The sequence below is a fragment of the Rosa chinensis genome, chromosome 4, assembly GCF_002994745.2.
Source record: "Rosa chinensis cultivar Old Blush chromosome 4, RchiOBHm-V2, whole genome shotgun sequence".
In the NCBI taxonomy this organism is placed as follows: Eukaryota; Viridiplantae; Streptophyta; class Magnoliopsida; order Rosales; family Rosaceae; genus Rosa; species Rosa chinensis.
The window spans coordinates 52,930,508-52,999,570 of record NC_037091.1 but is presented as its reverse complement, the minus strand read 5'-3'; the positions used below and the strand labels follow the sequence as shown (position 1 = coordinate 52,999,570).

At 38.2% G+C, this 69,063-nt stretch overlaps 7 protein-coding genes and 2 long non-coding RNA genes across 19 annotated transcripts in view; 4 read left to right on the top strand and 5 right to left on the bottom strand.

The window, feature by feature from the left end:
- LOC112198419 (ABC transporter B family member 21) overlaps nucleotides 1–107 on the bottom strand; it is a 5,363-nt gene extending 5,256 nt beyond the window's left edge. Inside the window, exon 1 of the mRNA XM_024339544.2 lies at nucleotides 1–107. This exon is cut by the window's left edge and continues 55 nt beyond it. Coding sequence (XP_024195312.2) covers nucleotides 1–92 — 92 coding nt within the window. The 5' untranslated portion in view covers nucleotides 93–107.
- A 1,259-nt stretch (nucleotides 108–1,366) lies between these two features.
- Nucleotides 1,367–7,893, bottom strand: LOC112198420 (ABC transporter B family member 11). 3 transcript variants are annotated; one of them, XM_040518841.1, is made up of 14 exons: nucleotides 7,781–7,893; nucleotides 7,385–7,479; nucleotides 6,573–6,935; nucleotides 6,295–6,349; nucleotides 6,041–6,216; nucleotides 5,726–5,947; nucleotides 5,412–5,650; nucleotides 4,745–5,270; nucleotides 4,172–4,445; nucleotides 3,201–4,021; nucleotides 2,813–3,079; nucleotides 2,414–2,677; nucleotides 2,033–2,326; nucleotides 1,367–1,924 (listed from the first exon to the last, which is right to left on the bottom strand). In XM_040518841.1, the coding sequence occupies exons 3-14, from the start codon at nucleotides 6,891–6,893 to the stop codon at nucleotides 1,571–1,573; spliced, it is 3,813 nt and encodes a 1,270-aa protein (XP_040374775.1). In that variant the 5' UTR covers nucleotides 6,894–6,935; nucleotides 7,385–7,479; nucleotides 7,781–7,893; the 3' UTR covers nucleotides 1,367–1,570. The 3 variants fall into 3 exon arrangements, with proteins under 3 accessions (XP_040374775.1, XP_040374774.1, XP_040374776.1); XM_040518840.1 differs by having other exon boundaries at nucleotides 6,041–6,349; XM_040518842.1 differs by lacking the exons at nucleotides 7,385–7,479; nucleotides 7,781–7,893 and having other exon boundaries at nucleotides 6,041–6,214; nucleotides 6,573–6,708.
- Nucleotides 7,894–11,547: 3,654 nt separating this feature from the next.
- LOC112198225 lies at nucleotides 11,548–14,984 on the top strand. Of its 3 annotated transcripts, none has more exons than XM_024339309.2 (4): nucleotides 11,548–11,683; nucleotides 12,550–12,929; nucleotides 13,444–13,479; nucleotides 14,753–14,984. In XM_024339309.2, the coding sequence occupies exons 2-4, from the start codon at nucleotides 12,557–12,559 to the stop codon at nucleotides 14,800–14,802; spliced, it is 459 nt and encodes a 152-aa protein (XP_024195077.1). In that variant the 5' UTR covers nucleotides 11,548–11,683; nucleotides 12,550–12,556; the 3' UTR covers nucleotides 14,803–14,984. The 3 variants fall into 3 exon arrangements, with proteins under 3 accessions (XP_024195077.1, XP_024195078.1, XP_040373617.1); XM_024339310.2 differs by lacking the exon at nucleotides 11,548–11,683 and adding an exon at nucleotides 12,140–12,272; XM_040517683.1 differs by lacking the exon at nucleotides 11,548–11,683 and adding an exon at nucleotides 12,311–12,454.
- A 654-nt stretch (nucleotides 14,985–15,638) lies between these two features.
- LOC112199537 (histone-lysine N-methyltransferase ASHR2) lies at nucleotides 15,639–16,220 on the top strand. Its single transcript, XM_024340541.1, has one exon. The coding sequence runs from the start codon at nucleotides 15,639–15,641 to the stop codon at nucleotides 16,218–16,220; it is 582 nt and encodes a 193-aa protein (XP_024196309.1).
- Nucleotides 16,221–21,154: 4,934 nt separating this feature from the next.
- On the top strand, nucleotides 21,155–23,531 carry LOC121052915. 4 transcript variants are annotated; one of them, XR_005810243.1, is made up of 5 exons: nucleotides 21,155–21,630; nucleotides 22,185–22,265; nucleotides 22,364–22,564; nucleotides 22,795–22,895; nucleotides 23,292–23,531. It is a non-coding gene; the product is annotated as an uncharacterized LOC121052915 (long non-coding RNA). The 4 variants fall into 4 exon arrangements; XR_005810240.1 differs by lacking the exon at nucleotides 23,292–23,531 and having other exon boundaries at nucleotides 22,795–23,263; XR_005810241.1 differs by lacking the exon at nucleotides 23,292–23,531 and having other exon boundaries at nucleotides 22,379–22,564; nucleotides 22,795–23,262.
- Nucleotides 23,532–24,427: 896 nt separating this feature from the next.
- On the top strand, nucleotides 24,428–25,585 carry LOC112198545. 3 transcript variants are annotated; one of them, XR_005810053.1, is made up of 3 exons: nucleotides 24,428–24,593; nucleotides 24,705–24,829; nucleotides 25,230–25,380. It is a non-coding gene; the product is annotated as an uncharacterized LOC112198545 (long non-coding RNA). The 3 variants fall into 3 exon arrangements; XR_005810052.1 differs by lacking the exon at nucleotides 25,230–25,380 and adding an exon at nucleotides 25,387–25,585 and having other exon boundaries at nucleotides 24,429–24,593; XR_005810051.1 differs by lacking the exon at nucleotides 25,230–25,380 and adding an exon at nucleotides 25,394–25,585 and having other exon boundaries at nucleotides 24,430–24,593.
- Nucleotides 25,586–45,518: 19,933 nt separating this feature from the next.
- Nucleotides 45,519–51,306, bottom strand: LOC112198152 (ABC transporter B family member 11). The gene is made up of 13 exons (XM_024339216.2): nucleotides 51,205–51,306; nucleotides 50,703–51,063; nucleotides 50,378–50,432; nucleotides 50,097–50,272; nucleotides 49,791–50,012; nucleotides 49,457–49,695; nucleotides 48,783–49,308; nucleotides 48,292–48,565; nucleotides 47,308–48,170; nucleotides 46,836–47,102; nucleotides 46,459–46,722; nucleotides 46,074–46,367; nucleotides 45,519–45,949 (listed from the first exon to the last, which is right to left on the bottom strand). Exons 2-13 carry the CDS (start codon nucleotides 51,021–51,023, stop codon nucleotides 45,596–45,598), a joined length of 3,855 nt encoding a protein of 1,284 aa, XP_024194984.1. The 5' UTR covers nucleotides 51,024–51,063; nucleotides 51,205–51,306; the 3' UTR covers nucleotides 45,519–45,595.
- An 8,302-nt stretch (nucleotides 51,307–59,608) lies between these two features.
- Nucleotides 59,609–61,846, bottom strand: LOC112199536 (ABC transporter B family member 11). 2 transcript variants are annotated; one of them, XM_040517803.1, is made up of 6 exons: nucleotides 61,797–61,846; nucleotides 61,381–61,700; nucleotides 60,950–61,216; nucleotides 60,574–60,837; nucleotides 60,198–60,491; nucleotides 59,609–60,073 (listed from the first exon to the last, which is right to left on the bottom strand). In XM_040517803.1, the coding sequence occupies exons 2-6, from the start codon at nucleotides 61,669–61,671 to the stop codon at nucleotides 59,714–59,716; spliced, it is 1,476 nt and encodes a 491-aa protein (XP_040373737.1). In that variant the 5' UTR covers nucleotides 61,672–61,700; nucleotides 61,797–61,846; the 3' UTR covers nucleotides 59,609–59,713. The 2 variants fall into 2 exon arrangements, with proteins under 2 accessions (XP_040373737.1, XP_024196308.1); XM_024340540.2 differs by having other exon boundaries at nucleotides 61,381–61,840.
- Nucleotides 61,847–61,932: 86 nt separating this feature from the next.
- LOC112199535 (ABC transporter B family member 4) lies at nucleotides 61,933–63,309 on the bottom strand. The gene is made up of 4 exons (XM_024340539.2): nucleotides 63,097–63,309; nucleotides 62,846–63,016; nucleotides 62,351–62,624; nucleotides 61,933–62,196 (listed from the first exon to the last, which is right to left on the bottom strand). The coding sequence occupies exons 1-4, from the start codon at nucleotides 63,307–63,309 to the stop codon at nucleotides 61,943–61,945; spliced, it is 912 nt and encodes a 303-aa protein (XP_024196307.1). The 3' UTR covers nucleotides 61,933–61,942.
- Between the last annotated feature and the right edge of the window lie 5,754 nt (nucleotides 63,310–69,063).

Genomic DNA, 69,063 nt, shown 5'->3' with positions numbered 1-69,063 from the left:
AGTAGATCTCCAAAGACTATGGCCATTAGAGGCATACAGAGTCCATTACCAATAGCGCTGATTGTACCAACAGACATTAACAGGTAATCCATGGAATCAGCAAAAGAGAAAAGTTTGTAGAGTGGAACTGTTTTAGTTCCATCCTCCTTGCTCTTGCTTGTATCTAGTCTGTTTTCGTTGGAACCCACCATCACTGTTGGATGGCTATTTGTTGGAGTTTCTTGCTCTGTTATTGCATCTCCATCTGAAGGATTCTCCTCAGCCATGTTTCACAAAACCTCAGAAAACTTGGGTGATGAGATCACAGCTGCAAGAAAAAAAAAAAATCTGGTCTGGATTAAAAGAAAGAAATTAATATGAAAACAAAGATTCAATAATGCACGCTATAACAAGAGGCACAATGAAAGACAGAGAATGAAACCAAGTTTCTTGTTCAGTTTCTCTTGCCTTGATTCCGTCGAATGTGGTTAACTTGGTAATATCATTTCCTTTCCTCTATTCTGCTCTGCTTGTAAATTACAATGCAGCCGCCCTCAGATCCTGGAACGGAATAATATGCATGGCTCTAGATGCCAGCGGTCTATTGTACTAAATCCATCATCTACGTCATATATATATAGTAACCAGAAAGAGATCATCTTTGTCGCATAGTAACATATGACGTTTCATTATATATAAAGTTATAAACTATATATAACAGTCTCTTATGATCTTATTATCTGCGCTTGCATGCATATGTCTACAATAATCATTGATTGAAACTCTTTTGAGTAAGAAGCTGGATGTGTCATGCATGATTCATGCATTGATTCTCGATCACTTATATTATAAGCATAATAGGAGTGACATCCCAGAATAAAATGCCAAGTCTATGAAAACAACATATTGTTGCTAGTACAAAGATTAGCCAACTGAATATAAAGCTACTTACCTGCCAAACCCCATTTGTGTCTTCTTCTTCTTTTCATTTCTGAAAGCCAATAGACAACCCAGACCAGAAACCAGTAATCATCTATTGGTGAAACCACAAGCCTCCGGTTCTTTGCCGGAAGCTGTGATTTCAGCATGCATATATATATATATATATATATATATATATATATATATATATATATATATATATATATATATATATATATATATATGAATTCTGGGCGGGAGTGCAGAGGAAGGACGTGACGACGCGACTGCCCTAAACAATTTATTTTACTCCAAGCTTTAATCGACATAAGGCCTCATGGATGAGGTGGCCCAATTACTTTCAGTATGTGTTTTTATTTTATTTTGTTTTGGACCAAAATGACTCTATGTATACTCATCAGGCAAGCCAATCACTATACGGAATTGAATTTATTACTCATAATTGTACTGAAGCCACTTATAAGATAAAACTCCAAATATTGTTTCGTCAAATGTGATTTAGAGGAGAGAATATCAGCATTATGCGATAACAGTCATACCACTAAGAATTATGTGAATTTCACGGTACAATATCGTGTTGTATTCAAGAAAGAAAGAACGTACTTCATCTATGTATATACATCTTGCTTAATAATGGAGAGCTCGATCTCTAAGATGAGGCACTTGCATGCAATGCTACCAAAGAAGCATAAATGCCATTGCTGATTCTGATCAAACTTTCATGCTTCCCTTTCTCTGCAATGACTCCATTTTTTACCACAGCAATGACATCAGCACCTTTTATTGTGGAAAACCGATGGGCAACAACCACTGTGGTTGGATCCACCATAACTCGGTCCAGTGCATCTTGAACCACTCGTTCGGATTCAGCATCAAGAGCACTAGTGGCTTCATCAAGTAGTAATATCTTTGGTGCCTTCAAAATAGCTCGTGCAATAGCAACTCTTTGCTTCTGTCCACCGGACAATTGGACCCCTCGCTCTCCTACTATTGTATCATAACCCTGCAATGTTTTTAAATGTAAAAACCAGTCTTCAAGATTTATGCACCACCATGGTAAAAGATAATAATAGTGCATGATTGTAGCCGAAGAGAAATTGCTAATACTCACATGTTGTAAACTACTAATGAACTCTTGTGCATTTGCCAGTTCTGCTGCAGCTATAACTTCAGCCTCGGTTGCCTCTCCTCCCTTTCCATATGCAATGTTGGCTCGGATGGTGTCATTAAACAGCGGAGGCTCCTGGCTCACCAGCCCCATTTGCTTTCTTAACCACCTCAACTGTAGTTTCTGGATTTCGATTCCATCCAATGTAATGTGACCAGCATTGGGGTCGTAAAATCTCTGGATCAAAGAGATCACTGTCGATTTTCCACTCCCACTTTCACCAACCAGAGCAATTGTCTGAATAATATAATTTAAGCATAAGTTCCACAATCTTTTGTATTGCTGGAAAATAGATTACAAAAATATAACTTGACATTAAGTTACCTTGCCACAACTAATGGTCAAGCAAAGATCGTTGAAAATTGGCACTTTAGGTCTACTAGGATACTTGAAATTGACATGCTGAAATTCAATTTCTCCCATCACATTCTCTATTGTCATGCCCGAGTTATCACTAGAGTCTATTTTTGATTTCCGGTCAAGAATTGCAAATATGGAAGCAGCAGAGCTCTTTCCTTTACTAACATCAGGTGCTAGGGAGCTCGACTGCGCAAGTCCGAGAGAAGCAATAGTGAGAGCAAAGAAAGCCTGCAGAACCAGAGAGAAAGATGTTAACTACGGACTGGTAAAGATTCGAGAACAAATAACAAATGAATATTTATTTAACAAACTGCTAATATAGAAACTAAAGGTTTGTAGCACAAGGCCGAAGAGAATAGATACCTGGAAAACAGCAAAGAATGTTGTCTTGCCTGCTGCAACAAGTAGACCTCCAGTATAAAAAATCAAGGCAAACACTGAAAACTGTAAAAAGAGTGATACCCCGAAACCTATCCCAGTAACTATCCCTTGTCTTATCCCTGTCTTAATAGGGCCGTCACATTTTTTCTTGTACAACTCAATCACCTTCTCTTCAGCACAAAAGGAAGCAATTGTCCGAATACTCCCCACAGCATCACTAGCTACTTGGCTTGCATCCTCGTACATTTTCTGCAACCATTAGAATTTCAGTATTTGATAAAAAGCATGAACTTTTTACATGGAACAATTATGTCAGTTATGGAATTGAGACTGCATCAGCTTCTCCATGTTTTGGATTTCAGAGAAATACCTTTGCATTTGCACTGAATCCTTTCATGTACTGCACTTGAAAATATCCATTTACTCCTAATAAGGGTAACAGAACAAGGATTACAAGAGAAAGTTGCCAATTTGCACTAAAAGCAATAATCATCCCTGTAATTGCTGTTGCTGTATTCTGAATCAACAAACCAAGAGCATCTCCAACAAGCCCTCTCAAAGACGCTGCATCTGTAGAAAGCCTTGCTCCAATGGCACCACTTGAGTGCTCAGCTTCATCGAACCAACTTACTTCCATGTAAACCACCTTCTCAAAGCACATTGCTCGGACTCTTCTTATTAACCTGCAACCCGCCACGGCAAAGAGGTACGCTCTTGATGATTGTGCTAAGAAAGATACCACTCCAAGAACAACAAAGATTGTTGCCCAAAACTTGGAATGCTTACGGAGTTCATGAGGTGGCTCAAAGAAGGTCTTGATTACACTTGACAACAAACTACCATAAACAGGGAAGATTACCCCATTGACTGCTGCAACTATAGTACCTAGAAGTAGCACTGGTATCTCTGGCTTGTTCAGGTAAGCAAGGCGGCGAAGAGAGACTCCTGGAGGCCCTTCTGATGGTACTGAAGCAGGAACATCAGGTTCTACAGTTGTTGTTTCAAGGATACCGCTTGCAGTAGGATTACCATTTGAGATTGAGAATGAGTGACGACTACCACTTCTTGGAGATGATTTCTCAGAACTTAGACAAGTATGTTCCGAGTGTTCTGACACAGAACTAGTTTCTTGCAACCTTATAAGCCTGCTATATGCTCCATCGGGATCCTTGCTTAGCTCAGAATGTGGTCCTGCTCAGTTGCAAGAGATCAATATCTGAAGAACTCATGAATTAAGGACATGATAATATGATTGTACTTAGATTTACTGACAGGAAAATAATGAGAAATGATGATTGATATTCAAATGGTAAGACATGACATTGATAGCAAATGCACTACCTTTCTCAGCAATTGTTCCGTGATGTATGACAGCAATGGTATCAGCATTCCTTACAGTGCTCAAGCGATGGGCTACAATGATAGTAGTCCGGTCAACCATAATTCTGTCCAGTGCCTCCTGAACAACTCTTTCAGATTCTGTGTCAAGAGCGCTTGTGGCTTCATCTAAAAGTAAAATTCTTGGGTTCTTCAGAATTACTCTAGCTATAGCAACTCTTTGCTTTTGTCCCCCAGATAGTTGAGTTCCATGCTCACCAACCAGTGTATCTATTCCCTATACAATCCAATCACAAGAACCATGAATTAGGGGGGGAAAAAAACAAGAGTTGTGATAAATTGTTATATATTGGAATAATATGAAACTTTCCATCAGCAGCGTTCCACCCCCCCCCCCCCCGGGTGCCTCATCCTACTATTTCATTTCCACTTGAAAGATTCATACTTGAATTTATCAAAATTGGGAATAAGTGTAACATATATGTTACAAAATGCCTGAGTAAGCTTCTGTCACTGAGAAAAATAGTGAATTCAAATGTAAAAGATAGAATAATGAAGGAGCATAAACTGTAATACCTGAGGCAGTAAAGCTATGAATTTTGCAGCATTGGCAAGCTCAGCAGCAGTCGCTACCTCTTCAGTAGTAGCACCATCCTTTCCAAACGCAATATTATCTTTAATGCTACCAGTAAACAAAACTGGTTCCTGGCATACAAGGCCAATTTTCTGTCTGATCCATTTCAGTTGGAACTCTTTGATATTAACACAATCAATAAGAACTTCACCATCCTGGGGGTCATAAAATCTCTCAATCAAACTGAGTACAGTTGATTTACCACTTCCGCTTTCTCCAACCAAAGCAGCAGTTGCACCACTAGGTATTGAGAGACAAAATCCATTGAATATTTGCTCATCCAGTCTTGTGGGATAACTAAAACAAACATCCCTCAGTTCTATGTCTCCAAGAATACCTTGTAATACCCTCCCATTAGTATCATACGCATCTATCTTTGGCTTTCTGTTAATTGTCTCAAACATCTTATAAGCTGCAGCTTGTCCAGGAGCAAATGCAGTGATGCAAGGAGACACTTTCCCAAGAGATCTGAAAATTTATAAAGAAAAAGTAAACATATCTTGATATTTACTGAAGCATCAAATATCAAAATATGGAGTTAAGGTGGGAGGGAGAGTGGCCAGAAAATTTTGGGGATCCCGTTTACAAATCTAATAGAGTGAAACTTACAGTGAGCCAATTACCACAGCAAAAAGTACTATCATGGCATCTTCTCCCTTGTATCCTTTTTCAAGTATCATTATTCCACCAAACCATACGGCCAAAGCATAAGTACAGAATACCAAAAGCATAAGTACACCAGAACCCAAACCAGATGCCCAACCCTCTTGCACACCGGACTTGTAAGCTTTATTCAAGGAGTTATTGTAGTTAGATATAGCTTGCTTCTCCCCTGTGAACGATGCAACCTGCATGTGAAATACCTGTCATTTTGTACTTTTATAAAAAGAAAAAAGAAAAAAGTTTAAGACAAGGATTCATACAGTTCTGATAGAACCAATTGTCTCCTCTACCACAATTGCTCCTCCTGAATATGCAGCTTGTCCATGGGACGCCAATTTCACTATGAAATGGTTCATGACAGCACCAGATAAGACAAGAGGGGGAATAGAGGATAGCATGACAAGGGTGAGAAGCCATCCCTTAAAAAATGCTATAAAGTAGCTGCCTATGAATGTTGCAACTACTTGGAAAAAAGTTCCTGCCTGCAATAAGAATAATGAATGAAATATAGGTTAGCAGAAGAAAATGGCAAAAAATTGGGTCATTTTTCTTGCTTGTCAAATGTAAGTATATACCTTCTCACCCATCGCCTCTTTAATGAGCAGAGTATCACCTGACATCCTCCCAACAATTTCTCCAGAGTTGATTTCTTGATCAAAATAGCTGACATCTTGCCTCAGTATGGTCTTCAAGTATAAACTTCGTAATCGTGCAGCCTGTCTCTCTCCAGTGACCATCCAGCATGACATCTCTAGCACACAGAAATCAAGTATTTCACTTTTGCACCAGGCCAAACAATTTATTAAAAAAACTGACCCAATGGACTTACGTAGAAATGCTGCAGCAGCACCCCCAAGAGCCAAGTAAACATACTTTAGAGCCACCTGAGGATAAATTTTTCAAATTAGCTCTGATTAAAGCTACCTATGGAAAGTTGCATACACATAGACAATTTAGTGACAAATAGTATCACATAGTTCTGAACTTATACTGCATTAAGTGGAACTTTATTGTTTCATACTGTATACTGGACTAATTCAAGCTATTATATAGATGTTCCATCACCAGTGATGACTATATATCTGGTTTTTGTCCCAGAAGACTCACCTTGGAAACTGCATCAGCCACTCTCTTGTTATTCCCAGTTTCTCTAAAAGAAGTAATTAGATCTCCAAAGATTATGGTCAGTAGAGGCATACAGAGTCCATTACCAATAGCGCTGATTGTACCAACAGACATTAACAGGTAATCCATGGAATCGGCAAAAGAGAAAAGTTTGTAAAGCGGAACTGTTTTAGTTCCATCCTCCTTGCTCTGGTTTGTATCTTGTCTGTTTTCGTTGGAACCCTCCGTCACTGCTGGATGGCTATTTGTTGCATTTTCTTGTTTGGTTATTGCATCTCCATCCAAGGGATTCTCCTCAGCCATGTTTCACTAAACCTCAGAAAACTTGGGGTGATGAGATCACAGCTGCAAGAAAAAAAAATCTGGTCTGGATTAAAAGAAAGAAACTACCATGAAAACAAAGATTCAATAATGCATGCTAAAAAGAGGCATAATGGAAGACAAAGAAAGAAACCAAGAGACCTAACTCTGCATGCTAAAATGAGGGACACTAATGGGAAGACCTAATAACAAACACCATATATGCAACTTGAAAGTGCTGCCGTGGACATTGACTAATATCACCAGAACATCAAATAGAGAGCTGTGTAGATCATATAGAAGTAATATTGAGAATCAGGTTTACTACTTTTCAGGAAATGGGTTGACAAAATTTGTTGCATTTTCATGCAGTCATTGCTTTATAAACATAAGCACTTCAACCTACAGCTTACAAATGGCAGATACAGATGATTAGTGAAACATTCTACATTGATAGAATTACCACTCTACTCTTCTTGCTCAGTTTCTCTTACACTGATTCGGTCGTATGTGGGTAACTTGGTAAAATCATTTCACTTCCTCTATATTCTGCTCTGCTTGTAAATTGCAATCCAGCCGCCCTCAGATTCTGGAATAGATTTATATGATTATTCTACTAAATCATCATCTTCGTCATATATTATACTACAATATAAAACAGTCTCTTATGATCTTATTATCTGTGTCCTTTTGTATAATAATCAGTGATTAAAAGTCTCCGAGTAAGAGTCACTATATTATAAGCATAATGATATTGTTGCTTAGTACAAAGATAGAATCATCATCAAGATTCCACAGCTATACAGAGAGGAGTGACAGCCCATAAAATGCCAAGTCTAGCTATGAAAACAACATATTGTTGCTTAGTACAAAGATAGAAAGCTACTTACTTGCCAAACCCCATTTTTGTCTTCTTCTTCTTTTCATTTCTGATAGCCAATAGGAAATCCAGACCAGATACCAGTAATTATATATCGGTGTAACCACAAGCCTCCGAGTTCATGCCGGAAACTGTGATTTTAGCCGATATATGAAATCTGGGCTGGGGTGCAGAGGTGGAAGTAACAACTCGGCCTAAACAATTTGTTTCACTCCAAGCTTTAATCGATAAAGTCGGCCCATAAGTAGCAGCACATGAGGCCTCATGGATAGTATGACCCAATAGTTTTATTTGGTCCAAAATCACTTTTTGTTTTTGTTTTTTTTTTATATGAAAAGACTATTAATGAATAGGAAAAATGTCAATTTACTCAAATTTGAGTTACACTAACCTCACTTACTGAAACAATTTATAAGATTATCCACTTACCTAGCAAATTACATATTTTTTGCCTTAATACCCAATTTTTTTTTGTTTATTTTTGAGATAATTTTGCCCTTCTTCTCTTCGTCACAGAGAAGTCACCGGAGCCTTCACCGGACTCCGGTCAACGCCAGCCAAACTCCAGTGGCTAGTTGCGGGACTCCAAGAGAGACGAGTCTGAGAGAGAGATCGATGAGTTTGTAGTTTATTAATTAAATTGATGGCAAAACTGTCATTTGATACTTAAATTGGTTAAATGATCATTTACCCAATTTTAGGCACCAAATTGCCCACTTACTCCACTAACAGTTTTTTAACCTCATTTACCCAAAACACTCTAAGGGATTATTTCCCTAATACCCAATTAATTCTTTTGTTATTTTTTTGTTATTTTTTTGGGACTCTCTCTCTCTCCAGACGACGTCGGATCTCTCGCTCCCTCCCTCCATCCCTCCAGCAGGTCGCCCACGACGCCGGCTCTCGCCATCGCCGCGCCGAAACTCGTCGTCGTGATCTCCGCGGCCAGGCTCGACCCCAAGCTGACGGTCCTCGTCGTTGAGAAGCTCGGCGAGGCCGGGTTGGACCTTCTGAAGGAATCGACGACCGCCAGTAGAATCGGGTACGTCTTCGATTTGCTTCTGTCTCTCTCGCCAGCGACTGATCATCACGGAAATAGCAACTTGATTGTATCTCCGGTCCCGGGCTGCAACCGGAGTCGTTGCAATCGGAGTCAAATCAGTGTGAAGGCAAACGGTCAACCGAAATTGTTGCAAAACGACTGGAATTGTGGGCAAAATCGTCAACCGGAGTCGAGATTATTGGGGGGCAATAATGTGTCTTAATTGTTATAAAGTCTCTATAATTGTGTTCAGTGATATTTTCTTTTGTGTTAAAGACTGCTTCTAATGTGTTTTGGTATTTCTGATATATTATTGGGCGGCGATAATCTGTTTATTGCGGGGCAATAATATATTTGTTTTGTTATTTTTTGCATGAATATGGGTGATCCTTTTGTTGTTAGGTGCATTTATTCTTATTAAGAGGCCACCCGGGAGGCCTAGGGTGAAGCGGTTCAAGTGAAGTGGAGAGTGTGAAAAAAAAACCAATTCGTTGTAGACTTAAATTCACCAAGTATTGAATTTGAATACTTGTACTTTTGTAAACTAATTCAAAACCAAACTGAGTTACTTCTGACCATCTATAAAAAAATTATTGGGGGGCAATAAACTTTTTATGACCCCCCAATAAACCTAATTATGTTGGTTAATGAATCTAGCAGCATTTTGTTGAAACGACCTGTAATAAATGAACCACAGTTAAGACATTATTGCGGGGCAATAATCTGTCTATTGCCTCCCAATAGACCACCCTAAAAATCACCAGTTTCTATCATTGACAGATTATTGTACTTTAATAAACTCAAAACAACATAAGACTTATCAAAACTCTAATTTCAGTGATTAATTAACCACAGTTAAGAAATTATTGGGGGCAATAATCTGTCAATTGCCCCCCAATAGACCACAGTTTTGACGTCGTTCGAGACCTGAAAGCGAAGCCCAGACCCGATTCCGGAGTGGAGCTTCGGAGCTTCCCGGACATCTGACAAACAAAACCGGCGAAGCCCAGACCTAATTCCGGCTTGGAGAGTTTCCCGGACATCTGACGAACAAAACCGGCGAAGCCCAGAGGGGTTGGGATCGTGGAGTTGGATGGCGTCATCCTCTGGTGGGACAGAGCGGCGGCGGTGGAGGCCGACATCGACGGTGGAGTGGTAGGCGTGGTGGCTTAGAGAGAGAGAGAGAGAGAGAGAGAGAGAGAGAGAGAGAGAGAGAGAGAGAGAGAGAGAGAGATGAGGGGAGGAGAGAGAGATATGAGTGTAATTTGTTAATTAAAATGAGAGTAATACTGTCAAACACTGTTAGATTGGGTAAATAGGGTTAAAAAACTCTTGGTGGAGTAAATGGACAATTTTTGGGCTAAAATTGGGTAAGTGGTCACGGCCCCAATAAAAACTTCTTGGTGGAGTAAGTAGGAGTATATTGGCTCAAATTTGGGCATTGGGTCAAGGCCCCTTACATATGTAATGACTCCTTTGACAGTCCCATCAAGATGAATCGTCATGTATAATTTCAATGATCAATATAATAAGTTGACATGTTTCTAAAAAAAATGTCATTTTTTATCATTCTCCTTTAAAAATGTTTCCTCAGTCACTTTCCTCTTTTTTTTCAGCGTGAAGCCAACTTTTTGGCTTGCAGCCTCAGTCACTACTGACCTTCTCTTTCTCATTCTTTTTGGGTCTCTCAGTTGCCCCTTTCCTTCGGCGCCGCCTTTCAGTTTAATCTTTTTGAACAGGTTCTCTATAATTTTTGTATTTTTTTTTTAATAAATAATTTTTGTATTATAGGAAAACAAAAATCAAAATCTTCAACTGTAATAGATTCCATACTTTACAGATTCCTTATTTGCATATTATTCCCTAAAACTTTAATGATTGCTGTAAAAATATTTTCTCTTTTATCATTATATCTAAAATTGGGATAGATATAGAAAATCTATTAAAGCAAAAATATTTTTTTCTCTAAAATAAAAAAAAAAATATGAGAAACGGTTGGAATTGGAGTTGCTCTTAGCAAGTTTGGTTTATAATTTCTTTCTTGATCAAAAACAATAAAATAAACGGAGCAAAATTACAAATATAAGGTTGGCTGTCCAGAAAAGGTATAAAATTACAAATATAAGGTCGGTTGTTATCTTTGTCATGTGCATCTATTGTGTTGGTGAAGCCGTAGTGAGACAAGAAGCGAGGACATTTTTTCTCTACAGTTATATGTACATATTACCACTTAGAAAATGTTTTCAGACAGCGCATATTTAGTTAAGTTCGCGATTTTGTTTCCTGCTTTCCAATTTTAGTTAAGTTCTCATTTTTTCGACTTTTTGGCTTGCAGCTTCTTTTTTAGGCCACTATTGACCTAGTCTTTCTCATTATTTTTGGGTCTCTCAGTTGCCCCTTTCCTCCGGCGCCGTCTTTCAGTTTAATCTTTTTGAGAGAGGTTGCTTTGGAGCAACTCCAAAAACTTCTTTATAATTTTTGTATTATAACTGTAACAGATCCCATACTTTATAGATTTCTTATTGACATATTATTTATTCTCTATAACTTTAGTGATTGCTGTAAATTTATGAAATTTTATATTCTCAATTATCATTATCTCTAAAATTGAAATAGGTATATAAAATCTGTTAGAGCAAAAATATTTTTTTAAAATTAAAAATGGTAAAATATGAGAAAACTGTTGGAATTTGAGTTGCTGTTAGAAAGTTTGGTTTATAATTTCTTTTTTTATCAAAAACAATAAAATAAACCGAGCAAATATAAGGTCGGTTGTCCCGTAATAATCATTCTGCTTTCCATCTTTCGTCTTCCGATCTCGCTCCCGAATCAAATTCTAATTCTTCTTCCTCCTCATCGCGCCAAGTCCAAGTATGTTACTGTTATAATACAAAAAGCATTTATGATTAAATTTAGTATTTGAAAATTTGATAGGAGATGTAAAAAGCATAGAAATCAAGTGAGTAAATTTAGAAGTTCCAATAGAAAAACTCATCTAAGAGCAACTCCAACAGCTTTCCTATAATTTTTGTATTATAGAGAAGCAAAAGTCAAACATTTAGCATATTTTTCTTCTCCAACTCCAACAGATTCCCTAGTTTACAGTAATCTATAAAATCTCCATATTCTTCTTTAAAATTTTGGAGTTTGCTGTAAATATAGTTAATTTGGTTTTCTCTCTCCTCACTTTCCCTAAAATAGAGATAATAAGAGGCTTATTTTTCTCTAAAGTAGAGAAAAATCAAAATATAGGGAATCTGTTGGAGTTGCTCTAAGCAATTTTATAAATGCAATTCCTACATTCTTCTCAAAAAAAAAAAAAAAAAAAAAAAAACCTGTCCCGTACTAATCATTCTGCTCAAATCTCACTCCCGAATCAAATTCTAATTCTTTCCTCAAAAAAAAAAAAAAAAATCAAATTCTAATTCTTCTTCCTCGGTCCTCATCGCGCCAAGTCCAAGTATGTATCTGTTTTCTATATCCCTTTCAACTTATATCTATTTCTTCTTCCATGTGTATTTTTGGTTTCTTTCCGCTTTCGATTATGATTCTGTAGATCTAGAATTTTTTGTTTTTTCTTATGAACCTGCAATCTGATGATAAATTCTTAGCTTCCGGATATTCAGTATCACAGTTTCATGTGTATGTATATATCTCTTATGATATGGTTATCATTGAATTTCTAATTAGGGTTTTGCGACAATAGATAATATTATCTTTTTGAAAAATTGGGTCAGGGGTCCGATGATGAAGACTACTGCTCTGCTCGAAAAGAACCCCCTTCCTCCCGGTGCGAAAGCGAAGAGCAAAGCCCGCCAGCACGCGAAATCGAAGAGAAAGGAGAAATTGAAAAAGGAGGAGAAATCGAACACGTCCTCGTCCGAGGAAACTGGTGATACTAGTTTTTATGATTCAGAATCGAAATTCTTTATGTCCGAGAATTATTTGGCTGCTATGAACAAAGAGCGCCTTCTGGGGCTTGGGCCTGATCAAGAGATGTATCCTCTTCCGGTGACTGTACAAGAATGTATTGCCTTTTTTGATATAGATGCTGAGGAATATGAGTTTATGGCAGATAGAGTGCGTAAGGATTGCTCCCTTATTTCTTACATAGAAGGTGAGATAATATATAATGTTTAACCTTTCCTTTCTTTGGTAATAAATTTGATATGGTGTAGTTAAACGACTCGATTATGTTTCACACTGTACTTTTTTCTATTATAGCCGACTTGATCATTATGAATTGATTCTAGAGTGTTTATTGATATATTGCTCTGACATGTTGGCTGGCTTGGATGACAATGGGAATGCATTTTAACTTTAGAAGAGTCATTCGTTTTTTTTTTTTTTTTTTTTGGTGTTTAGGGCCCCTTTTCCCAAACTAAAATTGTTTTTTACTATTATTATGACACTCTTGTCAAGTTACTCACGTTTCAAAAATGTTTTGTTGTCATTTATTTTAGCCCTTTAATATGATGAGTCATTTGGGAACCGAACTGATTCAAGAGTTCTCTTTTATCTGTTATATTGTATACTGTACTGATATACTGCTTTCATGTGCTGGCTGGCTGAAAAATAAGGTGAATGCTTTTTGCTTGCTTGAGATTAACCCTCCAAATTTCTTCTTGTAGATCGCCAAAGTCGCAACACCAACTCCAACTTAACAGGTGAGGTTGCCCTTTCCTTTGTAGTTGAGTGAATTGCTTTTGTGGTTTGGCCTTAGTATTGTTCGGTTCTTGTGGGGTTGTGATCTGTTCCTTTGGTTTCAGCCATTTAATATGTTCAAACCATGGGTTCCCTTGATCATTTGGGAATTGAACTGATTTAAGATTTTTCATGTATGGTAGTTTCTTTTTAAATTTCTTTTTTGTTGGTGCTCCGCTCTGAAATACTAGCTGAAAGAAACTTTGAGAGCATTTTAGCTTTGGAATTAGACTACAATATATTCTACTCTTAATGGTGGAATCTCTGCCAAAGAGGTTAACTCTGAGCATGAATCTTTTTTTTTTTTTAAAAAGACAAATTGCGCTGTACCAACTTCAACTTTCTTCAGTGGATGTAAGGTTTTGTGTAATGTACGCTCTTTCCTTTCTGGTAGAAAACTGCTTTTGGCCTCTACTTTGTCTGTGGTTAAATGACTAACAAGGTATGTTTTGAGAGTGTCTCTTCGATTTTCGCCCGTATATGATTTGAGAATGGTCTTGTATTGTATTTTAAAAGAAGTTGAGAATGCATTTTAATGAGATTAGATTAAAATGACTTCTTTTTCCCCCTTTTGATGTTGGATTCAACGAGGCAGGGACTTTGTATGTGCGTATATATGTTTCCCTTAAAATCTAGTAATTTGTTTTTGCCATTCTTTTAGATTTTCTGTGAATTTCCTTGCAGCATGAACCCAGTTGGCAACTAGCAGTCTATACTTCCAGACTTATTGAAACCTTATTATTGTTTATCAACCTTTATTATATAATGTGACTATCATGAGATTACCTGCTGAGGCTCTTAAAATGTCGTCTTGACCCTTTTTTATTGTCTATGACGCTGAGATTCACTATTCATCATGTTGATCGAATATGTCTTGCTCTCTAAGTGGCCCTCTAGTTTCCTTCAGATGCTCTTTTAGCTGATGTCTATGTTTTTCAAGTGGTAAGATCCCTTCACTGGATGGGACTTACAGTGATTGTAGTTGATAGACTGTCATTGAACTCTAGAGAGTAGACAAAAAATATTTAGGAATCCTTAAAACAAAAAAATTCTAAGCATGATTGAATGAGAAGGAAATGGTGCGAGGTTGACTGGATGAAGTGAGCTTAGAAACGAAGTTGATTGCCATGAAAAAGTTCTCAAGCTTTATTTTTCATTTTTGTTTGTAGCTGTGGTTGCCCTTATATTAAAGTGATATGTTTTTGCCTTTCTGATTCAATGTGAATTTCCTTGCAGCTTCAACCCCGGTTGGCAAGTCTACTGACAGTGGTGCTTTGCTTGAGTGACAATCTATAAAACTAACTATGAAGGACTTCCAGACTTATCAGTACCTTCTTATTGTCTATCAATCCTTATTGTATATATATGTCCGCTATGTTGGGATTAAATACTTATAGAAACAATTCAGGCTCTTGAAATATTTGTCATCTTGACCCTTTATTATTTTATATGTTTCTGGGGTTCAGTATTCGCTATGTTGGTGCTGTTTTTCAAAATAGTAGTGGCACTCTTTTGTTTTTACAAGAAAACTGAGGTTTTTGATGAGGCCAATTTACTGGATACTGTTGTGGTGGTGATGTGTTTCTTTTTTTTGGGGATTTGCTTAGATACTGTTCTTCTAATTGCCCCAATCTACATTGTTTTCTACGCAAACCAAGATGATTCAACTACATTATTATCCCTACTCTAAAACTCATGGAACGTTCTCAACAATGGTTTCAATGGATGACAAAAATGATTCATCGTATTCCTGATTTCTGTAACGCATGTCCTTAGTTGAAGAAAGCAAAAACATCATTAGGTGGCAGGTTTCCGCTGCATTCGTTATGCCTCTGTCCGGCATATTCTGTTTCTTCAGAATGATTGATTTGTTGTGGGTTAGACCGGTTGAGTTCAATTCCGAAGCTTGAACCTTCTAGTTACGCTTCTAACATATTTGGGTCAAACCCGATTAGCAGGCCCAATGTGCATGGAAGGATCCTCCTTCTACGTAACATACTGGTTTCTTTTCATATGTCTACCAACAGTCCAACACAAATTAATCAATATTCTCCAGCTTCAGGATTGTATCGATTCTATTCAATTAGTTATTCTGTCTCCTCAAGTCCTCACCGCTCCAAGTATGCTCTCTTATCCTAATTGGATTGATGGAGCCCCTTCGGAATTTGGTCTGAGATCGAGCAGAGACTATGGAATTTATCGCAAGCCCTCGTTTTTCAACCATGATTGTCTCCCCCATGCGTGCCGATTTGATTATGTTGATGAAGGCAGCATAGAGATTATTGTGAGGATGATTCACGATGTTCCGGAGGGGAGGGAGATTTACCTGAGCTACTTTCATGTTAACCAGGCTTATTCGAGCCGGCAGAGGACTCTGGCTGAGGACTATGGGTTTGTATGTCAATGTGATCGGTGCAAGGTTGAGGCGAATTGGTCTGACAATGAGGATGAGCAAGGTGGTTCGGCTGAGATTATGGATGAGGACCAAGACCAGGAAATGGAAGGAGAATCGGAATCAGAAGCTGGGAGTGCCATAGAAGTAGAAGATCAAGGAGAAGCTGATTTTCCACATGCCTATTTCTTTGTGAGATTTATGTGTAGTAGAACCAATTGCTGGGGAACGCTAGTCCCTTTGCCCCTGGAAGATGATGGAACTCGGAACTCCTTCGGATGCTATGGAATGCAATGTGTCTGGAAGCCTTAAGAAAGATGAGGAGATTAGTGGACATATCTTGTTTCTGTATTGGCATCTATTTTAGCTGCTTTATTGCAAGTCCGATTCAGTTATATGATCTTATTTAAATGCATCCGCTGTAAAATCAACTGAATGATTTTGATCTTAATTGTGAATTGCACTCTCTGACAGCTTTGGACGAAGCTGATTTAAACTCATTTATCAGTGAAATATTCATTTTTTGTGTTTTGAGAGGCTCCTATGACGGATTGTTCAAAGCTAATATGAACTTGAGATATGGCCATTTTGGTACTACTAATGGAATATATGCAAAAGTATCTAATGTCCTAAAATTATTGTCTGTACGTCATTGCCCCAAATCTACATCATTTCTAATTTCATGTGTTGTTTCTTCTATGCAAACTAACATGATTCAAGTGGGTTGCAGTTATTTGGCTATTATAACTCCTCCATTGAAGCTGAAGCTGCTGCTGTTGTACAAGGACTTACAGAGGCATCAAGGCTTCATCTTTTGAACGTTCATGTGGAATGTGCGTGACAGCCAAGAGGTAATTAATGCCCTTAATATGAAGATTGAGAGAGGCAATTGGAGAATCTATCCTTTGCTTCGAGATTTTCACCGATTGAAAAATGAGTTCCATCACGTTTCTTGGTCTTGGATCTCAAGAGAAGCTGACCGTGCAGCTGATGCAGCAGCCAAGCTAGCCAAAATGAGGTTGTGCACTTTGTATTGGACTAATGGTCCTCCAACCTCCATGCAATTGGTTCTCACTAGTGATGGTCTTCCTGGACTTCCTGGTCCTCCATAATACTAGGATTTATACCTATTGTGTCTTGGCTTCTTTTGTCATGGACATTGGAACTTTTGTTGTTTTGTGTATTTGGTTGTATGCTTTTTGCCTCTTGGCTATCAATAGATGAATTTCAGACCCAAAAAAAAGTGCGCCATCTTCCCTACATTAGGTTAGTTATAAGGGATAATGACCATTCACACAATTTTAGGATAAAAATTACCCACTTACCCAAACACTCTAAGAGATCGCTCATTTACCCAAACACTCTAAGTGATCATTTCCCTAATACCCAATTAATTATTTTTTTATTCATTTTTATTTATTTTTGCCCTCTCCTTCTTTGTCACTCAGAGAGAGAAGTCATCGGAGACCTTGCCGGACTCCGGTGACCTGTGGCCGGCCGCGGACTCCTGCGACCGGTGACCAGAATGTGGATACCGTTCACCTGAATTTAGATACCGGCGTCTAAATTTATTGCCCCTCTAATAATACCCAGTAACCATATTATTGCCCCCCAATAATCATATTATTGCCCCCAAATAACAAGTTTATTAGGGATCAATAATTAGTGAAAAATGAAGATGTTTTTAATTTTGAAAGTTTTAGTAGGTTTATCCAAATAAATAATCTTATTATTGTCCCCCAATAATCTTATTATTGTCCCGTAATAATCTTATTATTGCCCAATAAATATTTTATTGCCCCCCAATAATCTTACTATTATCTTCCAATAATCGTTTTATTGCCCACTAATGATCTTATTATTGCCCAACTAAATCATAATAAACAAAACAATAACTTCTAGCAACATCCCATATTGAAATCGGCCAATTTTTTGAAGAAACAAACCACCGCAATCAAAGCCCAGATACAACATTTGCTTATCCCTCTTCTTCCTTCAGCGAGAGAGAGAGAGAGAGAGTTACAGACACATCCAATGACATTGAATTTTTTTTTTTTGGCTATTCTGCTTGGTATTGGTTCTCTGCCTCTAAACATTGCAGAGAATTTGGGATATGGCCAAGCAACAGACAATTTCTTCCCAAAGCTTGAATTTCCCAAACCCAGACCAAATCCCACTTGTTTCAGAAGCCCACTAGCAATGACCCAGGCATGCCCTGCACCAACACTACCGTCGCACCAACCCTGCCCGATCACCTCCAGTGGTCGACCACCGTCACTCCACTCCCGTCCCGCCTCCCGACTAGGTTGTCCTCCAAGCGTCGCGCCCTAGCCACAGCCTGGCCACTGCTGCACCCGATCGAGTAGCTTTACTAGAAACCCGACCACCCCTGCTAGAGCAAAACCCTAGAGGACGCCATTGCTGGAGCTCGGTGGTGGTTATCGACGGTTGTGGTTTCGAGGAGGAGCAAACCAAGAGTTGAATCGGAGGACCACCGGAAATTTTCGTTCTGCAGACATGGAGAGAGAGAGAGAGAGTCTAAGAGAGAGTTGAATGTAATTTATTAATTAAAATAAGGGCAATACTGTCAATGGATGTTAGATTGTGTAAATGGGAGTAAAAAACTCTTAGTGGAGTAAGTGGACAATTTTTATCCTAAAGGTGCCGTGATCACTTATCCAAATTTGGGCCAATATACTCCCAATTACTCCATTAAGAGTTTTTTACTCCCATCCCCAATTTAATATTTAATGATAGTTTTGCCCTTAACTCAATTAATTAATTACATGTGCATCTCCCTGTGTCTCTCCACTCTCCCCCGATCTACTCTCTCTCTCTCTCTCTCTCTCTCTCTCTCTCTCTCTCTCTATCTCTCTGTGCCTTAGATCTATGTTTCACCTGAAAGCTTCCATCGCCTCCATCACCGCCACCTCCTCTTCCATCAAACCTTCCATGAACTTCACGAGCTCGACTTCCCGCGCAGCCCAAGGTCTCCCTTTGCCTTCGCTGTAGGCGACGATCCTCATTCTGTCGGCGGACCACTGGAGGTCGTCGATCCAACCCGAGAGGACCTTGATCTCTTTCTTGAAGACGAAATCGTTGTGGGTCCCCCAGATCCTGATTGTGCCGGAGACGTTGACGAGCGCGATCTACTCGCAGTTGGGGGAGAATCTGGCAACGATAGCTAGGTAGGCGTGCTCCGCATAGACGGCGACGTCGAGAAGGTTGTCGAGGTTCATGATGATCACGGATCTACCATTGGTGTAGAGGAGCTTGTTGGATTTGGGGTCGCCGGAGATCAGGATCCCCTGGACGCGCTCCGTCGACGGCACGTAGGCGTAGGCCTGAGCGAGTTGGGGCATTTTGGGGATTTTGGGGGAAATGAGATTTTGTGGGGATTTGAAACCTCGCATCTTTTATGGACTGAAGAGGAGAAGTGGTGGTCATGATGAGGACCAGTGAGGTTTAAAAATGTTCAACAGTCGAGCAATGAACATATAAATTGATCAATTGTGTCTGTAGTGTATTCATTTTGGTTTTGAGAGTTTATGCAATTCACTTGAGGGAAAATAATATGATTATTGGAGGGTAATAATATGATTATTGGGGGCAATAATATGATTATTAGGAGGCAATGATATGATTATTGGAAGGCAATAAAATGAGTATTGGGAGGCAATAATATGATTATTGGGAGACAATAATATTATTGGGGGGCAATAATATGGTTACTGGGTATTATTAGGGAGCAATAAATTTAGACGCCGGAATCCGGTCACAAGTTCTGTAGCCGGATTCGGGATTCCGGTGACCTGTCGCTGGAGTCCGCGGCCGGCCACTGGTCACGGGAGTCCAGTCAGGTCTCCGATGACTTCTCTCTCTAAGTGACAAAGAAGGAGAGGGCAAAATTGTCCCAAAAATAAATAAAAATGAATAAAAAAAAAATACTCAATTGGGTATTAGGGAAATGATTTCTTAGAGTGTTTGGGTAAGTGGACAATCTCTTAGAGTGTTTGGGTAAGTGGAGTTAATTAACCCCAAAATTGGGTAAATGTGTTGAAGGAAAATCAGTTTTGTGTGCCTATTCATACTAGGATTAGTTTCATGGTTGTAAAAGGAGAGAAGATTCTAGAATTCCTAGTCTTACTCGGATTAGTTTTCCTTGTAATATGCACTTTGTAATCCCTATATATAGGGCTCCTATTCTCAATAATGAAAACACAATTCTCTCATCAATCTCTCTCAAAATATCTCATACTTAAACATGTTATCAGCACGAGCTCTAACCACAAAACAAAAACAAAAAACCAGAAAATTTTCTTCATCACCGCTGCACCTAGCCCGCGCTAGCCCGACCACCTGCTTCCCCCTGCAGCCCTTACGCACCCGTGTGCAGCCTACTGCCCTTGCAGCATCGCCGCACGCCTGCTGCCCCTGCAGCACAGCAAGACGCTAGTTACTGTGCAGATCAACCTTCTTGCAAGCCCCAAAAATTCTTGATAGGGACCTCAGATCAAAATCCTTCCTTCATCAAAGTTGTTCGTCTCTGTCTTTTCTATCTAACCACTAATCAAAGTGAAACCTGTTCAAGAGGCAAATTTGCTCTGAATTTCAACAAAAATCATTGAAAACTGCCGCTGCCACCTTCAAGCATCACTGCAGTAGCTCCTTGCCCACGCTAGCCTCATCTGCGTGCCTGCCCCTGCAGCGCTTACTCGCCTTTGCGCACACATCCGTCGGCCAACTCTGTGAGCCCCGATATATTTAAGGTTTTAGGTTTTACGAACTGAAATAGCAAATAAATTTCAGTCAACAATTTTTATTGTGGACTATGACGTTGCTTGATTTCGTTTGGGTTCGAAGGTTTTTATTTTCGAATTGGGCCTATAGAGAAAGCTTGGAACAACCCAATCCACTTTGGGGTCACAAATGTGATAATAGTGTAAACTTGAGGGCCAGAGTGCAATTTCACACGCTGGACCATAAAATGATGAGCTTGGTCTGGAATTCGACCAGAAGCTTCTCGCATGCACTCTCTTCCTCTCAAGAACTCTCTCTCGGTCTCTCCCGCTCTCTCTTATCCTCTCTGAAGACATCACGCCTTGATCATGGTCATGACAACGTAGCTGCTGGTTAGTTCGGGGTTTGACGCCAATCTTCAGTTCGAGGCTACGGCAGAGATGGAGTTCGGGTCATTCGGCGATGCACGGTCGACATTGAGGAGTTGTAGAACCCGACATGCAAGATCATCGTTCTTCTCCTCTTGTCATTGTGAGGTGAAAACCCAAGAACCCATCTATTTTGGATTTTGGTTTTAAGAGAAATTGGGTTCTGATTGTTGTTAATAACTTCATTGCTGGTGACGACGATGCCGGACTCGATTGCATAGGTTCCCTTGTTCGTGGGCTTTGCGGCAGAAGACCCAGACCTCTCCAAGTTGTAAGTATACGTCTGGGAACCTATCTCGTGTTCAATCTTTGATTATCAAAGAAATAAGTTTGATTTTGGGTTTTTGAACTTGGCTTTTGGTTTTCGATGATGATGGGAGGCTGGGACTTAATTGGGTGAGTTCAATGGGTAGAGTCGGATAACAAGTTGGAGCTAGTTCCAATGGAGTCATGCGTTGAGAAGAGAGAAGGAACCAGAGAAGTAGAAGAAGGCGTGCTGCTGCTTCTTGTCTAACAACGCAGCAAGAAGGAAAATGTTTAAGCTAATTTATAGGGTAAGTGGGAAACCAATTTGGATTGTTATTGTTGGAACTTGGATTTGATTATATTTTGGTCAAAGTACTGTTAGGCTGCTATAGGTGTGCTGGGTGGTGTGGTTTTGACTATTTGGTAAGATACTGCACAAGATTACAAATTGGTTTAATTGAAAGTTGAAAGGTGTAATTGGTATCTTAATTATGCAAGAAATGACAAAAGAGTCAAAATGATCTCGTAGCCATTAAATGTAATGAAGTACCAGATTTGTTTAATTGGAATTAAGTGAATGCAAAGGTTGGTTTTGTTCGATTTGTGTAGTGAGCAACCCAATTGAAAATGAATATAAGGTAGAGCTTAATTTATAAGCTTGGACAGAGACTCCAAATACCAATAATGCAAACAAGTTCATTGAGATGAGTGTGGTCATACCATATGTTTATTTGAAATTGGAGGCTCATCGGTAGTTATTGGTAAATCAAGGAATTTTGAGTAATTAAGTCCTTTAAGCATGATAAGCTTGAGATAAGTTTGTTCATGAAAATAAGAAATTAACATTGGATTTGTCGGACAGACCTCCAGTTATCCACGATGCAAGTAGTGGTGGTGTTTGCCGAACATTGTGGAGTAAAGGCTCAAGCCCCAGGAATATCAGGTAGGGGATTCAAGACTCTTCTTGATTAGTGGCTTTCATATATAATGTATATACAATGGTGATTGCATGGCTATAGTTATTTCCTTATGAATTTAAAGATTTTGATTTTCGAGATTGTATGATGACCTGAGAGTGAGCGGAGCATAGCGACTACCTTGGGTTTCAATCCCCTAAACCTCCGGAGGGGCTGTATGGACGGTATAGTGTCTGACATCGCTTGTGGTGTGGCACTATTTCTAGGTGATACGGCGTAAATGGACACTCTCGCTACTCCTTGCCGGTTGAAAATGTTAATCTTGGTAAGGGTGTAGTTGGCATAGTGACCGATCATCAGATTTGTGTTTTCTAGGCCCGCAAATATTTTCGAGACAAAATCTACATCTTATGATTTGATCTTGGTCTTTATCTATATATATATATATACATATAGTTTTCACATACTGGCCAGTAAATTAAATATATAGTTTTCAAACCTAGTCGGGTTGAGTCTTTATTGAGTAGCGAGGACGGAAACTCACCCCTACAACAGCTTTGGATGCAGGTACTGTGCACAAGAATGGAGAGCGCTGAATCAAGCTGGGTGTGCATAATTGTTCAATGCTAAGTGTCTTTGAAACTTTGAAATCACACGTAAGGTTTCAATTTCATATCCTAGTGTTTGGCACATTTCTTGTATTATTGGAAATCTTGCCATGAATTGTTTGTCTTGCAATTGCCTTATTCTTCAACCATTTACCCACACCGTCAATGAGCCATGTTTTGGTTAATCGTGAAAATGTCATTTTTGAGTTGTATTTTGACACTATTCTTGCCTTGTGATCTTTAGTTTGACTTCAAAGAAAGCTAGAATGTTTTACACCTCAAACTATTTCACGCTTTCGATTTAAACTCTGAGTTTCGAATTTCATAAATTATGGTTTGTTTTGAGTAAAATGCCTTGCGGTAATTTAAGACGTAAGTTGGATTATCCAGCTTATGTTTTAGAGACACGCGGCACTGTAACATGCTCTAGCTGGTGAGGTGCAGTTTGGGGCGTTACAAGCACCTCGGCTTACCTCGGGCAGACTTGTATCGGCCACACAGCAGGGATTGAAAGATAGTTTGCAATCCCTGACCCAGGATCGATAGCACGCCTGCAATCTTACACGCCTGCATCAACACTCACGTGTATTGAGAATTTCAAGTTCCGAAATTTATGAGTAAGTTTTCACAAGTAAGTTGTTCCCGTTTTTGAAATTTAAATTTACTTTTCTTCGGGGACTTACAAAATCCCTTCTTCTACATCCCACCTTTCTATAACGTGGGTTTGATTTGCTAAAAGCGGAATCGTGGGGATTCACGCTACATACTAACTAAGAGCGTTCGTAATCTTCAGACTAAGAACGTCCGTGAGCATCGATTTTTATGAACTAAGAGCGTTCGTAGGCTATGGACTAAGAGCGTTGACTTGAATACACATTTACGCAAGCGTACGTATCATTGTCAAGATAGGGAAATATTATGCCCAAAGTTTATCGTACCACGGGGATTAGTGGCTAACCCACAATCCTTGGGTAATCGGAACTAAAGACACTTAGTAAACAAAGAAAAGAAAAAGAAAATAAATAAAAATGTTAATCTAAGGCACCAAGCCTTAGCAATGCTCGGCTTTGATTTTCACCAAAGCCTAATCAAAACTAAGAACCTAGTGGTAGATATGCACAAATGAGTGGATGAGTTCAATATTTGGGAGTTGATTTCAACTTAACAAAAAGATAATGAATGTAAAGCAATAAAAATAAAAATGAAATGTAAACAATAAAAATGAGAATGTTGGGTGTTAGGGAGGTTCCTTCACCCAAATCTCATGTGTCGGAAGCTAATCTAATATAGATGCATATTTCCTATTTTGGCGGTAGTCGTATCCAGGGCCGGCTCTCAAGCTGTGCAACATGAGCGACAGCACAGGGCCCCTAATTGAGAGGGCCCCAAATTTTTTTTTTTTTTTGTGGTTTTATATATATATTAATATATATTAATAATTATAAATAATATAAAATAGGCCCCCCATGGTCCTCTACTCCTCTTGCTAGGTTCACCTGATACCCTCTTTAGAGGGCCCAATTTTTTTAATAGTTTTATATTTAATAAATAAATATTAAAACCTTCAGATGATGTGAAATTAGGTGCCTACCTCTCTCTATCCAGCCACACAAAGTCACAAACACAACCAAACTTTATCCTCCTCTTTTTTCTGCGTTCTGTGAGTCTCTAACCTCTGTCTCTCCTCTCTTCTCCTCAATTCTCATCGATCAGTCGACCTCAGTACCTCTCTATCCAGCCACTCAGGTATGATTGAATCAAATTAATCAATATTTGCTGTGTTATTTACTCGGTCCCGTAATGATTCTTTGATGGGTTATTCCTAATGGTTTGATCTGGGTTTGATTTGGTTTCCAGATTACAAAGGTCTAGGTCAGTAGGCCATCAAGCAATTTTGTGGGATTCTGGAATTGAGAAATTGGAGAAGTCGAGCAGTGAACAAACTCAGAGTCACAGACTATGATTTGAGTTCAAGGAATCAGGTTCCCTCCTTCACATTGATTTGCTAATTTTGCTTGAATTGTCTGGGGATGTTGCTTGAATTGATTTGCTAAAATTTAGAAGCATGCCTCCTAAAAGAAAATGTTTATCTGGACATGCAAAACGCTTAAAGAAGAAAAAAATGCAGAGTTGGTTAATTCTTTAAGGGGAAGTCTTGAAAGGTTCATTAGTAGAGAATCAGAAGGTTTGGGTGGGCATTTAGTTAATGAAGTGGCAGAAGAGCACACTGATAGGGAAGATAATGTGGAAGAGCACACTGATGGCAATGTAGTTGTCGATAATTTGGGTCATGATTGAATTTCTTACAGGAAAGGAATACTTGCCCAATTGTTAGACTTGCATATCGAATATTGTTAACTGTGCCTGTTACTGTTGCTTCAGCTGAGAGGAGTTTTTCCAAGTTAAAGTTATTGAAGTCTTATTTGCGATCAACTATGTCACAAGAAAGGCTAAATGGACTTGCTTTGATTTCTATTGAGAACGAATATCTTGGAAAAATCAATTGTGATAAATCAATTGTGATAAGCTAATTGATCAGTTTGCAGGTAAGAAGGCAAGGAGATGGATTTTCAAATGAATATCAATCAACACTGCTAGAATGTGTTATTTTGAGGGTTTCAGATCAAAGCATCTTTTTGTAATTATTTTTTGCTGCAAACTTTATGTTTGTATTGAATATTTAGCCTCTTTTGTAGGCTCATCTAATGATATATATTGATCATGGTTATTTGATTTTACATTGTGTGATTGTTCAAGTATAAATTTCATATAAGATTGAAGCTTGGAGGGCCGCATCTTAAACTTTCGCACAGGGCCTCCGAAAAGTTTGAGACGGCTCTGGTCGTATCCAAGGCGGTTCAAGGCTCAAGGACCGAAATTCCCTTTCATGATATTCCTACTCCGGTTCAAGGGCCGTAGGGACTCACTTGGCATGAATTAGAGCCGGTTCAAGGGTCACTAATTCACATCAAGAAGCGTAGAGATCGAGGAATTAGACTACTAAGCGACCCGCCCGCGCAATCACGCAACGGGTGTAAATCACCATGCTTATAACCCCTCGAATACGAAATTGAAGGTTTCTAGCTTAGGAATTAGAGGGAGTCAAGCCCCTAACTCCATCCTAGACATGCTCAAAATACACACCTTAGAGTTGACTAGGCTCCTAGACATGCATTTTAACCCAACAAAAATAGATATAAGCATCCATCATATGAAAATTGCATCATTACATTAAATTAAACATCTTTTACACAAAATTTGGGTTAGGGACACAACCCTAAAACCCAATAAGAAAATTACTCACAACCCATAATTATAGACATCAAAACTACAAAATTCAAAGAGAAAAGAAGAGAAGTGTAGGAGAAAACAATGATAGCCACAATTAGCTAGAAAGCCAACATGACTACTCTTGAATTATAACTCCCATAATTACCCAATTCTTGAATCTTGTAGAGGTTGAGCCCTTTGATAGATCCTTGAATCTTTGTGTGAGTAAATCCTTAAAATCCCTAAAATAAAACTGAAGAAAAGAGGAAAAATGGAGGAGAACAAGGAGAGGAGAGAGAGCAGCCCAAAGGGGCTGCCTCTGTTTGGTGTGGTGCGGCTGTTGTTGGGTGAGTCTGCAAAGTGTAGGTAAGAGGAAAGGATTAAATAGAAAGCCGGTGCCCGGTGGTGTGCTGCTAAAAGCAAAACCTTGATGACGTGGCGGCGTGTGTATGGCTAGGAGAGAAAAGGAGATAAAGTTGATGGATGCGCGCAGATGATTGAAGAGGCCAATTAAGCAATTATGCTTATGCTGCACGTGGGCTTTGGGTTCAAAATAAAGGAGGTTACTTGATCAATTAGGTAATTAATCACTTGATTAATTAACTTAATTAATCAAGCTGCATTTTTTTTTTATCTTTAGTTTCCTCAATGCTCATCCGCATGTTGTTTAGCTACCCCTCATGACCTTGACCCTAGTTGACCGGCGTTGCCAATTTCGTCATTTTGTCGAAAACTCTAATTTGCTCCAATTTTGCCTCATTTTGTCTTGTTTCTGCAATTCCGCTTATTTTCTACAAAATAAATAAAAATAAACTAATTACATATTAATTGACATGGGGATTTTCTTATTTATAGTGTTTTAGATATAATTATACGCATATAAATGCGTATAATCAAGCGTTCGTAAGCATAAAAATTTGACCATATAAACGTCATTGGTTTCAATCCAAATCCAAAATTTTTTAGAAACTATCAACAAAGACAGTGGTTATAACTCTTTCTCGCTAGGCGTACTCAAGAGTAATTGTGATGTCTAGGAAAGGTTTGAACTGAGAGAACGGTTTTAAAAGTGAAGCAACGCTCCACCAAAATCTCGCCTTATCTTACCTGGTCACAACCAAATTGGAATTACCAAATGGATAGAGTAACTACTACTTGTCTAAACTTAATTATCCTTTTTGGATTAAATTTAGAAACTTTGACGTAATCATTGGCTTTCATTGAAATAAAGTGTCGATTTTGATTCGAACTTTATTCATTCAAGTATGTTTCCCGGAGAGCTAGAATGCCTCATGGATAGTGCTACTACGCACACCATACTTCAAAATAGGCAGTTATTTCTTGAGATGGCGCCTACTCGATCTTCAGTGACTACGATGGCAGGGTCATCTAAATTAATTCATGGTCGAGGACCAGCTCAATTCTTGTTGCCACATGGCACAATCATTAATGTCACTGAAGCTCTCTACACTCCTAGGGCTGAAAGAACCCTTTTGAGCTTCAAAGATATAAGAGCCAATAGTTTTCATGTGGAAACACATTGTGAGAATGGACAAGAGTTCCTTTGCATCACCTCTAATGACTACAGACATAAAAGAGTCTTAGAGAAACTTATGTGTCGTTCTAGAGAGTTGTATGCAACCACTATTCGAATAATTGAATCCAATCATGTTATGAGAGATGATTTATGGGATTCCGACACATATGGGCACTTTGGCATGACCGTTTGGGACACCCAGGTCGTGATATGATGATCCGTATATTAAAAACTTTACAAGGACATCCATTCTTCAGAACGAAGAGAAGTAAAAATCAAAAATTGGTTTGAGGAGATGCACCTGCGCCTCACGGCGCCAAGATTGTGCAAGACCGGCCACTTAGGGTCGGCGCCGTCTACCACCTACGGCAACAACATGGCTTTGCCGCCATGGACTATTGTTTGACTCCTCCTACTTCTAAAGTCAATTGTGACTTCAGGGCTCAACCAAAATCCTCATTGGTTGTTTCTCAAGCCCATCATTCGTTCTGCAAAGCCTGCTCTTTAGCAAAACTAGGATCGAGAGCATCCTATGCAAAGGACACTAAAGAAAATATATGTTGGGGACATCATTGAGTAGAAAAATATGTGCAAAAATGATATCTCCTACTCCCAAGTATAGGAGGTCAAGTTTTAGTAAAGGGGAAAAGTAAGAGTATCATACCCAAGGGATTGAGTAACTCTACCCTAACTAGATTACCGCGAAAATAAAACCTAGAAAACACATGTGAGTCTATCTTTTTACAAATTAATAGTCTCGGCCCTTTGGAAGCCAAAACTATCAATAATGATATTTACAATGGTAAAGTGGTGAATCGGTTTTGTTGATTTTAATTTCTATAAAGTAAAATAAGTTGCACAAAAATTAACTAAGCTAATAAAAACAAAATAAAATAGAGACTTTGATCAATGAGATAAATAGGAGCGTAGGTTTTTGCACCTAGCCTCCCTCATGCATATAATGTAACCCATTTTCAAATAACAACATGCTTTGATAAATTCCCCTCGGTTTTCGCTAGAGAAACCGAGATACCAACTAATCATGCACTACAACAAAAAACCTCATTTGCGAGAAACAAATTCCTCGCTAAAAACAGACATTTCGTCGCGGAAGTACTTCAGCGAGGAAATTCTTTTCGTCTTCAATTCGTCGGAGAATGCTCGTCAAGAAAAGGTTTAGCGACGAAAAAAAAATGTCCTTGTCAAACCCTTTCAGTGATGAAATCTATTTGTCTCGCTGTTATTCTATAGCGACAATTTCTTTCCTCACTCAAACCCATACTTTTTCTCGTTAGAAAAGTTCAACGATTAGAAAATAGTCGTTAAATATATTTTCCGACATACTAGATTTCATCGCGAAATTAATTATTTCCTCGCCAATGATAACTAAAATTAAAAAATGTAAATAAATAAAATATTTAAACTACTTTTTCTGCGACGAATTTTTGTCGTTATAAGCTTTGGGTGAGGAAGCTTTTTCTCGCTGTAAACCTTTTTTAGCGAGGATATTTTGTTTCATTGTACCATGTATTCTTTCAGCGAGAAAAAGTTTTCTCGTTAAAGATACTTAACAACGAGGAATATGTTTTACATCGGCATTGGAACTACGGTTTTTGGAACGAAAATATTTTCGTCGTTATAAATAGCTTTGGGCGACCAAGTTTTTCTTCGCTATAAACTGTTTTCAGCGAGGAAATTTTGTTTCTTCGTAAAATGTATCTTTTCAATGAGAAAAGGTTTTCTCGATAAAGATACTCAATAGTGAGGAATGTGTTTTTCGTCGGTGTATGGACTACAGTTTTTGGGACAAAAATATTTTCGTCGTTATAAATAACTTTGGGCGAGGAAGTTTTTCCTCTCTATAAACTGATTTCAGCGAGGAAATTTTGTTTCATCGTAATATGTATCTTTTTAAGAAGAAAAAGTTTTCTCGATAAAGATACTCAACGAGGAATGTGTTTTCCGTCAGTGTAGGATCTACAGTCTACAGTGAGAAAATTTATTTTTGTCGTTATTGATTTTAATCTATAGCGAGGAAATTTATTTTTGTTGCAGTTGTCTTCTTATTACGATACGACCTGTCAGCGATACATATTATTTTATTCTAAAAAGAGGATTCTTATTCAAAACTAGTTAAACAGTAAACAAAATAATAATTCATAATGTTGTCTACCATAACTACTAATTGGAATAGTCTAAAGTCAATATTGAACTAAAAATGATCCAAAAGTCAATTAACTTGTTTAACTGATACTAAATCCTAGATAAGCATAACTAACTTGATGCTTGTTGGTTCATAAAGGTTGCCATGAACTGCTCAAACTTTTTGCCTTGCTCCTGCAATTCTTGGATCAGCACGTTTTGTGCATCAATCTTTTCTTGTTGAGCCTTTATAGTATCTTGGGTCTCTTCAAGTTTATCTTCTAACTCTTTATTCTTCTCAGACATTTCATCTAGTGACGATCGAGAAGTGCTAGATGGTGGAGGCCTAGGGCCAAAACCACAACCCTTGATGTAGCCTGATTTTACTCCAAGAACCTTTGCACATATTTCATCATCATTCATAGTTTGAGTCCCATCAGGAAGGGTTGTCTCAGTTCGCATCTTAACCATTTGATCCTGCAAATAAAAGAAAATACATTTAAGTGTGTATGCTTAGTTCCTAGTAAATCAAAATAATCTCTTATAATCTATAGGTATATTCATCATCTTAATCTATGTAATTGTTTTTTATATAAATACATATCTACGTATGAATATGCATATATAGTTATACATCTATAATTCAAGTTATATTATATACATCAATAGGTCACTTACCCATAATTCTTTCGCTCCCAAGTCCCAACCTTTTTTAATGCTTTTGTACTCCATTTCAAAGCGTTCAATTGCACCTAGCATCTCCCCTGATTGTGCAGCCTATTGCATTAAACAAAAAAAATGTTGTTAAGACATGTATAATAGTTTCAATATATTAATTAATAAAATTATATAGATAACTTACAATCTGTTCTTGATGCGACATAAAAGACTTCGACCCTGCTTTATGGTGATATTTCAAATGTGACCTATTAATAGAATTTTTCTCTGAAACAATCTGGAAAGTATAACATATCAAATGATTATTTTGGAATTGTAATTTTATGTTCTTATCATTAAAAAGCAAACTGAAATGTAGAAATTATTAACAAAATTAGTGTAGTATTTGAAAAACAACTATAGCAAAAATAAAAAGAATAAACAAACAATCTTGTACGTACCTGAAAATCTTCACTAGAAAAATAAGTGCACAGAAAAGCCCATTCTTCTTCAGTTTTAACATCTTTGTGTTTATTTTCTAATGCTTCCACTTTTGTTGAGAATTGCTCAAAATGCTTCTTCAGCTTATAACGAAAGTTAGCAAACACTGTTCCAAAAGATTTATTCACATATCTCTTAACCCAAGGTAGAGACATGTCAATGTCGTACTTAGTCTGCATATAAATAATTTAATGTTAGACAAAATACTTTACTATAGTTATATAATAAAATAAGAAAATTATTTAGGAAAAAAAAAATCACTCACAGTTATTCTTTTGATCAAACTTGTCCTATCTTCTGGTTTTACTTCCTTCCATTTTTCCACATTTAGAGGTGCATGATTCCGAATGGTGAATCCAATTTCATTAGCAAACATTTCTGCATATGGACCTGTGGGTCTGCCATTTTCTTTCTTGAAAGTCACAGGTATTTTAGTACCAAGCTGCTCATGCACCTTATCAGCATTTAAACCTCTTGTCTTTCCACGCACTTTTTTTCTGGACCTTCTGTTAAAAATTTAATTAGTGAAGTACATGTATAATTAATAAATTTTAAATACAACAAAGCAAGACAATGAGTACCTGTAGTAGATCCTTGGATATCGACTGATGTCCTAGCATCATTCAACCCTTCAGTTGTAGCATTTATTAATGGCTGGTTAGTAGTTTGGCACTGAACGTGTGCATTCATTGAGTCACCTGTTATAATCAATGTAACTTTAACTTATGATTTCTATTTTTTTTTTTTTTTTGGAATCAAGTCATGGGTTGAAATAATTTAATATTGCAGCAGTTGTTTTAGACCCATAAAGAATATATATATATATATATATATATATATATATATATATATATATATATAACCTAATTCAAAATGGTCAGAGTCTAACTTACCAACAGTAGGCCTTTGGATAATGGTACTAGCAATAGCCCTTTGGGTAGTTCTATTAGAGGTAGGCATATCAAGAACATCAAGTTCATCTTGCAAAGAATTTGGAAGTGAAAGTTCGTTTGCTTGTACACGTCGCCGTTTTGTCAAAGTGACACCTGTTCATTTAACATGATTTTGAGTAATCATGAGTGAAATAAATAAAATAATTCTATATTTACATACTATGTTTGTAGCAAAGAAATTGTATTGTACATACCAATATTAGCCTTTTGGGCAACGGAAACGTTCGAACGAAGACGTTTCGACATTTTGTCACTGTTACTATAAGAGAAATAAAATAAGTTTAACTTGCAAGACTTACAAGAAGAGCCAAAACTACAACTACATTGGATATCCAAATCAAATTTCGAGCTAATTAAAAATTTGAACATACATGTGACTAATAATAATTATAAACTTCATAAATAAATGAAAAGTCATAATATTATAGAGAATAGAAAAACAATGAAAAATTATTAAAAGAAGTTGAACATACACGTTACTAATAATAATCATAAACTTCATACATAAATGAAAAGCCATAATATTAAAGAGAATAGAAAAACAATGAAAGGTTATTAAAAGAAGTTGCAGTTACTTAGCCACCGCTTAATTCAAAAAAAAAAAAGGTATAGAGTAATGCATATACTAATACAACCAAAAAAAAAAAATTACATCGCAAACTAATCACTATTGTCATCACTTGAAATGATTTCTTCATTGTCATCATAATCAGTATCGTTTTCTTCAACATCATCACAGATGAAATCATTAAGCCTACCATCATCTATCCATTCGTCACTCTCGACATTTGAAGCAATGACTTCGGGCTCAATATCCTCTTGATGTAATTGAGGATTTTCAAGACCCTCTTCCTGAACTGACCATTCAATTTCATTGAATTCATCTTGCTGATATACATCATTATTAGCCACTGGATCAAAATTTTCCTCATCTACCTCTTCATCCTCGTCATCTACCTCTGGGACATCCCATACATGTCTCATTTGCACTTTTTGGACAACTTTCCATTCAGGGCCCAACTTATAATCATCTAGATAAAACACTTGATGCGCTTCACTAGCAAGTATAAAAGGTTCATCCTCATACCAGACAAAGCTTGAATTAATGCTCATAAGATTATAATCACGTTGTACTCTTTTTCTCGCGTCTCTCTTTGTTTCGTCTGTGTTGAACCACTTGCATTTGAATAGAAAAACGTGATGCATATCTATGTACCTTAATCTCACAATATTTAGCAAAACACCAAAATAATCATGTGTTCCACCAACAAAAACTCCAGGGACATATATACCACTATTTTGTGTGGTGCGACGATCATCTAGATCTTCTGTGTGGAACCTAACCCCATCAACAATACAACCAGTATATGTATGGGCACGCACATCAGGTTTACAAGCCAAACAATAAAGTTGATCAGTTGCATCCACCAATCCACTTTGGACTAAATGACTCATCTAGAGATAATATAAAATGAATTAGCATACTTTAACAAAAAAATTACACAAAACATTAATCAAAATTGGGATACGGGTAACATACTCGTTTTTCAAACCAAGTAGGAAACTCTTCTTCTTGTCTTTTATATAAATTGGCATTACTTGTTTGCTTTAGTTCAGCCTCGTGTTCTCTACACGTGTTAATAGACAATTAAATAAAGTACGTTAATTTTTGTTAATCTAAAATTAAAACAAACACAAAATTCACAAAATTCACTTACTTGAGATATGGTTGGACTTCTTCACAATTGTATAGCACATACCAATGAGCTTTATTTACTTCTTTTTGGTCTAGCAATACATATTTCTTCCCACTAAATGGACGAACTTTTTGGGAAAAAACTGATAAGCCACCATCTTCTTGGTTGTGTACTACATCAATATTCCGTTCTTCTTGATTAAAACGTGTTTCAATCCCTCGAAAGTACATTGAACAAAATTTCGGTACCGAAATTTCTCAGGTGAGGAAGTCCGTACCGAAATTTCGGTACGGATTTGCTGTTTTCAACCACTTTCTGGTCACATTTTTATATCTTAACCGTTCATTTTTTAGGTCCTAATGTATAGATCACCTATGCAAAATTTCAGCCAATTTGGTGATCGTTAAGGCATCCAAAACTGCAATTTACACGAACGGACCGAATCTGTTAAACCGGAACCGTTCGTATTTATAATGGTAAATTACAGTTTTGGATGCCTTAACGATCACCAAATTGGCTGAATTTTTGCAGAGGTGATCTATACATTAGGACCTAAAAACTGAATGGTTAAGATGTGAAAATGTGGCCAGAAAGTGAAGGTGATCTATACTTGAGACGGACTGATATATATATATATATATATATATATCTGTGTGTGTGTGTGTATATATTTGAAAAATATATATATATATATATATGTGTGTGTGTATATATTTGAAATCGGTGGCCTCCAAACGCGCGTGTGTGTGTGTGTATATATATGTTAGAAGTTATGAATAACGATTGCATTGCTAGTTCAATTAGTAAGACCGTTGCACAATTTTTCAGTCTTCGAATCCCTGTGGAGGTCTTCTTGATTTTTTTCATTCTCTATTTTTTTCTTTTCTGTCTCCATTGACTTATTCTATGTCTTTTTTGGTAACTTTTTCATTCATAAATCTTAATATAAAACAGTAGCCTTTTTTATTACTCTTACTGTTCTTTTTTTTTTTTTTTTGTCTTTTTTTTGGCTTTGTTTTATGTGCTTTTTTCATAAGTGTCTATGATTAAATCAATAGTACCAAAATTATCTTCTGGATAAAAAAAAAACGTATTTGCTCCTGATTAAAGTAAAAATTCGAAGTAGTCTTTAGAGTGAATAAATTATTGCTAACTCGAAATCTTCTAGAAATAAATCATCATTACTAACTCGAAACAATCTAAAAATAAACCATCAATACTAACTTCAAACAATCAAGAAATCTTTGTTTGGTCAACATAAAAGAAACTACACTATTTGTGTTAAGCTGGAAATTTTGCAATCAATTCTTGCATTCTTTTGGCATCCTCCTTCAATTCTTCAAATATTTTGGCATGCTCCTTCAGTTCTTCAAATCTTACAATCTCATCTTCATGGGATATGAAATACTTCGACCAAGCATTGTGGTGATATGTCAAATGCAACTTGTTTTCAGCATCCTGTGAGTTCATCTAAAAAGTTTGACAAATCAAATGATTAATTTTGAATACTTCCCTTCCATTTCTCTTATTAATCAAATCTAAGAAAAATATATGAATAAATTGGTTTACAATCTAAAAACCAACAAGTTGCCATTAGAAATAGCTATTAAGATACCTGTAATTCTTCACTGGAAAAACGAGCACACAGAAAATCCCATTCTGCTTGAGTTTTAACTGCTTTAGGCTTGTTTTCTCGTGCTTCATTCACTGTTGGGAATTTCTCAAAATACTTCTTTAGGCTATAACGGAATTTAAAGAATGCCGTCATACACATTTTGTTTATATATCTCTTAACCCAAGGAAGAGACATGTTAATGTCGAACTTGCTCTGCATATACATTAGTAAACTCATTTCAAACAAAATATTGTACTCGTATAAAAAATGTAAAATGTTAAGAAATAAAAATTTATCACTCACAGTTATTCGTTCAATCATCTTAGTCACATCAACTGATTCGATGTCATTCCATTTTTCCACATTCATAGGTGCAAAGTTCCGAACTATTAAGCTAATATAATTCAAGAATAATTCTGCATATGGAGCTGTGGGCCTTCCATTATATTGTACCAAAGTGATGGGTATCTTAGCATTAAGCTGGGTATGCAAATTCTCATAATTCAGTCGTCTTGTCTTTCGTCGCACTTCTCTTTCTGGACCTTTAATATACAAGTTTTAATTAGTTAGTTAAATAATTTGTTCTCTAATTATAGCAAATATAATACAATGCGTACCTATAGGAGGCTCATGGATATTTGTTGACATTGTAATATCACTTAGCCCGATCGTTGTAGCAATAATCATTGGCTTCTCCAAATCTTAACTTCTATCTAAGTTGGACACCATCCGGTACATGAAATAAATTCAAGAGTAAGATTACTGCTTCTCAAAATAGTAAGAGCAAGACAATTTCATGAAGCAAAAACACAGCCCCAATCTAAAGCAAACATCGAACAACTTTCTGCTATATATATATATATATATATATATATATTATGAGGTTCACTCTAGAAGTTATTCAGAATAATAGAAGAAAACAAAACAGCAATATATATTTTTTCGACTAGGTGTGAACAGCAATATTGGTGGTGGATATATAGAAGAAAACAAAACATATGGGACCTGAGCATGTTTGACCGCATTGGGATTAGCTACCCTAAAAAAAACAGCCATCAATTCCAACTGGGAATGAGGCTATAGCTAGCAATTAAATTTAAGTTCAGTGACATATGGACATATACATATTATATAACACACAGCTGCACTACCCTGTGTGACTATGCCAGTGGGTGGCTGGCAGCTAGCAGCCAGGAGTTCTAATTTTTTTTTTTTTGACATTACAACAACAGAAAGCAAAAGGGCAAAGAGCCCAACAAGGTTTGATACTGCATTACAGAGGAGGGAAAAGAAGAGGCCAACGATACTGCTAATCAAATGTTAAGGTTAATCTTGTTATTTTAGGAACCAAGCACAAAATGTTTTCTAGCTTTACTGCTACTTCCATCAATAACAGTAAGTTTTAGGCATCATCAAAATCATACTTCCTTAACAAATGACCCAAGACTGAAATAACTATCAGAAATACAATTGAGGACTAAGGATGAAGATTGAGTCCACATTTCTATCTATAGAAAGAATTCAAATGCTTCATGAACTTTTAGCATAACATATTTTACATTTTGCTGGGAAGTTGTTCTCAGTTCAATAGTGCTAACAATTTCTTTGTTTGAAGCAATTTTATCTTAATAGTAGAGCAGCATTTCTCTTGAAAATGGTAAACAAGAAATGAAAAGTAAAGAGAAGATGGTACCAGAGCTATTTCCAAAAGCAACAGGATCGTCGTTTCTTTCGCTTTCTGCTTGACAGATAAATACAAAATAATGATCACAATGCACATAATGCAAACTAAACTTTACAAAAATTTGGTGATATTCTTACGTTGGTATTAACGGATCTAGATTCGCAGTCACAAAATCAGCAATCCTGCAAAATATTCATATTCAATCTACTAGAAGATGACTAATATTATATAAAGAGAATCACCTCATTTTTCTTACATGGCTAGAACAAACAAATTTGAAAGATATTCAATTCCAGTTCCTTTTACTCTAAAACTAGGTGCCTTCAAAAGGTAATTGAAAAACTAACATACTCTTTGCAGCATCGAGAAGCAGGTTGGAGGCATTCAACAGATACCAGCCACAATGAAACAGAACACAATCATGCACTTGGCCTACATTTTTATGATTCAATATCACCAAATTTAAACCAGAACAAGAAGCAATAATTCAGAGAGCTCACTCTCCATGTCGCTTGCTGCAAAAGGGTGGGGTTTATGGTGCTAAACAAAGTTAACTTTAGCTCTATAGCAGACCAAAATTTTCCAACAAGACAAACTGAAGAGAATCATTCACCGGATGAACCTCTAAGATTACTATCGAAGAGGGTCTGAAGCTTTCAAGTTTATTAGTCCATAAAAAGTAATTAGGACTAATCTCCTACGCTCTTTGGTTAAACTCTCAACTCCATCCTTAACTTTAAACTAACTGCTAAGCCAACACTTCCTCAGTAATGGTCTTACAGTTCACAGAGATGGAAGTCCTACCTTTTCAGTTTGACATAATTAAGCTAATGAAATCAAAAGGGTATTCTATACTACCTTCTGGAATCTAGAGTAATCAATGAACCCTCGATCACCTGCCATAGAATTGTATTGTGAAATTTCGCCTTCTACTTCCAAATATAATTATCCTGATAGTATTAGATAACAAATTCTGCATAGCGTTCTTGCATACTAAATGTCAGTGAATTACTAGCATCATCTATATCTTGAAACGAGAAATCATAAGTAGGAGATTTGACAGTAACAAATCAAAACCATGAAGCAATTTAATTAGTTTCAATCCATAAACAAATTGGTTTTTACCAGAATAGCAATAGGCATATGTCTTATTAAGACATTCTTCCCATAATGGATACAATAGAACAATAAAAGTGAAGATATCAATCCCCCATATTCTCTCTGCTGAAATCGGGTTGCCTATCAGACAGCTAAAAGTCCTTGTAACTTTGTCGAAAACATATAAACATTGCTTCCCTAATCAAGATCATATCATCCAGATGCCCAAACATATGAATGATAGGCAAAGAGCCCAACAAGGAACAGAAAGCAATACGAAAAAAAAAGGGAAAAAAAAACTACCAACAGATCGACCCAAACAAAACACATTAAGGCGTTGGGTGGGGCTGCAACAAATCAATCCAAGGCTCATACCAAACCAAAAATCTATATTTAGCATATGAATACAACAAATTAAGGTATGAAGCCACGGAAAAAATATAAAGGATCAATCCTCAATCTTCAAGCTATGACAAATTCCTACATAAGAAGAATTAGGCTACAAGAAAACAACAAAATCGATTAACCAAAAGGAGAACTTCTAAAACAATTACATTGACATTGAACTTAATTAATCCAATTCTAAATAATATCAAGATTAGATTCAACAAAACAAACCATGATTAATCAAACAAAACAAAACAACAATAAGATTTTAGATACATACCCACGAGGAGAGTTTCAGAGAGAGAGCTGATAAGGAGAAACTAACAAGTAGGGTTTTGTCGTCATAGTTCTCTTTTATATGTTTTTTTTTTTTTTTTATCACGATCTTAATTACTACTACTTTTTATTGCCCCACCAAAAGAAAAAATCTACCCGCTCTTTTTCTTTTTTAATCCCGCCAATTTTTTTCCCTTATTTTTTTTTCCCACTAAAACCTACAGCGACGAAAACAATTAGATCCTCGCTAAATGCATCAAAGGCAAAGAGATCAATCATCGATGAAATAAGACTTTTAGCGACGAATACTTTCATTCGTCCTATTAAATTTGGCGGGTCTCTTATATAATTTTGCGCCAAACCAATAACGAGGAAAATATTATTTTCCTTGATAATGGCTTCTTTTGACGACAAAACAATTCCTCGTAGAACATGGACTTTTAGCTAGAAAACCATAGTTTTGTCGCCATTGAATTTGGCGGGTCTTACACAATTTTCCCCCAAACTAATAGTAAGGAAAGTGTTATTTCCTCACTAATTGCTTCTTTTCACGAGGAAATAGTTCATCGTCAAACACGGGCTTTTAGCGAGGAATTCATAATTTTGTCGCCATTGAATTTGGCGGGTTTTACATAATTTTCTGCCAAACTAATAACGACGAAATAGTTATTTCCTCGCTAATTGCTTCTTTTCACGAGGAAATAGTTCATCGTAAAACACGGGCTTTTAGCGAGGAATCCATAATTTTGTCGCCATTGAATTTGGCGGGTTTTACATAATTTTCCTCCAAACTAATAACGACGAAATCATTATTTCCTCAGTACATGCTTCTTTTCACGAGGAAATAGTTCATCGTAAAACACGGGCTTTTAGGGAGGAATTCATAATTTTGTCGCCATTGAATTTGGCGGGTTTTACATAATTTTCCGCCAAACTAATAACGACGAAATAGTTATTTCCTCGCTAATTGCTTCTTTTCACGAGGAAATAGTTCATTGTAAAACACAAGATTTTAGCGAGGAATCCATAATTTTGTCGCCATTGAATTTGGCGGATTTCACATAATTTTCCGCCAAACTAATAACGACGAAATCATTATTTCCTCGCTAATTGCTTCTTTTCACGAGGAAATAGTTCATCGTAAAACACAGGATTTTAGCGAGGAATCCATAATTTTGTCACCATTGAATTTGGCGGGTTTTACATAATTTTCTGCCAAACTAATAACGACGAAATCGTTATTTCCTCGTTGAATGTCGTTTTCGCGATGAAAAAATTCCTCACCCTAGTCTCATATTTCCTCGCTAATAACATGATGATTTAGGAGACCAAACTATGGTCACTTTTAGTGATGAACAAAAATATTCGTCGTAGAAAGTGGCGTATAGTGAGGAAACTATGTTTCTCGCAGAAAACCTAATGACATTTAGTGAGGAATCGAAATATTCCTCATAAAAAGTGACATTTACTGAGGAAAATAAATTCCTCGCAAAAAACTTGGTCGCTAAAAAGACATTCTGTTGTAGTGATGCAACCTAACCATGTCGCTAGAGCAAAGCTAGATCACATAACCTTAGTCCTATTTACATTCGCTAAAACATAAAAGGGTTTTGATGTCGTAAAACCTAAGGCCTCTCGACTCTTAAACTCATGGCACCAAGCATTAATTTTAAGATAAGGACCCAAGCAATCTAGTTCTTCCCGTAAGAATAAGCTAGACCACCACCCTATTAGCTACACATGCTTCTCGGTTACAAAATATTGTCAAGCTTAAGTTTCCGATTTCATTATTTCCTGCAACATGCTTCTAGGTGACAAATCCAAAAACACATGTAAGAAAGCATTAAAGTAAAGTAGCTAAAGGATTCAAAACATGCATATTCATCAAAAACATGGCATCACACTATTTTATACATGAGTTTGGCTAGGGCTAAGGCCTAGCCCCAAATTTATTCTACTCACAACCCATAGTTACCTAAATCAAACCCATAAACATAATAACATCAAGCAAAAGAGAGGAAGAGTAGAGAAAGTGGTTGGTTACAAAACTAGCTCCCTTTGATGCAAAACTAGTGAGAGATGTTTCAGAGTATGGAAATTTTGGTTTTCTCAAACCCAAATTGCCATACAAATCCACAAAACTCTTAGAAGCTATGAAGAACAAGGCTTGTATATATGGAAACTAAGGTGTGATTGATCAAAGATGTAAAGGATCTTTGGTTTTTGGTAAAAACCCAAGACACTACACTTTTCTCTACACAAAAGCTAAACTAAACTACCTAAAAGATGAAGAATTATGGAAAATGGAGAGGAAATGGAGAGAGGAAGAAGATGAAATGGATGAAGGAAGACATCCAAAAACGTCCAAAGTGAGGGGAGGGTGCTTTTATAGGCCAAAAGTGATGAATGGAGGGTGGAGATCAAAGGAAATGAAGGGCTAGATGTGGTTGACAAATGTGTAAGCACAAAATGTGGATCTAGTCTTTAACTCCACATAGAAATGACCTAGAAAGCCCATAAATATTTTGGTGAAGGGGAAAAAGTAAGGGTAGAAGGGTCATTGTGTAGGGAAACAAGATAATAAATGAGAGACAAAGGTGTAAGGTGTAAGAATGAGACCACTTGTCATATTTCAAATTTTGGACTTCAAAATAACCTAGACCTAAAGTCTTCCCACCTAAAGTATCTAACCCTAATCAGCTCTTCATTCTCCTCCACACATGGTCTTGGCCGGCCAACTTGGGCGGAATCCGGCGTTGACTCTTATTTCGTCAAGTTTTTGCACTTTCTTCCTTCAATTTAATCTCCAGTAAGACTTAGGAATTAGCCTTCAGTTTCTTCATACCAAATGTTCCTCCATGAGTTTACATTATCCTTGTAAAATTTTAGAGCTTAGTTCGTCATGGTGTGGCCAGAAGTTCTGCCGGAATCAGTACAGGTCCGGTTTTGCAGTTTTTGTCTTCTAGTGCAGAAATTTGCACTAATCTTTTGAAGGCCTTCCATTCCGAAATAGCTCTTGAACTATTCATAACAAATGATTCTTAGAATGTTTAGAATGGATCTGGAAAGTTTCAACTCATTTGGAGTTCATTTGGTCAGTCTGCCTCTCCTCCTTCCTTGCCTAACTCGGTTTCTCCTAACCGGAGTAGGAAAATGTGCTAAAGTTGAGTTTTTATGGCATTTTCAAGCTTTTCCATTATTTCCTAGCATGATAAAGAAAACATAATAAATATATATAAATAAACACAAAGGTTAAGCAAAAGTGCAATATTAGGGGAATAATTACTAGGTAATTATGGACTTAACAATATACCATTCTTGCAGAGAATCTAAGGTGATATTTGTGGACCTATTCAACCACCATGCGGACCATTTAGATATTTTATGGTGTTGGTTGATGCATCGACACGCTGGTCACATGTCATGCTATTTTCCACAAGGAACGCTGCATTTGCTAAACTCCTAGCCCAAATTATTAAGTTAAGGGCTCACCACCCTGATCATCCTATTAAGTCTATAAGATTAGACAATGCTGGGGAGTTTACATTAAAAACTTTTGATGATTATTGCATGTCCATTGGGATTGAAGTTGAACATCATGTTCCTCATGTTCACACCCAAAATGGTCTCGCAGAAGCCGCCATTAAATGACTACAAATGGTCGCTAGAGCATTGGTAATGCGCACCAATCTCCCTATTTCTGCAATTGGGGCTATGCATATTGCATGTAGTTGTGCTTATTCGTCTGAGGCCTACTGCCATTCAACCCTTTTCTGCGTCCCATATGGTGACTGGGTATAAGCTTGATGTCTTACACTTATACATATTTGGATGTGCAGTTTATGTGCCTATTGCGCCGCCACAGCGCACCAAAATGGGTCCTCAACGACGATTAGGCGTTTACGTTGGATATGATTCTCCAACGATTGTCCGCTACTTAGAACCCTTGACAGGCGATCTCTTCATCGCTAGATTTGCGGATTGTCACTTTGACGAGACAGTCTTCTCGTCGTTTGGGGGAGATAAGAACATAAATGTTCAACAGGAAAGACAAGAATTGTCATGGTCTGTCCCCACTCTGTCTCATCTTGATCCCCGAACCGCACCGTCCGAAATTGAAGTGCGAAGAATTTTCGATCTTCATAACGTAGCAGAATCGATGCCTGATGCATTTTTTGATATCACTAAAGTGACGAGATCACATATACCTGCTGCAAACGTGCCTGCAAGTATTGATGTCCCTAAAATTAGAGGACATGACGCCATCTCAAGGGCAACTGAGCATGGCACCAACGTCCTCTCTCACAGTGATGGTGACATTGTGGCTAGGCCTACGGCTCTTGCCAGGAAGCGCGGGAGGCCTATAGGTTCGATGGATTCTCGCCCAAGAAAGAAAGTGAGTTTGGCACAAAATAATCCATTAATCATCGATGTAAATAATCCATCTCATCAGGATATTCCAAATTATAGTTATGTCTAAGAGACATCATTGGGGGACGCTCCAATGGCAGAAACAATTCCAGAGAATAGAGAGATCTCCATGAATTACACAAGTGTACATGTGCTGATGGATAGAAATTCTATGGCTATTGATGATGCATTTGCATATCATGTTGCAAAAGGAATCATAGAATATATATGATGAAATCGAACCTCGCTCTATCGAAGAATGTCAACGAAGAGCGGATTGGCCTAAATGGAAATGATGCGATCCAGGCTGAATTGGATTCACTAGCAAAGAGACTGGTATTGACACCCCCAGATGTAAAACTTGTTGGCCATAAATGGGTATTTGTAAGAAAGCGTAATGAGAAAAATGAGGTGGTTAGATATAAAGTCCGCCTCGTGGCGCAAGGTTTCTCACAACGCCCTGGAATAGACTACGAGGAGACGTATTCTCCCGTAATGGACGTTATAACGTTCCGCTACCTTATCAGTTTGGTAGTTTCCGAAAAACTTGAGATGCAACTTATGGATGTGGTACAGCATATCTCTATAGGGATCTAGATTCAGAGATATATATGAAGGTCCCAGATGGACTTCAATTACCCAAGTCAAGTGGCTCTAAACCACGGAGCGCATTTTCAATAAGATTAAAACGCTCACTATATGGATTAAAATAATCCGGACGGATGTGGTATAACCGTCTAAGTGACTACTTGATTGGGAAGGGATATATTAATAATGAAATATGAAATATGCCCATGCGTGTTCATTAAAAGAACAAGTTCCGGATTTGCAATCATAACAGTTTATGTCGATGACATGAACCTAATTGAAACTCTAGATGAGTTAAAGGAAACTGCTAAATATTTGAAATCCGAATTTGAGATGAAAGTTCTTGGGAAAACACTGTTTTGTCTCGGTTTAGAACTCGAGCACCGTAGTGATGGAATTTTGATCCATCAGTCTGCATATACTCAGAAAATTCTAAGGCGTTTTAATGAAGTTAAAGCAAAGCCTGTGAGTACTCCCATGATTGGTCGTAGTCTTGAGCCCGGAAAAGATCCATTTCACCCAAAGGATGAGGACGAAGAATCATCAGAGGCCGAAGTGCCCTATTTAAGTGCAATAGGCGCATTATTGTACTTAGCTCAATGCACAAGACCAGACATCTCCTTCGCATTGAACTTGTTAGCTCGACATAACTCTGCGCCAACACGCCGCCATTGGATTGGTGTAAAGACAATCTTTCGATACCTAAGAGGTACGATTGATATGAGCCTATTGTATCCCTACAAAGAGAAAAGGAATGACGGAGGGATGAGATCGGACCAAATTGGCTCAAGAGCCATCGTCCAAAACACCATGGCCGGAAACATTGCCGCCGCCGCCACCAAGGGTGGCCGCCCTCACCCTCCTCCACTCCATCAAAACGACAATGATATTTTGATGGGTTTTGCTAATGCAGGGTACCTCTCTGACCCTCACAAAGGTCGCTCCCAAACAGGTTATGTCTTTACCATGGGAAGCACTACGATATCTTGGAGGTCTACAAAACAGATCCTTGTTGCTACTTCCTCAAATCATGCAGAGATTATTGCTCTACATGAAGCTGTGCGTGAATATATATGGCTAAGGTCTGTAATTAGACATATTCAAGGGGGAAGTTGTGGTTTGAAGTCTACCACGGATGAACCTACATGCATTTATGAGGATAATGTAGCTTGTATTGAGCAAATGAGATTAGGTTTCATCAAGGGCGATAACACCAAGCATATATCGCCTAAGTTCTTTTATAATCAGCAACAACAATCACTTCTAAAGACTGAAGTGAATCAAATCCGATCAGAGGATAATGTAGCGGACTTATTCACTAAGTCGTTACCTAAATCCACCTTTGAAAAACATGTGAAGAGCATCGGATTGAGAAAGTTATCCGAACTCCCATGATTGTAGCAATCAGGGGGAGATATTGACATTAGGGGGAGTTATGATGTCTACATGTTCGATCTCGAAGAAGTGAAGGACGTGTTGTACTCTTTTCTCCTCCTCGAGCTTGAGTGAATCCAATTCAGCCTAGATCACATCTTTCCATTTAGGCCAATCCGCTCTTCGTTGACATTCTTCGACAGAGCGAGGTTTGATATCATCATATTCTATGATTCCTTTTGCAACATGATATGCAAATGCATCATCAATAGCCATAGAATTTCTATCCATCATCTCATGTACACTAGTGTAATTCATGGAGATCTCTCTATTTTTTGGAATTGGTTCTGTCATTGGAGCGTCCCCCAATTGATAGTAATTAACCTTCTCAGGCGGGTCCCTTGCGAAAGGTCCCCCACTGATAACTTTTCAAGAGAATAATAACTTGGTCTACATATATACATTTTGCCTATTTACATTTCTGAAGAAAGTTACACGTACATTTATTTCCTGGTACATATATTATAGCATTATCTCATAAAGATAAAAAGAATGCTCTCTAAGATGAGGCACTTGCATGTAATGCTACCAAAGAAGCATAAATGCCATTGCTGATATTGATCAAAGTTCCATGCTTTCCTTTCTCTGCAATGACTCCATTTTTTACCACAGCAATTAAATCTGCACCCTTAATTGTGGATAACCGGTGAGCAACCACGATTGTCGTTCGATCCACCATAACTCGATCCAATGCATCTTGAACCACACGTTCAGATTCAGCATCAAGGGCACTTGTGGCTTCATCTAGTAGTAATATCTTTGGTGCCTTCATAATAGCTCGTGCAATAGCAATTCTTTGCTTCTGTCCCCCGGACAATTGGACCCCTCGCTCACCAGTTATTGTATCGTAACCCTGCATTGTTTTTAAATGTAACATGCATGAGTCTTCTACATTTATGCAGCGACATGGTAAAATATATATAAAAATAGTGATTGTAGCTGAAAGAATCTGCTAAAACTTGTTAAATTATACTCACATGTTGTAAACTACTAATGAACTGGTGTGCATTTGCGAGTTCTGCAGCAGCTATAATGTCAGCCTCGGTTGCCTCTCCATCCTTTCCATATGCAATGTTGGCTCGGATAGTGTCGTTAAACAGCAGAGGCTCCTGGCTCACCAGCCCCATTTGCTGCCTCAACCATTTCAATTGCAGTTTTTGGATTTTGATTCCATCCAATGTAATGTGACCTGAATTAGGATTGTAAAATCTTTGAATCAATGAGATCACTGTTGATTTCCCACTTCCACTTTCACCAACCAGAGCAATTGTCTGAATAATATCACTCAAAGTGTCAGTTCTGGAACCTTATGTATTTCTGGAATATAGATAAAATATATAATACTACATGACACCAAGTTACCTTGCCATGACTAATGGTCAAGCGAAGATTGTTGAAAATATGCACGTCAGGTCTACTGGGATACTTGAAACTGACATGGTGAAATTCAATTTCTCCCTTCAAGTTTGCTATAGTCATCCCGGAGTTATCACTAGAGTCTATTTTTGATTTCCGGTCAAGAATTGCGAATATGGAAGCAGCAGAGACCCTTCCTCTACTTGCATCAGGTGCTAGGGAGGTCGCTTGAGCAAGTCCAATAGAAGTCATAGTGAGAGCAAAGAAAACCTGCAAGAGAAAAACATTAACAATGGACTGCTAAAGACTTGATTGGTCTAAAGTAACTAGTACTTATTTAAGAGTTGCCAATACAGTAAATAAATGTTTGTAACACAGCTTACCTGGAAAACAGCAGAGAATGTTGTCTTGCCTGCCCCAACAAGTAGACCTCCAGTATAAAAGCTTAAGGCAAACACTGAAAACTGCAAAAATAGTGATAGCCCAAAACCTATCCCAGTAACTAACCCTTGTCTTATCCCTGCCTTAACAGGGCCTTCACATTTTTTCTGGTACAATTCAATCACCTTCTCTTCAGCACAAAAGGAAGCAATTGTCCGAATACTCCCCACAGCATCATTGGCTATTTGGCTCGCATCTTCATACATTTTCTGCCACCGTTTATTATGTCAGTACTGGATTAAAGTGATCAGTTTTCTATATGGAATATATAAGAATTGAAATTTTTGCTTGAGCTATGAGTCTGAATAGTACTCGTCCAAATTACCACATCTTTTTTTAGTTTTCTTGTTTACTTATTTTATTATTATTATTTTTTTATAATAAAGTTTGGACTCGGGGAAAATCGGGAAATACCTTGGCATCCTCACTGAATCCTTTCATGAACTGGACTTGTAAATATCCATTTAGTCCTAATAAAGGAAACAGAACAAGGATTATAAGAGCCAGTTGCCAATTTGCAACAAAAGCAATGATCAGCCCAGAAATTGCAGTTGCCATGTTCTCAACAACCAAACCTAGAACATCTCCAACCAGCCCTCTTAAAGACGCTGCATCTGTAGAAAGCCTTGCGCCAATGGCACCACTCGAGTGTTCAGCTTCATCAAACCAACTTATTTCCATGTAAACCACCTTCTCAAAGCACATGGCTCGGATTCGTTTGATTAGCCTACATCCTGCCACAGCAAAAAGGTATGCTCTTGCTGGACTAGCCAATAAAGATGTCATTCCAAGAAGAAAAAACATTAATGCCCAAAACTTTGAATCTTTACGGAGTTCATGAGGTGGCTCAAAGAACGTTTTGATTACACTTGCCATCAAACTCCCAAAAATAGGGAAGATTACCCCATTAACTGCTGCAGCTAGTGTACCTAGAAATAGAACTGGGATCTCTGGCTTGTTCAGGCAAGCCAGTCGTCGAAGTGAGACTTTGGGAGGCCCTTTTGATTGTGCTGAAGCAGGAACATCAGGTTCTACAGGTGTTGTTTCAAGCATACTGCTTGCGGTAGAAATACCAAATGAGAGTGCGAACGAGATAGGACTACTATTTCTTCTTGGAGATGATCTACTGTTTCTTCTTGGAGATTCTGCACTAATGAATTGTGATAAAGAATCATGAACATTTAGACCAGTATGTTCCGACACAATATGGGTTTCTTGCAACCTTATAAGCTGGCTATATGCTCCATCAGGATCCCTAATTAGCTCCCAATGCGGTCCTGCTCAGTTGAGAATGATCAGTACCTTAAGTATTCATGACTTGAGAATATTAAGAAACTGATGATCATCAGATGTAGGCGTTCAAACGTTAACACAAGAAAATGATTACAAATTCATTACCTTTTTCAGCAATCGTTCCTTGATGTATTACAGCAATGGTGTCAGCATTCCTCACTGTGCTCAAGCGGTGGGCTACTATGACAGTAGTACGGTTAATCATTATTCTGTCCAGTGCCTCCTGCACAATTTTCTCAGATTTTGTGTCAAGAGCGCTTGTGGCTTCATCTAACAGTAGGATTCTTGGGTTCTTCAGAATTGCTCTAGCTATAGCAACTCTTTGCTTTTGTCCCCCAGATAGCTGAGTTCCATGCTCACCAACCATTGTGTCTATTCCCTAAATTAACAATTCACAAAAACCACAAATCAGAACTACGGAATCATGCTAAACTATATATTGAAATAAATTAAAACTTGGGTAAACATTTCATACTTAAATGTAATTCACCATAATATATGTCACTTGATTGTCTCAGGAAGCTTCCATCATTATGAAAAATCAAGAATTCAATAAGACAAGAAAAAGATACTGAAAGAAAGTATAGATTTAAAACCTGAGGCAGTAAATCTATGAATTTTGCAGCATTGGCAAGCTCAGCGGCAGCCTTTATTTCTTCAGTAGTTGCACCATCCTTTCCATAGGCAATGTTATCTTTAATGCTACCAGTAAACAAAACTGGTTCCTGGCTCACGAGGCCTATTTTCTGTCTGATCCATTTCAGTTGGAACTCTTTGAGATTAACACCATCAATAAGAACTTCACCAGCCTGTGGGTCATAGAATCTCTCAATCAGACTGATTATAGTCGATTTACCACTTCCGCTCTGTCCAACCAAAGCAGCAGTTGCTCCACTAGGTATTGAGAGACAAAATCCATGTAGTATCTGCTCGTCCGGTCGTGAGGGATAACTAAAATCAACATCCTTCAGTTCTATGTCTCCATGAATATCTTGTAACACTCGCCCTTTAGTGTCATACGCATCTATCTCTGGCTTTCTTTTAATTGTCTCAAACATCTTATAAGCCGCAGCTTGTCCAGGAGCAAATGCACTAATGCACGGAGATGCTTTCCCAAGAGACCTGAAAATTTAGCAACAAAAAATTTTCATACCTCATAATTTCTGCAGCACAAAATATCAAACTGAGTGAAGGGGAAGTAGTCGATCAGTCAACTTTGAATATACTTGCAGCGCAGACATAGATACAAATCTGATAAAGTCCAACTTACACAGAGCCAATCAAGACAGCAAAAATTACATTGATGACATCTCCTCCTTTATATCCTTTTTCAAGTATCATTATTCCGCCAAACCATACGGCCAAAGCGTAAGTACAGAATACCATGAGGATAACCGCACCAAAACCCAAACCAGACGCCCAACCCTCTTGCACAGCCGACTTGTAGGCTTTAGTTAAGGAGGCATTGTAGTTAGATATGGCCAGCTTCTCCCCTGTGAATGATGCAACCTGCATGTGAAATAATCCTCAGTTGTAGTTCTACACAGAGAAAAAAAAAAGAATAAAAAAGAATAAAAAGAATTAAAAAATATATATATTCATACAGTTCTGATTGAACCAATTGTCTCCTCTACAACAGTAGCCCCTTCAGAATATGCAGCTTGTCCATGGGACGCCAATTTCACCATGAAATGGTTCAAGACAGCAGTAGTGAAGACAACAGGGGGAATAGAGGATAGCATGACAAGGGTGAGAAGCCATCCCTTAGTAAGTGCTATTCCGAAGCCCCCAATGAACGTTGCAACTAACTGAATGAAACTCCCTACCTGCAATCAGGAAAAGGAATGATATAAAGGGTTATAGGAGAAAAGCAAAAACTTGAGGCCTTTTTCTGGCATGTAATTACATACCTTCTCGCCCATCGCCTCTTGAATAAGCACAGTATCACCTGACATCCTCCCAACAATTTCCCCAGAGTTGATTTCTTTATCAAAATACCCTACATCTTGCCTCAATATGGTTTTCAAGTATAGACTTCGTATTCGTGCAGCCTGTCTCTCTCCAGTGATCATCCAGCAAGACATCTCTGGCAGAAAGCAAATTAATCCAAGAACTTCAGTTTCTAATAAGCAAAACTATATTTATTAATGCAACACAAATAGTGTTTCAGCAGGGAACACAATTTACTTACGTAGAAATGATGCAGCAGCAGCCCCCAGAGCCAAGTAAAAGAACTTAAGAGCCACCTGACGATATTGATTTCCCAAATTAGCTTTTATTAGATTAGTTAGCAACAGTTACGTACATATATAGAATTAAGAGAACAATATAGAGTTGTTTAATGCAGTACTCCATTTAATATTCGAGAATAAGAAAACCAAAACAGAATTTGTTTTTCTTCTTTTCCTTTTCGTTGAAAGTAAACTTGTTGATACAAATTCTGGTGAAACCAGAGAAACGCAAATATTGTTAACAGGGATGACTATAGATGTTTTAGTCACAGTAGACCTCATTACCTTGGAAACAGCATTAGCCACTTCTTTGTTCTTCCTAGTTTCTCCAAACGAATTAATCATATCTCCCATGAGTATGGTCATTAGGGGCATACAGAGTCCATTTCCAACAGCGCTGATTGTACCAGTAGACATTAGCATGTAATCCACAGAATCAGCAAAGGAGAAAAGCTTGTAATATGGTACTGTATTTGTTCCGTCCTCCTTGCTCTTGTTTGTATCTTGTTCATGTTCTTTGGAAACCGCCGCCACTGCTGAGTGGCTATTCGATGAAATGCCTTGCTCGGTGACTGCATCTCCATCCGTAGGATTCAATTCAGCCATGTTTTTGAGAGCACCTCAGAAAAGGGTGATGAGATGACAGCTGCAACACAAGACAAAACAAATGATAATCTGGTAAAAATTAAAAGAGAAACTGATATAAAACAAGGATTGAAATGAACACAAAGAGAAAATAACCAAGAGACCTAATCACGTATGCTAAAGAGAAGACATAACAACATACACCATATATCCAAGCTTAAAAGTGTTGCAGGAAAAGTAAAATATCAATAGAGTGCTGAATTAGATCAAAGGACTACTGAGCAATCAGGTTGACCACTTCTCTGGAAATGAATTGATGAACTTGTTGTATTTTCATTCAAGCATTGCTTTATAAGCTAGCAATCAACTTACAACCTACAACTGGCATGGACAAATCATGTCGGCTCATGCATAGTGAAACATTCAAACTGTCCAAAAAAATTATAACAATAATACTGGTAGCTTGATGAAATACCATTCTCTCCTCTCCTTGCTCAGCTGCTCTGACATTAACTAGGTAGAGTCGGGTAATTTGGGTACTATCATTTCAAGTCCACTATTCTTCTGCTTACAGAATTGCAATGCAGCCGCCCTCACATCTTGGTATGGAATTATATGCATGGTTCTACATACCAGTAGTCTATTGTACTCCATCATCATACTCGTCATATACAGTACTTTTATAAAAAAAAAACCATCTTCGTCACATAGTAACACAAATTACTCTTCTTCTTCTTCTTGTACTTTTTTTTTAGTCAATCATATGACATGTCCTAGAAAAAAAGGGAAAACACATATGACATATCATATAGTCCATTATGAATTATTATACATAATAGTAGTCATTAATCATTTGTCTTTTATCTCAGCATTTTCAATATGAAATTTCTGGAGAAATGGTGAGTTTGGAATCATGCATAGCGATAAAAGAAGGAGACTTTATATTGGTCCACTCTGTCGATGCTTGAAAGAGAAGCTGGGATTTTTATGCATAATGATCACTTATATTATAACCACAAAAACATCAATATCATACAGCTTGACACACAGGAGGGAGACACCAGAAACTATCCTATTCAATAAAACTGAGAGCTGAAAACAACATACTGTTGCTTTAGTACCAAAATATCACAACTAGTGAATGCAAACAAAACTTACTTCCAAACCCATTTGTTTCTTCTTCTTGTTGTTTTCATTGTGACACCAGTAGAAAACCCAGACCAAAAGCAACTTCCATACTAGTCTAGTATTTATACCTATTGTGTCTTGGCTTCTTTTGTCATAAGTGTCTTTGTTGTTTTGTGCATTTGGTTGTATGCTTTTTGCCTCTTGGGCATAAAAAAAAAAATAAAAAAAAACTTCCATACTAGTCATTCATTGGTGAAATCACAAGCCTCCATGCCAACCACTCCAGACACTCTGGTTTCAGCCAATATATATATGAATGGTATGCCAATTGCTTCTAAATATGACCGGAAAATTGTTGACACGGCCGGAATATTGGGTGGTGTGCAGAGGAGTGAGGGAGGTAACGAGAGAACTTTTTTCGTGGGTTTACTTTCTGAATCATCATTAGATATTTGAGTGTTAGGATTCATAAACTAGGCCCAAGGAAGTGGGTGAAATTGTCTATTCATAAACTAGGCCCAAGTAGAAAGTACTAGCCGATTCGGCCCCATGGAGTGGCCCAATTACTCTAGGTAATTGGTATGATTTGGAAATTAATCAATTGATTAATCTGGTCATGAAACTACACTATGAGATGAAGAAGAGAAATTCTTTACACCACATCCACTATCGAGCAAGTTTGAGTTGACGTAACATGAAACCTATAAGTCCGAAAGCACCATGTGTGGAGACAAAAGTTCACCGACCACCTAATTGACACTAATGAGTAAATCTACTTGCGTTTTAGGACCCCAACAATTTTTTTTTGTTTTTTGTTTTTTCATGTTAATATTACTTTATCTCCCGAAGGCGATATATCTGCTGTATTTGTTCAAGTAAATCCCTATTTGTGTGTCTGGCGCAAACTCTAGGTTACTTGACCTAGTGGTAATAGGGTTTTAATTAGAGAGACTCTCGGAGAATATCTTAGAGATATCCATTCATTGTATGATTACATTTCCTCATACAATTCATATTCTATGCATTGTAATCCTCTATATAAAGAGGCCCTATTATTAATGAGAACACACAGCAATTTTCTCTCAATTCTCGTTTTCCTAAAACACGTTATCAACACGACGTCCTAACCCTTAAACAAATAGCCAAACCCCAAATTCGAATACAAAACCTTGAAGCTTTTCTGCCTCCACCTCAAAACTTAAAGCCCTCGACCCCAGAAATCCAGAACAGGTGGCAAAACCACCAGAACCGGCCGGAAACCTACCGAATCGGCCACTGGAAGCTCCATACAACTCGCAGCAAATATTCCACCGGTTCACCTTCTTCCGAACCTCCGATTGCTACCAAATTCTTCCACCAATAGCATCTTGACCCCAGGTTTCTGGAACCTAAACCAGATCCTCTGAAACCGGCCAAAAATTGACCTGACCGGCCAGACCAGTAGATGAGTTCCAGGCAAGAGAAAAAAAAAAAAAGAAAAAAAAAAGGAGAAAGTGACACAGCCCAACGTCAGGAGCCCAGAAGAAGAAAGCCTTCGGCCCAGAGGCCCACTAACCCAAGCCCAGATTAGCCGGCTGACATCAGCCCAGCAGCCCACTAACGTCAGCCCAGCATCATCTGCCACGTCAGCAAGCTGTCAGCAGCCACGTCAGCAACCACGTCAGCACCGGTCAACTCTAGCCAACATCAGTTGACCGTTTTTGGTCAACTTTCTGGCCGCCGCCAGTGACTTTTTCCTTCCACATTTTCCTGTCAAAATTTCCGGCGACCTATTTCGAGGTATTTTTTTTATTAAAAGTTCCCCATTTTTTAAGTTTTTATTTCTTTTCTCGGGGACTTGCAATCTCCCTTCTTCTACCCCCCCTTTCTTATTCATAGGGGAGACCAAAAGCCGAACTGTGGGGGTTCGTGTTCACTCCAAGCTTAGAGCTTGTTGAGATCTGCAAACTTAGTTTGTAGAGAATTTATGATCGAACACTTACGTCATTGTTTCGATCTAATCCAATACCTCTTGGAATTGAATTTCTTGGAAGCGATTACGCTCAGAAATTCTTAAATTCTTGGAAGCGATTACACTCAGAAATTCATAATTTATTGGGAGCAACCACTCTCAGAAATTTTATATGTTTTCGTGGTAGCTTTTACGCTCCGAAACTAACCCTAATTTCTTGTTCTCTTTCAGGATGAGTAACCTGAACAAATTGGACTTTGTTCCATTGGGAACAACTGGCTCTGGATATCACAGGTGGGTTCGTGATGTCCGCCAGCATTTCAAAGCCGATGGAATTCTAGATACGATTCTCGAGCCTAGCCAGGACGTGCTAACTGTTGAGCAAGCTCAAGCTTTGGAAGCAAATAGAGCAGCCTTAGAGGCAAATAAGGCGAAATCCATCATCCTAATGACTCGTCATATGGATAATTCGCTCCAGTACGAGTGTATGAATGAAGAAGACCCCAGAAGGTTGTGGGTCTCACTCAAAGAAAGATTTGGCAACGTTCGTGACTGTCTGCTTCCTGACCAAGAAGTGAGATGACATAACCTCTGCTTCTGTGATTTCAAGTTAGTTCTTGACTACAACTTGGAAACACTTCGCATTAAATCCTTAATGGAATTCTGTGGTAAAGATCACAGATGCGATGTTGATTGAGAAGACTCTCTCTACCTTCCCCGTCTCTACATTGATGGCTGTTAAGAGCTATCGAATCGATGTTACTGCAGGACAGATCACAAGGTTTCATAAGCTTATTGGAGCTATGAATGTCGCTGAAAAGCATGACAACATTCTTGTGAAGAACTATAATTCGAGATCCGTGGAAACAGAGCATATTCCGGAATCCAATTATAGTCGCGCCCCTATAGGCGAACACAGAACCGAAGAGGTCAACGTGGAAAGAGAGAGGGAGGCAACGCCTCTGGCCATGTTGGTGGCACCACCAACACTAAGATCCATCTAAATGACGCTTTCAAAGCATCTCAATCAATGGAGTCTGAGCAAAGAGATGTATGTTCTCAATGTGGAGTATCCAGTCATTGGGCACACATTTGTAGAGCTCGTGAAGAAATTGTCACCGCTTACAAAGCATATTGTGAAGCAAGAGAAGCTCACTATGTGGAACAAGAAGATCAAGAAGATGATCTAGAGTGAAGGGTTAAAGACTACAAATCTGGCTGGGATCAATAGAACGCCAATTCTGTTTAAGTCTTTATTTTTTCAAGAGATGTAATGAGCAATTGTCATATATTTTTGTAGTAGATGCAAATGGTTTAGTCTCTCTTCAAAGTATGCTCACCCAAAGTAAGTGTGATACCTAAGAAGGTTATGAGATTAGTGGTACTTAAGCGAGCCTTGCTCCACCAACATCTCTCTACTCACCTGGTCACATTTATTTTGGAATTACCAAAAGAAGTTAGACGACTACCATTGTTTTGCATTAGCTAGCATTTTGGATTAGATTTTCTTTGGTCAAAGAGACAATGATGTAACTCCGTTGGCTTATGAATAAAATTTCGAGTTCTTTTCATTATGACCCAATTTTGATTCTGAGCATATTACTTTGTGACTACGATGGCTGGGCCATCAGTATTAATTCAAGGACATGGAATAGCCCAAGTTCCACTTGCCAAATGACACCTTGATTACTGTCACAGAAACTCTCTACGCTCTTAGGGCAAATCGTACCAGCCAACGGATTCCATGCGAAAACGCATGTAGAAAACGGAAATGAGTTCCTTTGCAATGCCTCTAACGATTGCGAACAAAGGCGCATCTTAGAGAAGTTTATGTGTCTCTCTAGTGGACCCTATGTCACTATTCAAGTTATTAAATCCAATGAAGTTATGAGAGAAGATCTCTTGGATTAGACACATATTGGCTTTGTCACGATAGGATAGGTCATCCTAGTCATGATATGATGATCCGTTTACTAAAGACTTCACATGGACATCGTTTCTTTCGAGCAAAACGAAGCATGAATCAAAAGTTGATTTCTGGACTAAGCGTGACCGACGCTGCTACCTAGGGTACCACCTCCGTCCACCACCAGCCTAGGGCTGGTGCAGTCCCTATCCATGATGCCATGGATGGCGTCCATCATGGTGATGGCGCCCTAGGTGATGCTGCAATTACCAACTTGCTTCAAATAGCATTTCAGACGCTCAAGCCCAACTGAAATTCTCATTGGTTGCTTCTAAAGCCTCTTGCTCGTTTTACAAAGCCCGTTCCTTCGAGAAATTAGGACTGAGACCGTCCAATGCAAAGGATATGAAAAATACTCATGATGTTCTTATATAGAATCCGTGAGGATTCTGTGGACTAGTTCAACCAACTTGCGAACGTTTAAATATCTCATGATATTGGTTGACATTCAAACACGCTGGTCACGTGTTGTGCCATTGTCCACTTGTAATGCGGCTTATGATACACTCCTAGCAAATATCATATAACGACGGACTCACTCCCTAGATTATCCTATTCCATCAATTGGACTTGACAATGCTAGAGAGTTTACATCGAAGACTTTCGATGGTTATTGCATTGAGACTAATGTTGGACATTATATCCCCATGAGCACACCCAAATGGTCCAGCGGAAACGACTATGATGGTAGTCCGGACATTAGAAATGCGCACCAATTTCATTATATCCGCTTAGGGTGATGCCATATCGCATGCAGCTATGCTAATTCGTCTACGACCCACCGCCACTCAATCTACCTTTGCAGTATAGCTAGTGATTGGGTACAAGTATTTTGTACTTACGCACATTTGAGTGAGCCATTTATGTGCCAATTGCGCCGCCACAACACTCTATGATGGGTCCTTACAGACGAATGGGCAACTCAGTTGGATTTGAGACTTCAACAATCATCCGCCACTTAATGCCCTTGCATGGCGATCTCCTTACCGCTAGGTTTACAGATGTCACTTTGATGAGACAGTCTTCCCGTCGTTAGGGGGAGATAAGAACACAGATGTTCAGCAGGAACGACAGGAATTGTCGTGGCATGTCCCCACTATGTCTCATCTCGATCCCTACTAGAGTGACAAGATCACACATCTGCTGCAAATATGCCTGCAAGGAAGTACGTCCTTACGAGAGGACGTAGCGCCAACCTACACGAAGGTAGGCATGGCACCAACGCCAAAGAGAGTGGCACTCTGGCGTTATAGGCCATGGGCCTAGCTAGGATGTGTGGGAGGCCCTTGAGTTCGAATGATACTTTGGCACATTCCAATCCTTTGATCATCGACACTCAAAATCCATCTCATGAGAATCTTCCGAGTTATGGTAATCGTTGGGGGATGCCTCAACGTCAGAACCTATTCCTGAGAATATAGAGCTCTTTGAAAATTACACTAGTGTACATGAGACGTGGGATAGAAACTCCATCATAATTGATGATGTAGTTGCGCATTTCTTTGCGCATGAGTTTGTTGAGTCCGATGATATCGAACCACGCTCTGTTGATGAATGAATGCCAACGTAGAGAAATTTGGCCTAAATGAAAAGATGCGATCCAGGTTAAGTTGGATTCTCTAATGAAGATGAGGGTTTTTGAGCCAATGATGCCAACACCTCCTAACATAAAACCTATTGACTAATGGGTCTTCGTTAGAAAGTGTGGTGAGAAAAAGAGATGGCCATCTCGCCTTATGGTGCAAGGCTTCTCACAAAACGCCCTGGAATCGACTACGATGAGACATATTATCTCCTGATGGATGTCATTACACTCCACTACCCTATCTGTTTGGTAGTTTCCGAATAACTGATCATGTAGCTTACAAATGTGGTCACTAGGTATCTCTATGGGGATCTAGATACGGAATGTACATGAAGGTTCATGGTGAACTTCATTTACCCAAGTTAAGTGGCTCTAGACCACGGAGCATGTTTACAATAAGGTTGAAACGCTCACTAAGATGACTACTTGATTGGGAAGGGATATGCCCACGCGTTTCCAGAACAAGTTTCGGATTCTATCGCGGTTCATGTTGGACATGATATTCATTGGAAGCCCTTAAAGAGTTAAGGGAAACCGCTGAACACTTGAAATCCGAGTTTGAGATGAAGAATTTTGGGAGAACACGATTATGCCTCAGTTTGGAACTTGAGAACCGTGTTGATAGATGCTTAGGCATTTTGACAAGGTCAAGCCTTCAAGCACCCCTATGATCGTTCATAGTCTTGATCCTGAAAAGGATCCTCTTGGTCCAAAGGATGATGATGATGATGTGCTAGAGGTAGGAGTGTCTTACTTGAGTACAATAGGTGCATTATTGTACTTAACTCAATGCACAAGACCGGACATCTCATTTGCAGTGAACTTGTTAGCTAAGGTATACCTTTGTGCCAACGCGACGCCATTGGATTGGTGTAAAAGATATCTTTCGATACTTGAGACGTACGATTGATATGGGCATGTTTTATCCCTATAGAGAGATGATGGATTCGGACCCATCACACACTAGAAACGCCACCAACACTGGCCTGCGTCCACTATCCCCATCCCAAAATGACATGTGTTTTGGAAGGTTTTGCTGATGTTGGGTATCTCTCTGACTCACACAAAGGTCATTCCCAAAATAGTTAAGTGTTCACCATGGGTAAAGACCGTGATATCTTGGAGGTTTACAGAATAAACCCTAGTCGCTATATCTTCGAACAATGCAGAGATTATTACTCTTCACGAAATGATTCTTGAATGTATATGGATTGAATCCATAGTTACGCATGTTCGAACAGTTGTGGTTTGAAGTCTACCACAGATGAGCCTACAAGCATTTAGGATAATGTTGCTTGTTTTGAACAAATGAAGCAAGGCTACATCAAAAGCGACAACACAGTGCATAATCAGCAATAGCAGACTCTCCTCAAGATTAAAATGAACTAGGTTCAATTTGAGGACAGTGCGGCAGACTTGCTCACTAAGTCATTGCCTAAATTCCACTTTAGAGAAACATGTTGGTAGCATCGTTTGAGGAAGTTATCCAAACTCCCATAACCATAGTCATCAAGGGGAGATGCAGACATCAAGGGGAGATGTGTACATGTATGGTCTCGAAACGTGAAGGGTGTGTTGTGCTCTTTTTCCCCTTCGACCTAGGTTATTTTTGTCCTACTGGGTTTTTGTTACTCGACAATGTTTTTAGCGAAGCAACAAGAGAAGCACCGCATTTGGGCGACACAAGGGGGAGTGTTCAAGTAAATCCCTATTTGTGTGTCTGGCCCAAACTCTAGGTTACTTGACCTAGTGGTAATAGGGTTTTAATTAGAGATAATCTCGGAGAATATCTTAGAGATATCCATTCATTGTATGATTACCTTTCCTTGTACAATTCAGATTCTATGCATTGTAATCCTCTATATAAAGAGGCCTCTATTATCAATGAGAAGTTGAGAACACACAATTATTTTCTCTCAATTCTCGTTTCCCTAAAACATTACTCATATTTTTCATATTTGAATAAAAGAAAGAAAAAATGATACATGCCTCTTGGTAATTTACAACTGCAGGGAATTCCCTAACATGTTGCTTTACCTTCACTAGCTACTTTTGCTACATTAACTGACAAGAACATGAAGCTATCTGAGAATAGGTAGTTGCATATGTAATGCTACCAAAGAAGCATAAATGCCATCCATGATATTGATCAAAGTTTCATGCTTCCCTTTCTCTGCAATGACTCCATTTTTCACAACTGCAATCAAATCTGCACCCTTGATTGTTGATAACCGATGAGCAACCACAACTGTGGTTCCGTCCACCATAACTCGGTCCAACGCATCTTGAACCACTCGTTCGGATTCAGCATCAAGAGCACTGGTCGCTTCATCTAGCAGTAATATCTTTGGTGCCTTCATTATAGCTCGCGCCATAGCTACTCTTTGCTTCTGTCGACCAGACAGTTGGACTCCTCGCTCTCCTGCTATTGTATCATAACCCTACATTGTTGTCAAAGCTTAACAAGCATGAGTCTTCAACATTTATGGAACACCACTATAAGAGATTACAATAGGACTTGTAATCGAAAATAAATTTCATAAAACTTCTTATTTCAGTGCCTACATATTGTAAACTACTAATAAACTTGTGAGCATTTGCTAGTTCTGCTGCAGCTATAATTTCTGCCTCGGTTGCCTCTCCATCCTTTCCATATGCAATGTTGTCTCGGATAGGGTCGTTAAACAGCAGAGGCTCCTGGCTCACCAGCCCCATTTGCTGTCTCAACCATTTCAATTGCAGTTTCTGGATTTCGATTCCATCCAATGTAATGTGTCCTGAATCAGGGTCGTAAAATCTTTGAATCAATGAGATCACTGTTGATTTCCCACTTCCACTTTCACCAACCAGAGCAATTGTCTGAAGAATATCAGTCAAGTGTAAGTTCTAAAACCTTATGTATTGCTGGATAATAGATAAAAGAAACTTGACACCAACTTACCTTGCCATGACTAATGGTCAAGCAAAGATTGTTGAAAATTTCCACATTAGGTCTACTAGGATACTTGAAACTGACATGGTGAAATTCAATTTCTCCCTTCAAGTGTTCTACAGTCATCCCCGAGTTATCACTAGAGTCTATTTCTGATTGCCGGTCAAGTATTGCGAATATTGAAGCAGCAGAAGCCTTTCCTTTACTTACATCAGGTGCCAGGGAGGTCGACTGAGCAAGTCCGATATAAGTCATAATGAGAGCAAAGAAAACCTGCGGAGAGAAAACTGTTAACAATGGACTGCTAAAGAGTCTCGAGGGATGTATAACAGCTGCCAATATAGTAAGTAAAGGTTTGTAGCACAAGACAGAAGAGAATAGTTACCTGGAAAACAGCAGAGAATGTTGTCTTGCCTGCTGAAACAAGTAGACCTCTAGTATAAAAACTTAAGGCAAACACTGAAAACTGTAAGAAGAATGATAATCCAAAACCTATCCCGGTAACTATCCCTTGTCCTATCCCATTCTTAATAGGGCCTTCACACTTTCTCTGGTACAACTCAATCACCTTCTCTTCAGCACAGAAGGAAACAATTGTCCGAATACTCCCCACAGCATCATTGGCTATCTGGCTCGCATCTTCATACATTTTCTGCCACCACTTATCATGTCAGTGCTTGATAAAAGGATGAGTTTTATATATGGAATATATGTCAGTTATAAGAGTTGAAATTCTGCATGAGTTATGAATCTGAATACTGCTCCATGTTATTTACTACATTTTTTTTAGGAAAAGTTAGGACATAGGAGACATACCTTTGCATCTGCACTGAATCCTTTCGTGAATTGGACTTGAATATATCCATTTACTCCTAATAAAGGTAACAGAACAAGGATTATAAGAGCCAGTTGCCAATCTGCAACAAAAGCAATGATCAGCCCAGCAATTACAGTTGCTGTATTCTGAACAACGAAACCAAGAGCATCTCCAACGAGCCCTCTCAAAGATGCTGCATCCGTAGAAAGCCTTGCACCAATTGCACCACTTGAGTGCTCACCTTCATCAAACCAACTTACTTCCATATAAACCACCTTCTCAAAGCACATTGCTCAGACTCTTCTTATTAGCCTACATCCTGCCACTGCAAAAAGATATGCTCTTGATGGATTGGCCAACAAAGATGCCGTTCCAAGAACCAAAAACATTAAGGCCCAAAACTTTGAATCCTTACGGAGTTCATGAGGTGGCTCAAAGAACGTCTTGATTACACTTGCCAGTAAACTCCCAAAAACAGGGAAGTCTACCCCATTGACTGATGCAGCTAGCTATTGTCCCTAGTAATATAATTGGGATCTCTGCCTTGTTCAGGTAAGCAAGTCAGCCAAGTGAAAACTTTGGCTGCCCTTTTGATAGAACTGTAGCAGGAATATTAGGCTCTACAGGTGCTGTTTCAAGCATACCGCTTGCAGAAGGAATACTATTTCTTCTTAGAGATGATTCCTCTCTTACAAAGGGTAAGATAGAATCCTGGACATCTAGACCACTATGTTTTGACACTGTGATATTTTCTTGCAACCTTATAAGCTGGTGATATGCACCATCAGGGTCCTTAGTTAGCTCTGAATGCGGTCTTGCTCAGTTGAAAAACATCAGTGGTTTAAGTACTAGTGAAATAAGAACATGATCATATCAATGCATGTGTGGAACAACTGACAAGAAAATGATGATACTGAGAACAATAGGCATTCAACTGATAAAACCTAACAATGATAACAAATCCATTACCTTGCTCAACAATTACTCCTCGATGTATGACAGCAATGGTATCAGCATTCCTTACTGTACTCAGGCGATGGGCTACAATGACAGTAGTCCGATTCACCATAATTTTATCCAGTGCCTCCTGCACAACTCGTTCGGATTCTGCATCAAGAGCACTTGTGGCTTCATCTAAAAGTAGAATTCTTGAATTCTTCAAAATTGCTCTAGCTATAGCAACTCTTTGCTTTTGTCCCGCAGATAGCTGAGTTCCATGCTGATCGACTACTGTGTCCATTCCCTAAGTTAACCAAACACAAAAACCACCAATCAGAAAAACAGAGTTGTACATGTTAAAACTATTTATTGAAATAATTCTAAAATTTAGCATTTCATCTTCGAATGTGATGAGTATCATTAACCATAAGATATATCACTAGATGGTTTCAGTAAGCTTCCATCATTGTGAAAAATTCAAAGAAATATGAAAAAAATATTGAAAGAAGGTATAAACTAAAATACCTGAGGGAGTAATAAATCTATGAATTTAGCTGCATTAGCAAGCTCAGCAGCAGCCCTTATTTCTTCAGTAGTTGCACTATCCTTTCCATATGCAATGTTACCTTTAATGCTACCGGTAAACAAAACTGGTTCCTGGCTGACAAGGCCTATTTTCTGTCTGATCCATTTCAGCTGAACACTTTGAGATTGATACCGTCAATAAGAACTTCACCAGCCTGTGGGTCATAAAATCTCTCAATCAAACTGATTACAGTCGATTTACCACTTCCGCTCTGTCCAACCAAAGCAGCAGTTGCACCACTAGGTACAGAGAGACAAAATCCATGGAATATTTGCTCATCCTTTCTTGCGGGGTAGCTAAAATAAACATCCCTCAGTTCTATGTCTCCACGAATATCTTGTAATACCCGCCCATTAGTATTGTATGCATCTATCTCCAGCTTTCTGTTAATTGTCTCAAACATCTTATTTGCTGCAGCTTGTTGATTATACGCATTTATATGCGTGTAATTATATCTAAAACACTAGAAATAAGTCAATCCCCATGTCAATTAATATGTAATTAATATTTTTTTTATTATTTTGTAGAAAATAAGCGGAATTGTGTGGAAACGAGAGAAATTGGTGCAAAAATTGGAGCAAATTGGAGTTTCCGACAAAATGATGAAATAGTCAATGCGGGTCAACCGTGATCAATGCCATCAAGGGAGCGGAATTCAATTGCCTCCGAGAGTATGTGTGGAATTACATGGCGACGAGAGAAGAAAGAAGACGGAGAAGATGAAGAAAGAAAAAAAAAAAGGAGAAAGGGAAAAAGTGAAAATAATAATTATTATTATTATTATTTTAAAAAAAAAAAAAAGTTTGCTGACGTCAGCATGGCTGATCCATTCTTCTTCTTCCCACGTGCAGCCATGTCCTTTCCTTTCTTTTATTTTCCTTTTCATTTTCTTCCTTCCTCTCAGCCGCTGCCACGTGTCTCTATCTCTCATTTTCTTTCTTCTTGTACACGAACAGCCACACACACAGAGGTTAATTAACCTAGGCCATATATATATACCCTTTTCTCTTTGCAAACATAGGGGAGACACACACCAACAGCCGCACCAGAAAACCAAAAACAGAGGCAGCCCCTTTGGGCTGCTCTCTTTTCTCATTCTCTTCTCCTATCCTCATCCTCCCTTTTCATTTTCTTTAGTTTTATTTTGGGAATTTTGAAAGACTCACTCAAGGCTTTAAGGGAATCATCATCAAGAGTACCACACCTCTATTTTTGGTAGTTGGGTGAAGAAATTGTTTGGTTCATACTAGCTCATAGCTAGAAGTGACCAAGCTAACTCTCCCCTCTCTTTCTTATTATCTATTACATAATTTTATTTGCTATTGATGATGTATTTAACTATGGATAGTGAGTAGTTCAATTTTGGGAGTTAGGGTTGTGAAGCCCTAACTCATCTTGTATAAATATTGATGCTTTAATTTTAATAAATGCAATTTCCATTGTGTATGCTTTAAATCCGAATTTATTGGTCCTTAGAAGCAAGTTTCTAGGCTTTGTCACCCTTTGAAATTATGTTGTGGGCAATTGTGATGAATAGATTGATGAATTGACAACTTATTGGTCTTGTTGCATCTAGGATTTAAGTGTGGTAACCATTAGCTAGCTTAATTGTAGCTAAGCTTGCTTGGGTCTCTATTATCTTGCACTCTAGGCCTCTAATTTTAGATATTGCGGCCTTAACCGGCGTAATGCCTAAGTTAGAGAGTTGATTGTGGCCCTAACCGGCATAATCGATACACCGAAAGGATAATTGGTTTAGTAGTCTTGACCGGTACTAAATACGGGACTTAACACATATAGGAAATGCATGCATTTGTGAAATTGGCACCGATATTTGCAAGAGAGTTAGTGTGAATCACCCGACACTCCCATGTTCCCATTAATTTGAAAACCCAAATTTAATTTTCTAGTTCGTTAATTAGTTGTTTAGTTTACTTTTCGGTTGCGTTTAATTTAGTTAATTCACAATTCAAAACCCCCTACAAATTTCGACTCATTTGTGCATATCCACCACTAGGCTCTTAGTTTTGATTAGGCTTTGGTGAAAACCAAATCCGAGCATTACTAAGGCTTGGTGCCTTAGATTAGCCTTTTTATTCACTTTATTTTTATTTTGTTTGCTTAGTGACTTTAGTTCCGACCACCCAAGGATTGTGGGTTAGCCACTAATCCCCGAGGTACGATAATCAAGGTTTTAATACTTCCCTTACTTGACAACGATTCGTACGCTTGCGAAGAGTTTATGAATCAAGTCAATGGCGCCGTTGCCGGGGATTAGGGTTTAATAGCCTTAGTCCCTTGGTGAATCGGTTGTTGAGGTCACATTAGCATATTTTTGTTTCCTTATTTAAAAAAAAAAAAAAAAAAAAAAAAATTGTTGTTTATTTTATTTGCATACTCTCTAATTTATATTTTCTAATTTTTTGGTTACTAATCTTATTTTTGGAAACTCATAGGTGCTTAATTCTTATCATATTGAGCTATGGATCAATGGAACTATGGATGGGAAGATCCATGGGGATATGAGCAAGAAAGTCTATATGGTGGAGGCTATCAAGCTTATGAGCCTAGGAAGGAATTCGTTGAAGGACTACTAGCTCAATTGCAAGCCTCCCAATCTCTATTGCAAGCGTCCCAAGCTCGATTGCAAGCTTCTCAAGAGATGCTTATACATTCCAACGAGCAACTTAAGGCTAGTCTTGCACAAGAGCCACCCTTCACCATTTATGAGCATGAATCTTTGTTTGACCAAGTGGAGCCTAATTCAAGAGAAGAAGTATATTATGAGCATCATGAACAAGAGTTGCCTATTCAAGATCGAGATGGTGATGTTCATGAACAAGAAAGTGAGCTTGGTTATGAAAGTTTCAATGCAAGTGGGGTGAGTGACTACACTTCGGAGGAATTGGTGCAATATTGGGAATCTAAACTTCCTAATGGAGGGGAGATATTTGAAGATGATTCCGAAGAAGATGATGTCTTGTCTAGTGAGGAGGATGCGGAATTTGAAGTTATACACCATAATCCTTTGTTCATTGAGGAGGATGCGGAGCTCGAAGTCATACACCATAATCCCTTATTTGTTGAGGTTGATATTCCCATCGAAGAAGAGAGTCCTTCACTACCTTGTAATGAAGAAGTTGAAGAGCCAAGGACTTTCTCTCCTCCTACATCCAAGAAGATCCATCATGAGCTTCCCAAGGTGGAGAGTAGGACATTGAGCACTTACATTCTTAATGAGAGGATTGGGATCAAGGTACTTTTACCTCCCAATCCACCATTAAGTGGTCAATGTTTCTACAATGAGGTGATGGATTGGAAAGGAAATGGAGCACTTGCACTCACCCTTTCCCATCACTCTCAAAAGCTTCTACCACCTATTGTTCCTATGAGTATCATTTCTAATCCACTTGAGAAGGAGAAGGCAAGGATATTGGCTCCTAGAAGAAAAATTGAGAAGAAGAGGAAAATTAAGAAGCTACACTTTTGGCCACCAATTGGAGTATTCTTTTGTAGCTCTTGGTCTTGCCTCTATGATATATCAAGGAGTAACTTAGCCCCAAACAATAGGGTGGTCGTGCTTGAGAAGTATCCACCTTGACAACGATCATGTTCTATAGACCGGCTTGGGGTCTTTAAAAACAAGTGCTTCTAGGGAGGCAACCCTAGGTGATTTTGAAATTTCCTGGTTTATTTTGCATCAATAAGGCTATTTGGCCATCTTTTTGGAGGATGGGAGGTGTTCGGAGTTGGAAGTGTGAAGAAAGAATGAATTTGGTAGTGAGCAGTTTCTGTCCAGAAAATTCAGTTGAATTTGGGTGACTATAGTTTCCATTATACATGCTATTTTGAGCTGAAATTTTCTGAAGCTATTCTCCTATATGTCTACTATTGTGTGCCAAAATTTTAACCACTTTCACTTACTGGAGCTCTATTTATTTAATGGTCAATGCATAAAGTTCAGAACAAAGGCAGCTACTGTAGAGTGACTTTGGGAAGCTACACCTTCTACATCTTAAGCAATTTGGAGCTAAAAATTTTTAGAGATGTATGTTCTCATGTCCTCTATATGCAGAAGAAACATTTTTTGATTTGAACCTTCTTAGCTTCAGATATAGTATTCCAAGTAACAGAGGTCAGAAACAGGGCACAGCAGAAACTGCAGAACAGATCAGTGAGTTTGGAGGCCAACGATTTTTGACTCATAATTGATTTTCAAGTGAAATTTTAACCAAAGGTAGCTTCATGAGTCTAGTTTTATATCCAGTTGGTCTCACCCTCTTTTCACCTCTGGAGCTTCAGATATTTCTGTGTTGGTGACTGAGGGTCAGAAGAAGTCTTCATGACATATTGGCAATTTTGACCAGTTTTGGTTTTCATCTCACTTGGAGATAGGTAGCTCGCTTTATATGGATAGAAAGATATCTGAGTCTACTTTCCATTCCAAGTGGTCTCACGTATTTATCTCTTTCTGAGTTTGAGATGTGGGCATTTGAAGATATAAAGGTCATTGCTGGAAGCTTTCTGCACTCACTAGTTTGTGTTCACTCGGGGTGGTTGGACTTCTTGCACTTCAACTCTTCAATGGAGGCCATTATAGGGCTGTTGTGAGGTGTGTTGGATGTGGTCAAGGCCATGTGCTTAATGGAGGAATCTTTGTCCTTATTCTTTGATGGCCTATTTGTGACGCATTGCTCTTTGGACACTATATATTTCTCAATGGAGTCGATCTTTCAAGAGCACCTAGAGCTATTATGGAGCATATGTAAAGGAAGTCAAGGCCTTGTGCCTTGAAGTTGGTGTCTTATTTTAGTCTTCTCCGAAGGTCGTGAGCAATGGAGGGTCAACAAAGGGGGTTTTCCGTATCTTTTCTCCGCATTTAGATTTTCATTTTTATAGTTAATTTTTGTGTGCCTTCGCCCGAACTTCACTCTCATGCCTAAATCCGACACGGATTTTAGATTTCGATCTCACTTTACAACATCGAGGACAATGTTGGTTTTAAGTGTGGGGGTGAGGGCTCGGGCGCCTATGAAAAAAAAAAAAATTAGATTAGCTTTTTGTAAATAGATTTTAGTGGTTAATGCCTTTTCCAACCCCAATGACGAGCTATGAACTTAACTTGTTATGATTGTGGATAGATTAAGCATGATCTAGGATTTTGAATTTGTTTTGTGATTAAGTGTATATGTGATCTATGCTTGATTATATGTGTGCATATAGCCTATGTTAGGTTCGTTCATCATAGTTAGAGAAGCATATAGATTATTCGATTAACTTGCATGCCTTATTTGTGAGCTTTTGAGCCTAATATCCATAGTGTATGCATTGTTCATTCACTTATTCTTTCATGTGTGTACAATTTCATGACATTGCGTATCTAGAACTTGCTTGAGACCTCTCGAGGCTACATTTAGCTTGCGACATGATAGAAAGGATGGAGGCATTAGGACTATATACCACCATGGCCAAAGAAGCATGTGCCCAAAGATATTTACCACTAGATTGCCATTTTGAGCCTATGTATATATTTTAGCCTTTTTGTTCATTACCACCACAAATCCCTACCTAGCCTAAACACTTTTATCCTACCCTTCCGTGGTAGTTGGTGAAGCGATTCGAGAGAATGACTTTATGTTTGAGTGCTTCAAAAGAAAAGAAAAGTCAAAAGTGTGAGATTACAAAAGAATAAGTGTGGGGGTGAGTGTTTGTATAGAAAAGAAAGTTCTCAAAAAAAAAAAAAAAAAAAAAAAAAAAGAAGTAGTTGTGAAAATAAAAAGAAAGTTCAAGAAAAGAAAGAAAGAAAAAAAGTTGTGTGAAGAAAGAGAAAAAAAAAACAAAAAGAAAAAAGAAAAAAAAAGTATTACGTAGTATAGTGTGGGTAGTACATTGGGATTAGAGTGAGTGAGTTAGTATTTGAAAGCAAAAGTCATATATCTCTACAAGAGAGAGTTGCTTCATCAACTTCTATGGACTTTGTATTTCCTTATCCTTCATTTCTTTTAGCCACTTGCCCTGAGCCCCATTACAACTAAATAAAAGACCTCTTGATCTTGAATGTTGTGGGTTACCTAGCGGAGATGAGATCGAAGAGCAAGCATATGGAGGCGCGTGTTGTGAAATTGCTTTTGAGTGAAATACATATAGCCCATAAACA

Bases quoted from the DNA above. Each gene is read 5' to 3' on its own strand.
- LOC112199536 (XM_040517803.1), bottom strand. From the start codon at position 61,671: ATGTGCTTTGAGAAGGTGGTTTATATGGAAGTAAGTTGGTTTGATGAA. The intron at 61,217-61,380 runs GTATGTCTCCTA...AAGTGGTGGCAG, and splicing joins GATTCAGTGCAGATGCAAAG to AAAATGTATGAAGATGCGAG. The intron at 60,074-60,197 runs GTAGGCACTGAA...ACAACAATGTAG, and splicing joins TTATTAGTAGTTTACAATAT to GGTTATGATACAATAGCAGG.
- LOC112198420 (XM_040518840.1), bottom strand. From the start codon at position 6,893: ATGGCTGAGGAGAATCCCTTGGATGGAGATGCAATAACCAAACAAGAA. The intron at 5,651-5,725 runs GTATGAATCCTT...TTTCACATGCAG, and splicing joins CAATTGGTTCTATCAGAACT to GTTGCATCGTTCACAGGGGA. The intron at 4,446-4,744 runs GTATTACAGTTT...TGGATTGTATAG, and splicing joins TCATAGCTTTACTGCCTCAG to GGAATAGATACACTGGTTGG.
- LOC112199535 (XM_024340539.2), bottom strand. From the start codon at position 63,309: ATGTTTGAGACAATTAACAGAAAGCTGGAGATAGATGCATACAATACT. The intron at 63,017-63,096 runs GTAATCAGTTTG...CAAAGTGTTCAG, and splicing joins GCGGAAGTGGTAAATCGACT to CTGAAATGGATCAGACAGAA. The intron at 62,197-62,350 runs GTAATGGATTTG...TCAACTGAGCAA, and splicing joins AGGAGTAATTGTTGAGCAAG to GACCGCATTCAGAGCTAACT.
- LOC112199537 (XM_024340541.1), top strand. From the start codon at position 15,639: ATGCTCTCTTATCCTAATTGGATTGATGGAGCCCCTTCGGAATTTGGT.
- LOC112198225 (XM_040517683.1), top strand. From the start codon at position 12,393: ATGAACCTGCAATCTGATGATAAATTCTTAGCTTCCGGATATTCAGTA. The intron at 12,455-12,549 runs GTATGTATATAT...AAATTGGGTCAG, and splicing joins TCAGTATCACAGTTTCATGT to GGGTCCGATGATGAAGACTA. The intron at 12,930-13,443 runs GTGAGATAATAT...TTCTTCTTGTAG, and splicing joins CCTTATTTCTTACATAGAAG to ATCGCCAAAGTCGCAACACC.
- LOC112198152 (XM_024339216.2), bottom strand. From the start codon at position 51,023: ATGGCTGAATTGAATCCTACGGATGGAGATGCAGTCACCGAGCAAGGC. The intron at 50,433-50,702 runs GTAATGAGGTCT...CAATATCGTCAG, and splicing joins TGGCTAATGCTGTTTCCAAG to GTGGCTCTTAAGTTCTTTTA. The intron at 48,566-48,782 runs GTTTTAAATCTA...TTGTTAATTTAG, and splicing joins TCATAGATTTACTGCCTCAG to GGAATAGACACAATGGTTGG.